This window comes from Cupressus sempervirens, chromosome 9 (genome assembly GCF_028749045.1).
Source record: "Cupressus sempervirens isolate cs-2001-9-10 chromosome 9, ASM2874904v1, whole genome shotgun sequence".
Lineage (NCBI taxonomy): Eukaryota > Viridiplantae > Streptophyta > Pinopsida > Cupressales > Cupressaceae > Cupressus > Cupressus sempervirens.
The window spans coordinates 411,347,070-411,419,158 of NC_143126.1; the positions used below are offsets into that span (position 1 = coordinate 411,347,070).

The 72,089-nt window shown below is 34.0% G+C and overlaps 1 protein-coding gene across 3 annotated transcripts; it reads left to right on the top strand.

The window, feature by feature from the left end:
• Positions 1–13,335: 13,335 nt before the first annotated feature.
• Positions 13,336–21,583, top strand: LOC149539041 (pentatricopeptide repeat-containing protein At3g26782, mitochondrial-like). 3 transcript variants are annotated; one of them, XM_089800394.1, is made up of 2 exons: positions 13,336–16,449; positions 16,671–21,583. In XM_089800394.1, exon 1 carries the CDS (start codon positions 13,453–13,455, stop codon positions 15,898–15,900), a length of 2,448 nt encoding a protein of 815 aa, XP_089656520.1. In that variant the 5' UTR covers positions 13,336–13,452; the 3' UTR covers positions 15,901–16,449; positions 16,671–21,583. The 3 variants fall into 3 exon arrangements, with proteins under 3 accessions (XP_089656520.1, XP_089656521.1, XP_089656522.1); XM_089800395.1 differs by having other exon boundaries at positions 13,336–16,424; XM_089800396.1 differs by having other exon boundaries at positions 13,336–15,896.
• Positions 21,584–72,089: the final 50,506 nt, after the last annotated feature.

Sequence of the window (72,089 nt, forward strand, 5' to 3'; positions counted from 1 at the left end):
AATCCAAATTTGCAATTGATTTCATCCTAAAATTAATTCAATAAAAACTATTCTCATTTGTTGACCTGTGTTCTTCCTTTACCAAATAACCTCATCCACTCAGTTAACATTGCACACTCAATTGGCACTATCTTGCTCGATTGAAATTATAAGTTAGAAATTCAAATTTTTGAATTTTAATGGTTACTAGGATTCTGAAGGGATAGTTATTTTAGGCCCTCAAACACATTGTTAATACCCTAAAATCAATTTGGATTGTTTGGAAAATTTGATGAACATAATTTTTCAAGAAAAATGGGAAACGTTTATTGGTGAACACCATTATGTGACTAGGAAAGAGCACTAATTCATGGATAAGGAGAAAAAGTAGAGAATCTAGCCATTTGAGGTCATATTTTTATGTTTGAAAGACTTATTATATGTTGATTAGATTGTGGAATGACTTTTCTTGGTCAGGATTGTGACTAGGAGGCTTAAATTGAACATGCCTTGGTTTTGAGGGTTTCATAGAAGTGATTTGGAGCTTTTATATGTAGAAGGCTCATAGAACCAAAATGATTGAAGAATCCTATAATTAGAGACAATTTAACACTCTGTCCAAAGTTGAAAGGTTTGGGGAGGAGAATCCATAGGGGTTACTTTGTAATTGCACCTTATTTTGGGCTTAAAAACCAATACACTAGCCTAGTTGAGGATTTTTGTCCAAACAATAAGGGGAGATCTTTTAGTATGTCATAGAGAAGCTAAATGGGTATTCAAATCTATAATTTATTTTGAGATTCCTTTGGAAGAAAGTTAAGAAAAAAAAAATTACAAATCTATAATTTATTTTGAGATTCCTTTGGAAGAAAGTTAAGAAAAAAAACAATTACACTTGTTGGAGGCATAATTAGGGCTATTAGGCCTAACAAGTAGAGTTATTTAGTTTTGCCTTGGGAAAAGGCACTTGAGACTTTTTGGATTGACTATTTGGGTTGATTTGGTGGATTCAAGACATTGAATTCATAATAGGCCATTAGAAAGATTAGAAACTTGATTTGGGTTACTTAAACCTTGAGTTTGTATTGGGAATCTGGTGGGAAAGTACACAATTTTGTCATTAAAACTTGGGAAGCCCCATATTGCTCTACATCAAGTGGTATAAGAGAATAGTAGAAAACTTTGGGAGATGGAAAGGGTGTACTTTTTAGAAGTTGGGAAGTTGATCAAATACATTAAAGAAAAGGATTACAAAGAGAAGTTTGAAGATAAGTGATATGTCAAGAGTACTGGATCCTAAGGTGGAGTTTGACCATTGATATTGCTCTTGAATGTGAAGGATTTTTGGTACAATCATAGTCTGAGAATGTGATTGGGTGTCTATCTTTGCTTTGTTTTGATAATACTTTAGTATTCTCTACTTAATGGGGCCAACTACGTGAAGGCAAAAACTGAACTGCTCCCCCCTTCCCCCCTCCCCCACAATAGAACTCTAAATTCCCCATTAACATCTAATATTAATTTCTATATATTTAGAGGTAAAAATAAGTTGGGATAGAACATGGGTATCACCTAGACCACCTAAAATACCCTGATCAAGGCAAAAAGTCTCATGATTACACAAAAAAGGTCATAAAAACAACACACCCATATTTTTGTTAACAACATAAAAGAGTATTAAAAATAAATCATTATTAGAATTTTTTAATAATTAAAGATTTCATTAATACTTACTATAGGACTAGAAAATAGGTGTAAAAGAATACTGTGAGAAACCACAAACTCAAATACCATATGCTAATCTATTCTAGTCTACCATGAAAATCATTGAAAATAAGGAGATTGAAAACAACAAAACCCCCTCTTCAAGTGTAATTCACATGTCCTTCTTTCTTCTCCATTGTTGATGTAGCTCCAATTTCCTATAGTTCACACACAATTGAAATCAAAAGACTAATGAAAAGGTGATGTGATGAATGCTATTGAGAATACTAGAAGTGTGGTTTGGGTGTAGTGGGTTCTTCCAGAGAAGATGAGTGCAAGATGGCTCAATTTATAACCAAAATAAAAGAGTTTAGACATGAATGAGGAGATGGAAATTTGTCAATTTGAGTGTGAAACTTGGCACAATATTCCTTGGAATGTTTATAAGAAATATGAAGCAATATGTCACATATAGGATTCTATTACACATACAAGTCAACATGACTAAATGTAAAAGAGAATTTATGACAAGTTTGTGACACATCAAAGCCACTTGTAGACAGAGAATCTATGATGAATGTGGCTTATTATAGTCATGCATAAGGAATAATATATGACACATATTAGGCAAGTGTAGAAGGAGGATCTATGATGCATTATGGACATGTGTCAAGACTGGATGGAATATTTGAATTAAAAATTCATAATTCCACACAAATAGAAATTAATAAATTAGAAATTAGAAATGGGAAAATAGAACTTAGGAAATTGAATTCTTATAGTTTGGAAAGATGAACCAAGTAATCAATAAATATTAATTAATTAAGAATATTGGCTAATAAGAATAATTAGTAAAGTGAAATGAAAAATGATTGAAATGACATAGGAATAGATTATGGGTTATCTAATCCTATAGAATAAATTAGTAAATGATTGGCCAATTTGATGAAATAAATGCAGGCTTAACCTTTTGATGAAATGTGATGATTATGCAAATTGACTAGGATGATGGTGGGATGATCAAAGCCATGATCAAATTGATTGGGTGATTAGGATTGATGACATGCCAAGGACATATGACATGGATTAAGGACATGTGACATTTAATAGAATTTGTAAATGCCATAGGATCAAAGTTGATTGACAATATTGATCATAATAACATCAAAAAACATTGTTAATGATATTCAATTGATTGGGTAATGCTATGATCTGACATTGAGGGACTCAAAAATGTCAATGATCAAATGATAAAAATGACAAATCAACTTAGCACCAAGGGACACGGCAGTGAAAAGGTTAGATTTGATAGGTTTGATATATTGACAAGGCACTGAGGGACACAATAATACATAGGGTTGAATAATTGATGATTAATTAGTGATGTTTGACATGTTTCAGACCATTTAGGGTTGATTTAGAATGGTTTCAAGTTGACTTGGGATAGTTTTGGGTTGATTAGAAAGGATTCTAATGATATTGAAATGGTTTAGGGTTAATCGATTGATTTTCTAGTGATATAGAAATGATTTAGAGTTAGTTTTGCAAAGTTCAGATAAAACTAGAACCGATTATGAAATGATCTGTAGTTGATTTGAAAGGGGAGTGTGAATGATGAAGGATATTGTCGAAGTATGCTCAAATGATAATCAAGTTGGCCAAAAGATTGAAATTAGGAAAATGAGAAAATGGGACATGTTAGTATGAAAATGTGATTAAACAGCAGACAAAAACCATCTTTGAGCATTTACACTAACTAGGTCGGTGAATTTTGAAAAAATAACATCATAATCCTCATCATCAAATCTCTCCTCAAGGACTAGTGTAGGTTCCTTTCCTTTCCCTCACCATCTGGCTATGAAAATAATATTAAATCAACATTATCAAACTTACTCCAATACACTATAGAACAAAATGTAATAAAATAAAATTGTACTTCTATCTAATTTGAACAATTACAATGAGTTTTGCCTACCACAAAGAAGAGTCTGGAGTATCAATATGCCCATCTATTTCATTTGATTGCTCCATGTCTATTTGATTTATTCTGTGTTGAAGCCTCTTTGTATCCTTATGTAATCTAAATTAAGGATTTAAATTTATAAATGAAGCAAAAAAAAAAAGATGTATGTAAAATAGAAGTTCATCAAAGATCATCAAGGTTCTGCAGTTCAATTATATGATAATATAATCTCAATAACATTAGGTTGGCCATTCAAATAGTTCATAACAATATTGAAATGTATGAGCTGAAGCATAAATAGAATAGATCATAATAAAGTTCAACCCAATTACTTTAGGTCTGGAAATAGTTCATAATTGGAATAGTTAAAAGTTGGCAATCATATTTTAGTTCATACATTGACATTTTCTTATGAACTATTATTTCATATTTGGAATAGTTAAAGGATGCCAATCATAATTATAATAATTCAATTATTATGAACTATTCTAATTATACAAGTTCAAACCATTGTTATGAACTAATGAAATTTTGTCCTAATGTATAATTTAGATTATTATGAACCATTCTCTAGTTCAATGTATGAACTAAAGTATGATTTCAATCTTCCACCATTTGATAGGAAACAAATCCAATATAACTTCTTAATGTCCACCCTTTATGTTCAAACTTGTAAATAAATGAAATTGGTGATGGTAGCTATCAAGAATGATCAAATTTTGATGGTTGGAGAGGAAGACTTCCATCACTAACCACTATGTTTTTCTTGATGTCCATACCCTATTCCCAAACTCCCATTTTAGCACTAGTAAGAAGCGTGCTAAAAAAGTTGTGAAATGTTTTATGATAGCCACCATCATCAATTCCATTTGTTTACAAGTTTGAACAACCTATACCACTTACTGTGTATCCCACAATCATGGGTTTCCATGAGATGACATCTATTTAAAACATCTTGTGAAAGAATAACCCATCACCAATGATCACCAAATGAGTCATTAATATCCAATATTGTGTCATGATTTTAGAGCAATCATTAAGAAGTTATGTTACATTGTTTCCTATCAAATGGTGGAAGTGTCCCTCTCCAGCACAATTTGTAGCACTAGTCTTTACAAGATGACTTCCTAACAACACTAAGTTGCAGCACAAATTCAACCCCCTATTCCATCTGTACAACACATCCATTCCATGGTAGGTAGGGTATTTCTTTGGGATATGCAATAAATGGATATATAAAATATATGTTGCTCAAACTTTTAAACAAATACAACTTTGCATAGTATATAATGGTGGAAGTCTTCCTCTCTAACTAAAAAAATCCTATCAAATCTGGAACTATGCATCTAGAAATGCATAGTTCCATTTTTTGACAAGTTTTGAAAACCTATATTTAATATACCCATTTACTATACATCCCACAATCATGGGTTTCCTTAAGATGACATATCTTTAAAGCATTATATGAAATAATAATGTACCTTTTCTATTCTTTTGTATTGTGCATATGTATCTTCTTGTGCATTTATAACTATATAAATTATTTGAAAATAATAGTCTTTTTATTATACTTCAATGGATGTTCATGACCTACTCTAAGATAAATCTTAAATCTTAAATCTCTATAAAATATTTCAAACAATACAAAGTAGATCTAGATACAATTAAATCTTAAATATCTCTAAAATATTTCAACTTCAAACCACAATATCTTCAAACTATATTTATAAAAAGAACAATTTCAAAGTTTGAAAAGAGTAGTGATTGGAAAAATGGGATTGTAGTCAGATACCCATAAAGTTGTTGCTTCATAAAATATTGATTGTAATGCTAATCTGGCATCAAGAATGGAGTGTATGACATAAAATATTTGTACCCATACTTAGACCCATTGATTTGGAAAAGGGGTCAAAAAAGACTATATATCAATGATCTAGATAGTTGGCTACATATAAACTTTATCCCTATTAAGAGAAACTTGAAGAAGAAAGTTTCATCTACTTGAATATAATAGTCTCTACACTTAAATACATACACTCAACTCAAGGATTAATTAAAACAAGTTAAGGTATCAATCTTTTGGTGCTACTCTCTTCCTTTGTTGTCTGTATTTCTCTTCATATTTAGAAGAGATTACTTTTATCATAGCTTGAAGAGAGTACAAGTAGAAGGCATGGAAAAGTTTTGTTGATTTTTGTTTAGGTATATACCAAATGGTTGGACTTAAACATTAGCCATTGATATATAAGATGACTTCTATTGTGAGTAAGGATTAATTGTTGATCATATATCTTAGGAAAAATCAAGTTATCCATAGTACTGACATTGGTGAGAGGAAAAGTGATAATGTCATTCTACTCCTTGTGTATAATATTACAGATTATAATCACATGTAACTCCAATTAAAGATCCTTCTTGCCAATAAAATTTAATAATATGTCTCACCACAATGTACAAAGTAAAATGTTTCATAAAGTAAATTGTTTCACTAGCTAAGTAGGCAAGAAGTAAAATGTTTCACAAAGTAAATATATTTATCTTTTAATGTTACTTCTAGATTAGAGAATGTCTTTTTTTCTTTACTAGCATTTTTTATCACTTTATATGATTTACCATAAGAATGTAAAAAGCTATCTTAGTTTTTAATTAACATTTCATCTATCATTTTGATAATAGCTCACAATTAGTATGATTTGAAACTTGGATTAAAATATCAAAACACAATCTAATCTAGAAATGACAATAAATTTATTTATATTTTGAATTAAGAAATAGCATATCATTAACCTTAGAATAACTATGTTATAGACACAAATCTATAATCAAACAAACATATATGTCAATGACATTATTATATTTCTAGAAACATAAGTAGCACCAAATAAGTTGTTTGATGTGTTTATGATCATCATTTTGTTTGATGCATTTTCATTTGGACCCAATAAGATCATGTGGACCAAGAGTCAATGCTAGTCAAAGGCCCTAAGGAAGGTCCCAAGGCCACTCTTCAATAAATTCCATCAATATTTGGAACTAATCCTCTACAATAATCATCATTTAGCACTTTGACTATATAGGTCTTAATGATTAAATTAGTCTTAACATTTGGAACTACTCCTCTACTATAATCACCATTTAGTAGTTATGAGATGATTAAATGAGAGGAAATAACTAAGGCCTAGATTGACACAATTTTCATATGATCATATGAAATGGGCACATGAGTACAAAGAAATTAGAAAGACATTGTGTACATATGAAGGTATGAAATGGATGATTTTGGAGCAATCAGTATAGACACCTAACATTCAATATGTACATATCATCATTTGAGATCAAATGGGTGTGTAGGATTATATAACCGACAAATAATAAAGGAGGGAATTGAACGTACCAGGGAGGTCCCAAGGCTCACACTTGTTGAGGTCCACCTCGACAATGGCCCTTCCTATGGAATTGTTGTCTAAAACATTTCCCATGAGATAATGTGTTATGATCTCTTCCTTAGTGGGATGGAACTTGGACCTAGGAGGTAGTTGTGCATCATAGTTATTATGACTACAACCAAAGTTAAGAGCCTCCATTATTGACTTATCTTCCCAACCTTCCCACAACCTTTTGCAAAATTTGATATGTGGGTTGTGGGGAGATGCATGTCATGTTGACTTCTTATATGGGTGTTAGGAGAGGTAGAAAAGTGGGATAGGATGAGATGTGTGGAGAGGAATAGATCAATGATGAACATGAATGAGACCTATTGCAAATTTGAAATGGATTCCCTTAGCTTGGCATGTGCATGTGTAAGAAAAGCATCACTATAAATAGGCTTTCTTGGTGTTAGAAGAGTATGTACATATATCATTATCATTAAAGTAGGGGGAGGGGAGATTTTGGTTTAGTGGAGGTGGGGGGTTATTAAAAGATCCTTCTATGACGTATCTCAAAAGTCCAAGAAAGATAATTCATGTGCACGTGAATATGTGTGTTGTAAAAAATGGTAGAAATTAAGTGAATACGAAATTAGGTTATATGGGAATAGAAAAGAGTTTGTGGGGTTCTAGTTAAGATTGATAAAGGATTATTTGGATTGTCTAATGCATGATCATATGATGGGCATGAACAAACCTAGGCCTAGTTAGTATTTATTGTCAGTCAAGAAACTATACTATTCAATGCCTAATCATTCATGACTATTTTTATTCTCACCCACCTTGGAATAATGCTATCTATTTCTCATCAAATTCACCTAGCTTATTAAACCAAAACCCCACAAACCAAAATTTAAAAAAAACCATAACCAGGTTCTATAGATATACTAAATGAGTATATGAATGCTATGGGAATGGGTATGTTGTACAGTTAGGGCTAGGGTTTGTTTTTGTGATGCAACTTATTACTGATAGGAAGTCATCCCAAAAATATTGGTGCCACAAATTGTTTTTCTCAAATGAGGCAAGGTTACAATGTTCTTAGGGTGTACTTAATGGTATTTTTGCACAAATTTTTAGCAATTTTAAGCAATTTCATTTTAAAATAAAATTAGGTTTCAAGCTACGCAATTTCATTTTCAAATCACATAAATCAGGTTCAAATAATTTCATTTTCAAATCACATAAATCAAGTTTCAAGAAATTTCATTTTAAATCACATAAAATTGAAGCAGTACATGTCCTCACCTACGTAGTGTTGATGATATGTGCACTTTCAATGTTGAGTGACTCACATGGAAATTTGGCAGTCAAACCTCATGCTAGCTCAATCGTGCCTTTTATGCATGGTCAATGAAAATGATTTATTTGGATTGCCTAAAGCATGATCATATGATGGGCATGAACAAACCTAGGCCTAGTTAGTATTTATTGTCATAGTCAAGAAACTATACTATTCAATGCCTAATCATTCATGACTATTTTTATTCTTACCCACCTTGGAATAATGCTATCTATTTCTCATCAAATTCACCTAGCTTATTAAACCAAAACCCCACAAACCAAAATTTAAAAAAAAACCATAACCAAGGTCTATAGATATACTAAATGAGTATATGAATGCCATGGGAATGGGCATGTTGTACAGTTAGGGCTAGGGTTTGTGTTTGTGATGCAACTTATTATTGATAGGAAGTCATCCCAAAAATATTGGTGCCACAAATTGTTTTTCTCAAATGAGGGCAAGGTTACAATGTTCTTAGGGTGTACTTAATGGTATTTTTGCACAGATTTTTAGCAATTTTAAGCAATTTCATTTTCAAATAAAATTAGGTTTCAAGCTACGCAATTTCATTTTCAAATCACATAAATCAGGTTCAAATAATTTCATTTTCAAATCACATAAATCAAGTTTCAAGAAATTTCATTTTAAATCACATAAAATTGAAGCAGTACATGTCCTCACCTAGGTAGTTGTCGATGATATGTGCACTTTCAATGTTGAGTGACTCACATGGAAATTTGGCGCTCAAACCTCATGCTAGCTCAATTGTGCCTTTTGTGCATGGTCAACTGTGAAAATGATTTAGTCTTTGTCTTTTTTTTTTTAATGTTATCACATGATCATCCCTATTATGACGACCTCAAAATAGGTAGTTAAGAATTTGATGATGTTGGGGAGAAATTGAAAACATAAATATTAATTTCACAAAATATGCCCCTTTATCAGAAATTGACATAAAAAATTAGGGCCAAATATAGTAGTGTTTAGACCTTATGATCCCATATGATACATTAATGTGTCCTATTATGGTTGATGTATTAGAAGGGGTTGTAATATGTTTTAATTAGAAGGGGTTCTAATGGGTTCTAATGTGTCTTGATGGGCCCTATGTGTGATAATGGGCCCTAATGGATCCTAATGTGACCCAATGGGACTTAATGTATCCCAATGGGTCACTAATGAGCCCTTAGGACACATTAGGACACATTAGACCCCTAAAGTGTGTGTGTCTTATAATGATTAATATGCTCTAAGGGGTCCTAATGTGTCATAATGGGTCATAATGGGTCCTAGGGTTCCTAGAACCACTTAGGACCCACTATAACCCCTTAGGACAAACTAGGTCTAATTAGGATTCATTAGAGTCCTAAAGTATAGCCCATGACAATTGATATGTTCTAAGGGGTCATAGTGTGTGTTAATGGGCATGAATGGGTTCCTAGGGCCCACAATGGGTCATAAGGGTTCTTATGACCCCTTAGGATCCATTCAAATCCCTTAGGAAACATTAAAATATTTTAGGCTACATTAGTTTCCTACAATGATTAATGTGTTGTAAATGGTCCTAAGAGGTCCCAATATGTTCTAAGGGGTCCTAATGTCTCCTAAGGAGTCATAAGTAGCCCTAAAGGGTCCTAGGACCACTGAAACTAATTATGGTCCCTTATGATACATTAAAACCACTTAGAACCCTAAAGTGTACCCTATGACTATTAATGTGTTCTCTCTCCCTCTTTCTATCCCTTCACTGTTTTCCTCACCCCCACTCCTTCTCTCTCCCACTTAACATGGTTAAACATAAAAGTCAATTACCAAACTAATTACAATAGAATATAATCAATACAACAAGTAATGATCCTTAAACGATCATGCACAAGTGAAGGGATTAATGTTACAATCAATAGTCCAACTTGGAATCATGTTGATGATAATGTATTTATTACTAAAATTTGGCTAAGCCTAAAATTTCTTAAAAACTATCAAATTCAAAATCTTTATCTTATCTCCTATGAAGTTGAAATCACCCTAAAACATCTTGAAGGTATATACATAAAATGTGACTGAAGTAAAAGAAAGAAAGAGTATGCAACTTAAATGTTACATTTTATGTATGACCCTAATATTGAAATTGGTTTGGCAAGGCCTGATGGATTTTACTTGATGATTTAGAAGGGATTTTTACATGTCAATATATTTATTTATAAAACTTACATCGCATGCACGTTTTATGCTTTCAATTTCCCAAGCTTGAGGCTCAGGCAACCCAAGCCATACTGTGTGCACCCTATTGTGCACACACACAATAGTACAATCACGTTATGGTTTAATTTGAGAAAAAAAAAGTGACATTTTTTGGGTTCCCCATCTTTGTTTACTTACCCTATGATGAGGTTTCTAGAAGCTTCCTTTTCAAGGTGTTGTCTGGATTTGGATTATGTGAGAAATAGATAAATCAAGTGACAAAATGATTTAAATGGATAACAAAGGAGAGAAGGTAAAAAACCTTTATTTTCTTTAAGATCAAATTACAATTCTCAAAAGAGAAGCACTTATACTCTAAAGGATTCTAATAACACTTTTATTTCTTTGGTGCCAAAGCATGCTAAAATAAATATCTTTGGAGACTTCCATCTGATCTCTTTATCTAGTACGATGTATAAGATCATCTCAAAAGTAATAGCTAATAGACTACAAACACTTTTCGAAACTATTATCTTGTGTGAGAAAAGTGGTTTCTTGTGAGGAAGATCTATGTTTGAAGGATTAATTATTTCTCACAAAGATATGCACTTAATAAGATTGTCTTAAGTGGCTTGGACAATGCTTAAGGTTGATATAAAAAGGGTATATGATGAGGTTGACAGATTCCTCCTCTTGAACACATTGTTATAACAAAATCTTTTCTTATTCATGAATTCCTCTATTCTTCTTCATAATATCTATTAAAGGGTTTGTAGTGACCCTTCAGTAAAGATTTTCGAGGACTCTTCAAAACCTATTTTTGTTGTGGTGAAAATTTGGATTTATCATTAAGACAATATCATTTGTCTCTATTGCGATTACTAAATCAATAAAAAATGCATATATATATATATATATATATATATATATATATATATATATATATATATATATATATTAATGAAAATGGTGTCCATTAAAATGTCTTGTTGGATACATCCAAACACAATTTTTTTGGAAAATTCCAAATGATTGACAAGCATAGGTAAGAAATGGAGATCATTCTTCTTTTCACCTACTTCAATAATGACATGAATCAACATTTACTGACATATTTGGTGGACATTGTGGATAAAGAAGAAGAAAAACTATCAGATGCATATATCATACAACTTAAAATAAGAGTTATGAATGATAACCAATGATTTATGCAAAACACAAATTTATCCCACCTCTTTATGGAAAAAAATCCACGAGATATAATATAATGCATAGTCAAATTTTATTTTGTACACAATTGATTTGAAAAGTTTAAAGCTTTAATATTTAGAGTTTCAGCGAGTTGTATGTTTTATATTAGAATATGATATATATATATATATATATAATTTAAATTAACTTGAATATTTTATTTGTATTATATTTTTCTCCAAATGATTACATTAAGAATAATACTAAATAAATGAAAGATTTTTAATTATTTAACCAATACATTAAGTTTTAGAATTTTTAAAATAATAATATAGATCTAATTTCATGATTTGCTCTTTAAATTGTTTATTGACAATGTCATGTTATGTTTTGAAATATGGAGAGAGGGAGCGCTCTAGGGGAGATATATCAGTAGAAAGAGGTAGAGGGGAAAAGAGTAAGAAAAAAAGAGGTACAAAGATAATTGAGAGGAAGACATAGTTAGAGATGGGCATGGACATGGACATGTAGAGAAGAAAACATGTAAATAAGGAGATAAGAGAAAGGGGTAAATAAAGACAATGAAGTTAATTATATATAAAGGAGATACATGGAAAGATTGAGAGAGCGAGAGATAGAAAGACGAAGATAGAAATAACAAGTATATACAGAGAGAGGATACAAAGAGATAGGGATAGAAAGAGAGAAAAGTGCATCGGAAAGAGCAAGAGAGTAAGAAAATAGAGAGAAGTACAAAGATGGAGATTGAGAAGAATATGGATATAGAGAGGAGAGATTAGAGAATACAATATATTCAGAATAAAGAATGAGAAGAGAGAGGGTGTTGGGGATGTGGGGACAAAGAGATAGGGATAGAGAGAGGAAAAAGTGCATAGGAAAGAACAAGAGAGGAAGATGATAGAAGTATAATGATGGAGACTAAGAAGAAGATGGATAAAGAGAGGAGAGATTAAATAATTAAATATATTAATATTTAAAGATGAAATATATTAATTAATGTTGATAGGCATTTTACAATGGCAGAATGGGTGGAGTGGGAAGACGTGAGTGTGTTAATGTTAACATTTACTCATTTACTTTCTAAATTAAATTTGACAACCATCTACATGTCAAAATCTTAGTATTTATTATAGATATGGTATATTTTTAAAAAATAATTTAATAAATATTACATAAAATATTTGATAATATTATAAACTTAAGATATTAATCATTTATTTAAAAATAAATAAAAAATAAAACTTAAGTGCAAAAAAGAATCAAAAGATAAAAAATTTAAGAAAGTGCAAAAAATAATGGAATAAAAATATTTTTAGATATAGTAAATTAGATTTAAATTAGATTTTTAGATATTTATCTACATTTCTTTAGATAGATTTATTTAAGATATCTATAGTATATAACTAAAAGAAAATTAACAAAGGTAAATAAAAATAAAAAGATGAAAAGAAGAGAAATACAAAGAAAAAGACAAAAATGAATAATGAATTGATAAAAAGACACAGAAATATTGAAAAAATAGAGAAAACCATAAGTACTTAAAATTGACCTTCGCTACCTATTCAAACAGCCCCATTCCCCTGTAATATGCGATTTTTAGAATCTTTACAGTTACACTGCTGCGGCTAGGACTGCGAGGAAAACACAGGAAGAAGGTGGTAGTGTGTGGCAGCAGAATGAATGACTGAACACATTTATCGATGTCATCCACTGTCAATCTCAATCGAAGTCTCAGAAATCTGTCTTCAGAGGGTCGTCTGAAAGAGGCTGTACGCATTCTTTTTAACACAAATAACGCTGCTGTAGATTCTTCCACATACATTCATCTTTTGCACGCCTGCACTGCCAGCAAATTACTCTTTGAGGGGAAGCAAATTCACGCTCACATAAATGACAGAGGATTAACATTCACTCCACATTCTCTGCTACCAAATACACTTATCAACATGTATGACAAATGTGGAAGCTTGGTAGATGCTCGCATTGTTTTTGACAACATGACTGAGCCAAACGTCTTTTCATGGAATGTAATAATTTCATCTTACAGAAAACACGGCCTTCCTCAACAGGCATTGAAACTATTTCATCAAATGCAACGAACAGATATCCAGCCAGACCATTTCACTTTTTCCACTATTATTCCTGTATGCGCCAGCATGGCTTCTCTAGAGCATGGTTTGGAGATTCACGGAAGCATTATTAGGCGTGGTTTTATTTCTAATGTAATTGTGATGAATACCCTGATAGATTTATATGCAAAACGTGGAAGCATAGGAAAGGCACACGAGTTATTTGACAAAATGCCTGTACGAGACAATGTCTCGTGGAATGCAATGATTGTAGGATATGAACAGAATGGGCTTGATAAAAATTCTCTAGACATTTTTGGGCAGTTGCAGTTTGCAGGTGTAAATCCAAACTCGGCAACCTTTGCCAGCATACTACCGGCTTGCGCTAAACTGGAAGCTTTGGAAGAGGGTATGAAAATCCATCAGAAAATAATTAAAAGCGGTTATTTTTCAGATGTTGTAGTTGTCACAACATTGATAGACATGTATGCAAAGTGTGGAAGCATACAAAAAGCGCAGAATTTGTTTGACAAAATAAATCAGCAGGATGTGGTTTCCTGGACTGCAATAGTTACTGGATATGTACAAAATGGACTGGTTGATAACGCCTTGAAGGTTTTCAAGCAAATGCAATTGTCATGTGTAAAGCCCAACACACTAAGCTTTACGAGCGTCCTATCTGCATGTGCTAAGTTGGGAGATTTGGAACAAGGTAAGGAAATTCATCAAAAAATACTCGAAAACATATTTGTGACAGATGTTAAGCTTTTGACTGCTCTAATAGACATGTATGCAAAATGTGGAAACCTACAGAAGGCGTATGTATTATTTGATAAAATACCTCGACAAGATGTGGTCTCATGGACTGCAATTATTGCTGGATATGCGCAAAATGGGCTTGCCGATAAAGCCTTTGAGGTTTTCAAGCAAATGCAATTGGCAGGTATAAAGCCAAGTTTAGAAACCTATGCCAGCATCCTTCCAGCCTGTGCGAAGATTGGAGCTTTTGAATTAGGCGTGGTGATCCATCAACAACTAATAGAAAACAATTTTCTGTTAGATGTTAAAGTTGCGACTGCCCTGATAGACATGTATGCAAAATGTGGAAGCATTACAAAGGCACGCAAAGCATTTGACAAAATGCCACCCCAAAATGTGGTATCATGGAATGTGATGATTGCAGGATATGCGATGCATGGTCACAGCATAGAAGCCTCCAAACTCTTTGAATTAATGCAGCACTCTGGAACCAACCCCAACGATATAAGCTTCATCTGTATATTATTTGCATGCAGCCATGCAGGTAGAGTGGCTGATGGTTGTAAATACTTCAGTCTAATGAGTGAGTATTATAAAGTGCTACCCAAAATGGATCATTGTGTATGTGTGGTTGATCTTCTTGGTCGTGCTGGCTTTCTTGAGGAAGCCCTAACATTTGTAATAAAAATGCCTATGAAGCCTGATACGGTTGTATGGGTATGTTTGCTTGGTTCTTGTAGGTCGCATAAGAACATAGCATTAGGAGAATTTGTGGCTAGATTCTTCTTTGGGTTGGATTGTAAGAGAACTGGACCTTATGTTCTTATGTCAAATATTTATGCTGAAGCAGGCAGATGGTCTGACGTTCAGCAGGTAAGAAAAATCATGAATGATAGAGGAATTGAAAAGATGCCTGGATGTAGTTGGATTGAAGACCATAAAATGGTACATACTTTTTGTGTTGGAGACAGATCACACCCACAGACACAGGAGATCTATGCAAAGTTGGAGAAATTGTCTTGGGAAATGAAGGCAGCAGGCTATATTCCAGACACAATGCCTTCATTGAATGATGTGGAAGATGAGGAGAAGGAATTATTCCTTGGTTACCACAGTGAGAAGCTGGCAATTGCATTTGGATTGTTAAACATGCCCCCTGGAACTACTATTAGAGTTGTCAAGAACCTTCGAGTATGTGGTGACTGCCACAGAGCAATCAAGTTTGTCTCCAAAGTTGTTGCAAGAGAAATTGTTGTGAGAGATTCAAACCGTTTCCATCATTTCAAACACGGAGAATGTTCATGTGGAGATTATTGGTAATTCTGACTGAATCTTCTATAAACACGTTCTTGCACCAAACATATGTATAATGTGAGGCTGATTCTAATGAAACACATTTCCAAACAAAAAATATATCTGATTTCTGAATTTTCAGATAGCTGGATCATTCTTTTGAGTTGGTGAAATGATTGGTGCATCACTGACATAGATATGCTGATGGGTTGTTTGTTAAAAGCCCATTAAACACCACAATTGGAGAGACGTGACATTGAGTAGTTTTTCAGGAAGGCCATTTAGCCCCGGACTGAAAAGCTGGAGATGAACAAAAATGAACTTTTGAGGGAAATATGAATATGTATGGCCATCAGCAAACATGACTAAAGGGCGTACAATCAAATCTCTAGGCTTCATTGAGACTTTGCAACCTGGGCAAAATTATTTGTGACTAGGTTGATTTCTTGTCAATTGTCAGAGAATACCCGGGATATGTTGTATTGAATTAATTTTAATTACTCAAGTCTGGTAGTGACATTCAGGGATGGAGAGGAAAGAAAATCACGAAGGTCTGGGCTTTACGAGATTCCTCGTGTAATTTACATAAACTACCTATGTGTAACTTCCTTTCATTTGGACAAAAGTTAAAACAGATTGTTAATACGTTTGAGATAACTGTCAGGGGTTTTTATAATGGTTAGAGGATAAGTTTCTCAGTCTGCTGCTTTCAGCTTCTTCACTGCTTATCTTATCTTGTATTGAACCCTTTATCCTGGTTGTTTCTTGTTGCTTATTTTTGTTGTTTTGTGATGCAGAGCATTCAGAGGAACAACTGTCCAAGTCCAGCAGCGTTCAGTTGTGGAAGACAGTGACTGATCAGTCATTTGGAGCTTAACTGGGGCTTAATGCCAGAAAACCCAGTATTTGATGAGTTTTCTTTATTAATTGCTGAGTCATGCCCTGTTGGGTTTTAGTTGTTAATTGAGTTATGTAGGAGTTGATTCAGGGGTTAATTCCAGTCCACATTGGAGATAAATAAGGCGATAACTCTCTGGTTCGTTAGGTGTTGATTTGCAGTTATATAGGAGGTAATTAGGGAAAGCACTTTTGAGAAATAGAATGCTATGTAGGGAGTTAAGGGGAAAAGGGTTCCTAAATAAGAAGTAGAGAACTGTTAAGATCAGGAGGGGATTTTTCTTGGAGGATGTAATTCTTGCTTTACAGAAATGAATAAAAGAGCCAAAGCATCAGAGGGTGCTGTTTAATTGTCTCCCAATGTTCTGATTATGTTCCTACTTGATTACTTTTTGTGTCATACATAGAGTGAATGTTTTTGTTTTAATTGCTGGAATACAAGGTAAGCTGCATCAGTTTGGTATCAGAGCAACATTCAGAATGGCTCAGAGAGGCATTCCTATGATTTGGGGACAAAGAAGCAAGAGGAATGCTAGATTGAAAGGTAATGCTTAGAAGTACTTCAAAGGTTACAGGACCTAGAGGCTAGGTTGCTTCACGAAGACTCTGACTAAGAGTAAGAGGTTCAAAGAGGGCAAGTAGCAGTCATAGATCTGATGGAGAGACTTATTGAGGCCATCAACAAACAAGGAACTAAAGGTTGAGGTACCTGGTTTTAAAGGCAATCTGAATCCTGAGATGTTCTTGGATTGGATTCAAGATTTGGAGAAATACTATGAAATGAAAGGAATTGATGAGACTGACCCGTGAAGGGTAAAGATTGCAGTTTCAAAGATGAAGTCTCATGCAGCTTTCTGGTGCGAAAATCTTCAAAATGTAAGGAGTCAGGGGAAGGAAAAAATTAAGTTGTGGCCAAAGATGTTGAAGCATTTAAAGACCAAATTCATACCTTCAGACTACCAACAAAAGCTTTTTAAGGAATTTCAGAACTTAAAACAGAAGGAGCCCTCCTTATTGGCCTTATGAAGCTGCAAATAAGAACCAACCTGCAAGAAGACAATGAGCATACTGTGGCTAGGTGTTTCAGCTCCAAAATGAGTTGGCCTTACTCCGAGTGAATTCTGTGGATGAAGCTTATCAATTAGCTCTAAAAGAAGAGAAATTGAGTATATTAAACAGAGCAGCCATCAAAAGAGGTGGTAATTTGATTAAAAGGGAAGAGTAAGTTCATCCAACTCAGCAAATGAAGAACCCATAGATATTGTGAAGCCCAACTTCCAAGGAATGGGTGGCTTTAGAGAAAGAGGACGAGGACAACAATTCTTTGGGGGTTGGAGACCCTTGAAATGTCACATTTGTAGCGAGGGACATAGAGTTGTGGATTGCCTCTAAAATCTGAAGAGGACAATGGTGACTCAAGAAGAAGAAAAAGTAGAACCCCTTATGATGACTGGAGACAAGGAAACCCCTATAGCTGATTGGAGAAGAAATAGTGTATTTCGAACACAATCCAAGTGCAAAGATAAAGTGTGCAAGGTGATTGTTGACGCAGGATCTACTGATAACTTTGTAAGTACAAAAATTAAAGTTGGCTTGTGTACCAAAACTGAATCCTTATTAAATTTCTTGGTTAAAAAGGATCACAATGTGCTTGTGAACCAATCCTGTTTGGTTCAATTTACAGTTGGTCCATATGAAGACAAGGTGATGTGTGATGTAGTGCCAATGAATGCTTGCCATTTGTTATTGGGTAGGCCTTGGCTGTTTGATAGGGATGTGGTTCATCATGGTAAGGATAACACTTATGAGCTGCAACACGAGGGTAAATTACATATTTGAAGCCCTTTAGGGGAGGACCAATAGAATTAGTAACTTTGTCCCTATCCATAGTGAGTTGGAAAGAGTTTTCAAGGGAATCTAAGGGAGAGGTTTGTTATCTGATTTTGTTGTACCCACAAGAAAAAGATAAATCAGACAAAGCAAACAATTCCAATGGAAGTGGAAGACCTGCTGCAACAATTTTCAGACTTGACACCAAGTGACCTGCCAGCTGGGTTACCTCCCTCTAGAGGCATTACCCACCAAATTGATCTAATTCCTCATGCCAAACTCCCAAACTAGGAAGCTTACAGATAGCCTCCCCTAGAAAATGAGGAAATGAGGAGGCAAATCACAGAACTAATGAAGAAAGGATTTGTGAGTGAAAGTATGAGCCCGTGTGCCACACTTGCTCTCTCTCCCCTAAAAAAGGAGGAAAGTAGAGACTTTATGGATTCAAGAGCTATCAACAAGATCATTGTGAAGTATTGCTATCCACTACCTAGGATGGACGATCTGCTGGATTGTTTGGTAGGTGCTATGATCTTCTCCAAAATTGACCTTGGAAGCAGGTATCCTCAAATCTGCATTCCAGAAGGTGACAAGTGGAAAACTGCCTTCAAAACCCAAGATGGATTATTTGAGTGGGTGGTGATGACATTCGGGTTGTCTAATGCACCAGCTACCTTCATGCGTACAATGAACCAGGTATTTAGAAAGCACATTGGAAAATTTGTAATAGTCATTTTTTGATGATATCTTGATTTTTGTAAATCCTTGAAGGAGCTTGTAGAACATTTCAGGAGCTTGTAGGACAGTACTTGATATACTCAGAACAGAAAGGTTATTCATCAACAATGAAAAGAGTGAGTTGTGTAAAGTCAAGCTGGTTTTTTGGGGCAATGTTATTTCATCACATGGCTTGAGCATGGATCCAGTTTTAGGTCAATGTCATTCTTGAGTGGCCTACACCTGGAAGTGTCACTGAGGTAAGAAGCTTCTATGGTTTGGTTAATTTCTATAAGAGATTCATTAGAAATTTTAGTGGCATAAGCGCACCATTGACTGATTGCACAAAGGGGAAGATCTTTATTTGGACAAAGGCTGCTCATATTAGTTTTGAACAGCTCAAAAAGAAGGTAACAAAAGCACCTATTCTTGGCATAATTGATTTTGAGAAACTTTATACAGTGGAATGTGCTGCTTCAGGGGTAGCCATTGGGAAGTGCTAAGCCAAGAGGAGAAATCGGCTGCCTTCTTCATTGAGAAACTAAATGAAGCTAAAAGGAAGTATAACACATATGATAAGGAATTTTATGTTGTAGTACAAGCTTTAAAATATTGGAGGCACTATCTTTTACACAAGAGGCTTGTTTTGATGACTGATAATCAAGCTTTGAAGTATATCAATTCAGAAGGTAAGCTGTCCCATAAGCATGTTAAATGGGTTTCCTTTTTGCAAGCTTATACTTTTGTTGTGCAACATAGTAGTGGTAAGAGAAATGTAGTGGCTAATGCATTGAGTCAAAGGCACATTTGTTTTTCAAAGAAGCGGTAAAACTGCATGGTGTTCCAAAACCAATAACAACTGACAGGGATACCAAGTTCATGTGTCATTTTTGGAGAATCCTATGGAAGAAGTTGGACATCAGACTGCAATACAGTTCAGCCTACCATCCTCAAAGTGATGGTCAAACAGAGGTGGTAAATAGAAGCCTAGCGAACCTATCAAGGTGTTTAATTGGAGAGAATCCTCGGCAGTGGGATTCAGTCATTCTTCAAGCTGAGTTTGCCTATAATTCCATCGTAAATCGATCCACAGGTAAGTCTCCTTTTCAAATTGTATATGGTGTGAATCCTATGGGAGTTGTGGACCTAGTTGACTTGCCCATAAGCCCACAAAATGACCATGAAGCTACAGATTTCTTGGAGAATATTAAAGAGGTGCAACAGCAAGTAAGACGCAAATTGCAATCCATGAATAATCATTATAAGGAGAAAGCTGATCTGCATTGGAGAAGAAAGGTTTTCTAGGAAGGAGAAATGGTTATGGTACATCTATGCAAAGAAAGGTATCCACGGGGTGTCTACAACAAGCTGAAACCAAAGAAAATTGGGCCTTGCAATATCAAGTAGAGGATGAATGACAATGGCTACCAAATTGAACTGCCTGAAGAATGGGACATCAGTCCCATCTTTAATGCCGCTGATCTTCATACTTATTCAGCTAGAAGTAGTAGTGATCAGTTGGGAGAAGAGCAAAATGAGGTGGAAAATGATCAATGGATCAAGCACGTGCCAAGGAAGAAAAGGGAGAGAATTGAACAAGTACGAGATACCAAATTGAGGGTTACTCGATCCAGTTCTTATAAGCTGTATTATGTTAAATGGGAAGGCCTCCCTGATTCCTATAACTCTTGGATCTCAAAAGCCGACTTGCTTAAGTATAGCCAAGCTGATCCAATAGCTGAACCAGATACACAAGAACTCAAGTGTTTAAGCTTTTCCAGACCAGGAGAGGATGATGCAGAGCATTCAGAAGAACAGCTGTCCGAGTGTAGCTGCATTCAGTTGTGGAAGACTGTGACTGATCAGTCATTTGGAGCTTAGCTAGGGCTTATTGCCAGCACACCCAATATTTGATGAGTTTTCTTTAGTAATTGCTGAGTAGTGCTCTGTTGGGTTTTAGTTGTTAATTGAGTTACGTAGGAGTTGGTTTTGGGGTTAATTCCAGTCCACATAGGAGATAAATAAGGAGATAACTCTCCAGCTAGTTAGGTGTTGATTTTCAGTTATGTAGGAGGTAATTAGGGAAAGCACTTTTTGAGAAATAGAATGCTATGTAGGGAGTTAAGGGGAAAAGGGCTGCTAAATAAAAAGTAGAGGACTGTTAATTCTTGGAGGATGTAATTCTTGGTTTACAGAAATGAATAAAAGAGCCAAAGCATCAGAGGAAGCTGTTTAATACAGTCTCTGAATGTTCTGATTATGTTCCTACTTGATTACTTTTTGTGTCATACAGAGAGTGGATGTTTTTGTTTTAATTGAAGGAATACAAGGTAAGCTGCATCATTTTGTCAGGCTTCACCCTTATATCTTTCTTGATTTGTAGATAAAGGTTTGGGCCCTTTCAAAAACCATCTTTACCATTAATTAAAAAAATAATGGTTAGAGGGCTATACCTATGTTTGACGTGCTCATTACTTTCTTGGAGCACTAATAGTCCTACGGAACTTGTTATGTCTAACAATGAACACAATTGAAGCATACATACACATAATTGCACATAACATAGAGACTCTTTTTTCTTCATATATCAATCAGTGTTATGACAATCCTTGAGATCCTGCTGCCCTTACCAACATCAGTGCTCATAACGTAGCATTGATTGAAGGTTGTGTTGGTTGGAGTACAACTGTTGCATAATGCAAACAAAACAATAGTTTAGCATGCTACTCTACCAAGGAAGAGGATTGTATCACCTCTAGGGTGCACCATATAATTTGAATCCCTTATCACATAAAACATCAATATATCTGGCAGGCAGAAAAGGGATTGCAGAAGAGATCCATGGAAGATTAGTGGCTGATCTGAGAAGGCATTGTTACTATTTGGACTGATTGTGTTGCTTAAACCAAATCCAACCATTCCTACCTTCAGTTACTTCAGCTTACCTCTAAGGCTGGGCTCCCATGGTAGGTAAGTGCATTACCTTGATCCATTATGTTTTCTAAGTATTGCTTTTGTGTTATCGGCTTCAGTTGAGTGTATTTGAGCATCTGCATAGCCTTGTCCATCTCTCCCAGGAGCTTTTCATGGTTAACGGCAAGCCAATTTCATACAAAAGCCCTCTTTCCCAGCAGAGATTGCATACCTGTCAATTTCTCCTCAAGTCCACCACCCGACTTTCCTTCTGCTCAATGAGCTGATTTTATTGCACATGTAGCTCTAGATTATTGTGCATCTTATTTCTTTCCCTTGAAATCTTATATTTTTCTTGTCCTAGGTTTAGTGATCAGTATTTGCTCAATCCATCATTTCCCTGTCCAGAAAATAAGTCTTCTCATTTGCATGCAATTCCTTGGGTGCCTTGCATGTCGGTGGGACAGACTAGAGGGTAAGACATGGCCTAAAGCTATTCCTCAGGCATTTCCTTTGTATGATGTGTTGACTGATCCTACTTCCATAAACAGTTGCAAATTTCATATGGCAATTCTTATGTGCAAATTTCTTAACCCTAAAAACGTCCATTAATTAGACAGTCATACTTTTTTGCTGGACTTTGCAATCTGAGTTTTATACTACAAAAGCAATATCCATCATTGCCAGAAAACATTGGTCTTATGCTCTCACAAAATAGTGATGTGCGATGATCTTGTCATGGCAAATGGATATGTTCATGCTCTGAATCTGGCTCTGCAAACACATTATCATGCAAAGTTTTCTAATTGTATTCCCGATTCTGCAATGAATCATCCTCTTCTGACTCACTATGGTTTTCTTGTAGAAGATCTCCAGACTGCTAAATTAAATTTTCTTGGATCCATGTCCATCTGTATAGAATCAAATCTCTCTATGGGAGTATGGTTTTGAGTAGCCATAAGTCACTAAGCCAATCATCAACAGGTTTATCACCTACTAATTGTAAAATCTTCATTACGTGCACTGAAAGAGGAATTGTCAAATGTGTTGAAGCTTTCGGAGCTACCATCCTCGGAGAACATTGGCTATTTGAACATATCTTTTTGTAATGTCTGTGTGTGGTTAATTTAGGAATCTCATTATGTTGATCCTTTATGCCCCACCCTGTCTGGTGTTTTCTGCTTATTAGTTGATAATACCATCTCATTTACTATAGAGTTCCTTTCCTTCTTTGTGGTTTTTCTCGTTAGGATTCTGAATGGGATATCCAACCACATCCACTAATATACTGCAGGCGATGAATCTTCAAAGTCTATGAAAAGTAAACTGATTACTTGTTGATTCCGAAAAGTAAAATTATCAAGGTGGTAGATAACATTCTCAGCCACAACACCAGCACACAGATTATTAATATGGAGACATCCAGCTGAGAGACGAACAATCTATGCAATGCTATAGATGTGAAAAAATGGGTCATACTGTCAATCTTTGCTGAACTCCTTGGGAGAAGATTTGTGACAAGAAAGACCAGCCACCAGACAAAGGCAACTGTCGTGAATCTGCACATTATGTTGTAGCACATTGTAATCTTGGGATTGAAGGAGTTTTTAGTACTTTATATTCCACTTGGAATGATATTTTGTTTTTAGATACTAGAGCCACATGCCATATGACATTTAGAAAACATTTTTTGAGACATTCAATGATCAAGTGGATGGATTAGTTTATTTTGCAGACAAGTCTTGGTTAAAACCTTTAGGCATTGGATCTGTTAGACTTAAATTACGAGGTCTTTCTGATTACATACTTTCTGATGTTCTTTATCTTCCACAATTGAAGAAAATTTGATATCCCTTGCGCATATTAGACTGCAAGGTCATTCAATACATATAACTGATGGCATCATTGAGATTAGATGATATTTTGATCATATGATTGCAGTGACTGGAGTGGAAGATGACAAACTTTTACAGTTGAAAGGTACCTCATCCAATTCTCAGAATACTGCAATTTTTTTTCAGTGTAGTGGTAATTTGTCTTCTAGCTTGTTATGGCATGTTAAATTTGGCCACATTGGCTATGAGAGTCTCAGACTTGAGAAACAAAAAGGAATTTAAGGGCTTCCTACTATTCCACGACAACTTTCCCGATGTGATGCTTGCATTTTAGGCAAACATAGTAAACAACTTTTTCATGATTCTATGTTTTGAGCATCTAGAAAGATCTAGAAAGCTAGGCCATATTCACTTAGATTTGTGTGGGCATATGCCTATTCTATCAGAAAATGGAAATAATTAGTTAATGACTTTTATTAATGACTATACTAGGATGTGTTGGTTTTATTTATTAAAATAAAAATCTAAAGCTTTTTTTTTTATTGATCGGTAAACGGCCAAGGCCATAATAATTGATTAATAAAATAAAATAAAATACAATAGCGTTCCACCATTCAAACGGGCATTGGTAGGAAAGAACGGGGAAAGAAAACCTCTAGCCTAGCCTGGGACCATGGTCCTTTATTATTACAACATGAAAGGGGCATACTCCAGTCAAAATATCTTTATTTCAAACATTACAATGTAAGAATATGATCTGATCGAAAATATTTCAGTACAAAGCTCTTTGTTGCTACCAGAGACCTCTTGGCGAAGATTCAATATTACTCTTTCCATTCATGTATAGAAGTGAAAAGCGATCATCCTTGTCTAGCTATCTTCCACTCAAAATGGTTAATAGAAGAATAACAAATCTAAAGATAAGGACAAACTTACATAGAATTAAATGTAAGAACCTTTATAATTAATACGTCTATAGGAGAATCTATGAGGTGAATTAACACTCTTCTCAACTTAGCGAGGATTAGAAATTAAGCCTAAAGTGAGCACCACATTAAAGAGGAATATAAAAACCTACCTGAATTGCCCCACATAGAAATCAAAAAATGATACTAATTAAATACAGATTTAAAACTCAAAATCTAAATTTCAACAGGAACAACTCTTTTGCAACTTTCCATGCTCAAACCATCACAATGCAGCTGAATACCAACCTAAAGCTATCTAGCACAAAAGAGGCTTATTGGATACATTAAATATACTACATTATAGCTATGAGATTATGCAGAATTTATAAAGAAAGATAGGATAAAATTATTCCATGGAGCCTTATAAGAGTAGCAACTATACCATGAAGACAAACTAATTTGCTGATCGCCATTCTAAACAAGGGGATAATTCTACCAATTCCCTCAAACTACAGCCAACTGCCAACAAAAGGAATGTCAGAAATAAAGAGGGAGTGATTCGTGGCTACCCACTCTGTTAACTTCCAGAACACAGGCCAACTATAAATAATATAATGCAAAACAGAGTATACCTCTGAACATAAGCAAAGGAACAACCTACAAACTGCCGTAGCATACCAATTAATAAATGATTAAATACTAAAATCTAAGGCATCGGAGCAAGAGACAGGCTAAAAGAACAAAACAACAATTGGCCGAACTCCCGATGAAGATTAATGGAAAGCAGATAACCATAAAACACAGTCTGAGATTTAAACAAAGCTCTGTTAATAAAAGAAAAACTGGATGCCCAAAGCATATGATAGCATTCCTCAAATAGATGATAAACATGAATTAAATCCAAAACCAGTCTTCCATTATGCCAATCTTAAGAATATCTTTGCAAAATAAATCAAACATACATAATAGCCACAAGCCATGAAGACCTTCAGAGCCAAAATCACCAAACAAAAATGTAATACCATATATTATTATCATCATATTCGTCTATTACCATAGACAAATTAAAGGAGTTATCAAAATTCTCCATACGACAATCTAAAAGTATTACAAACAAACTAAAGCACAGTCTAACTGCGATTGACAACAAAAACTATACAGTCTTAAGTCCAGTACAAAAACCCATTATAGGGTTAGTTACTAATCCGTAAAACAAAGCCAAATACATACTGGCCTAACCGATTACTAGAAATAGGGTGGCTTATCCAGCTAAGCACCTGAGAAAACCCTTTTTCCAATATACCATAATGACTTGAGAGATGTTGTTTGGGTTTTCCACATGAAAATTTGGAGGAAACTCAAAATCAAACTTAGCCCTATTGGTCTTCTCCGAATTTGGAGTGCAAAAATTTAGGGCATCCAAATTGTCAAAGGTTACCTCAGGTTGAATATATGCATTAAAAGCATTGAGATAATTTGTTAGCTATACTCTATTCTCCTCCTCCACGATACCCCTCCATCTGAGAGGGAATTGGATGTTGGTCACCATCTTGGGCCATTCCTTGTAGAAGGCAAAGTTTTCACGAATGAACAGAGAGGGGTGGTGATAGGCAACCTCCAAATCTGGGGACCCCGGCGGAAGATCCATATATTTCTTTGGCAGAGGAATGCGTAGCTTATTGTTGATGCTCTTGACCACTTGCTCGAGACCCTTTCTCCAAGTTGGGTCAAATATGTTGCAGCAAAGTTGGATGATGGCCCAAGGCTCCACCCTAGCTCTTGCCATACATCCAATAAAGGAGCCTATTATGTCACTATTCATCCTCCATGTATATTTGTAATCGAAGACTCCTCCAATCACTCTGCTCACGACAATCCTAGTCATATCGTTCACCGGTCTTAGAATTTTGTTCCAACGTTCCGGCTTGACATTGCCGCAGAATGCCATGATACGGGATTCTGTTGTATGGAAGAGATAGATGTTGGAATCCATTGTCAAGAATGACAAACCAGGCAGTGGGCAAAGAAACGATATTACAGAATAAAACAAAACCCAATCGAAGAGTCTAGAAGCCCAGTCTGGCATGACCTCATGTAATGATGACATTAGTAGACTGAAACATGGGTATGTCATAAAAGGGTATAATGAGAAAGCACAAAACAAAATCATAGACAAAAATGGAAATGGCGCCACCTATCACAATGATAAGTGGAAGTGCAGGTCCATCAATAAAACCATATGCGAAAACCTATGTTAATAATACCAATATAGTTGGCAGATAATAACATAAATAAAGACAACTCTCCAAGAGATGAACGATCCAAGTAGCACTAAACTAAATGGATATAAAGACAACCCTCATAGGCAAAAAAGCTAAATAGAATATAAAGGAGGAATATTGATGAAGAGAACCTAAGGATATGATAATGTCTGAGAAACATGTATAACTATAAATTGTTGAAGACCTGTAAAATCCGCTCCTTTGTTTGCTAAAAAATCCACCTTTTGATTACCTTCTCGGAATATATGACATATCCGACTATCAACGATCCGATCGGGAAGATTGAGGACTTCACCTAGCTTAGAATTGAGAACCCAATTAGGGGTAACATGTTTCCTAACTACGTTTAAGATGATTTGAGAGTCCCCTTCTATGATAACTCTTGACAACCCTAACTCATGACATAGAAGCAAACCTTTTTCCAAAAGCTTCTAATTCGACCAAATTGTTGGAGGTGGGGCGAATTGACGTGGCATTTTTAGCTATCCATTTACCTGTATCGTCATTAATGATATAGCCAATTCCTGCCATATCTAGATTGCCTCTAGTTGCACTATCAAAATTGAGTTTATACCATCCATTTGGGGGGGGGGGGGGGGGGGCGCGAGACCAATTACAACTTTCCCTAGCTTCCTTGCTTTTCTTAAAGTATACTAGGGGAGGATTGATCAAGTTAATCCAATTCTTCTTCATGAGACCATCCGAAATGGAGAAAGATCCTTCTTCTTTCCTAGAATTTCTGAGGTCGGAATTAGTTACTTCCACTATGCTAGCCTCAATTTTTAATAATGTCTCTTTGAATTTCAATTCAGAGTCTTGAAAAATGCATTTGTTTCTCTTGTTCTAAATTTCCCATGACACAATTGACGGACATATGTTCCATAGTTTATTGTAAATACCTTTATCCAAGTTTGTGGGCCATCCTTTTAGGAGATCAAGAAAAGATTTCGACAGAGGAGTTGACCACCCTAACTCGTGTCTAAGCCATTCCCAACAAGCATGGGAAAATGGATAGTTATATAAAAGGTGATCTAAATCCTCGCTGTTATGTTTACATAACATGCACCTAGATGGACCTTGAAAGCCCAGTTCGTATAACCTGTTCGTCGTCAAAATTCTATTCTGGAAAGTCATCCATAAAAAGAATCCTGCCTTGGGTAGATAAGTATCGTCCCAACAGAGATTGATTGGAATCTCTACTTTTTCCCATCTATGTGAGTGTAACAGAGTGTTGTATACATTTCTTATGTTGTACTTTCTATCATTCGAAGCTGCCCAAATAAGTTCATCTTTCCTCTCAATTTTCTTAATTTCTTTATCTAACAAATTTTTTTCATAAGCATTTCTAGCCAAAGGGTTTAAATCCACCCCATCCAAAGATTTCCAGACCCATCTAGTAGTTCCTTCCGAAGAAATTTTAATCTTGTAGTTACTAACTTTGACTCCCTAGAGAGAGACTAATTTATCTTTGAGATCCTTAGGGAAGGACCCAGAGTCAATTGGAGGGTGTATAAGGCCTCACCCCCCACACCGACATTGTAACATCTAGGTTTTCCAAGTCTAAATTAACATCTAACATATGCATAGAATACGGTTATAACTTCGAATTCATAGGAAGGCAGTTACATCATTCATGTTCATGTGAAGAAGATTTACCATTAAAATCAGTTAAACAAAAATTTCTTATCTAAATACTTGAAATACTTTTTAATGAAATTACTTCTGAAATTGAAATCACATACCTTTAAAAAAAATTGAGATTGAAAATGATCTAAGTATGCTTCTGCAGCCACCCGGGTTAGTCCACAAATATATTATAACAATTCCTCAAATCGACTTCTATCTCAAAAAAACATTTGATGAATACCACTATACACCAATATAACTTAAACTAGGGCATCACATATCATCTTACCAATTAGGGCATCAATTTCCATCGATTTATTTAGAGCTTCTGATACTGCTTTACCACTTAGGGCTTTTGCAACCATGGATTCAATTTAGGGCTTCTGCAACAACGGATTTTATCTAAGGATTTTCGCAACGAAGAATTCTATTTAGGGCTTCCGCAACCACGAATTCAACTAGGGTTTTCGATACCATGGATTCAGTTAGGGCTTCCATTACCACTGTATTAATTAGGGTTCCAGCTATCACACAATCAATTAGGGCTTTAGATTTCTTTTCCTTCCGATTGCTTATTTGTGACAATTTCTCAAGATTAGATAAATACTTATATTCAATATTCATATAAATGAAAACAATTCACAAATCAATCCAGGTGTAAAATAATGATAACAATGAATTTAACTCAATTCGATCTTATCTTTTCATATTAAAAATGATAATACCTGTTTCTAATAAACAATTGAATGCATAGCTTACTTTGTCTGACTCATATCCAACATCTTGAGAGAGGTGAAACATTGTCAGGGGCTTAACCACCCAACCTCGGACCACAATATATCCCCAAATGATCTCTAACGAGAAAGGCCTTCCCTACCCGGAATTGACAGAGAACATCATTCCATCCTCTAGGCATCATGGTATACAACGCGCCATACAACTTGGCAGTAGGAGATCACAGTAACAAGAATGTACATGAGTTATTAATTAATTCTTATTAAGAATATTAAATGTTGTTCTATCATAATTTGGTAATGGTTCATGTTATTGATGATTACTTAATCTTGCCTCATCACCCAGCTTTTTGGCTTCACAAGCAGGTGAGTCCCAAGTATTTAGGATTCTAAAAATAGATGACTCCTTCATTTATTCAAGAAGATTACATACAACCACCCTCTCACATTTATATTTACATAAATTATGTTCTTTTAAAATTTCAAAATACAAACACTTAATTACTTAATTTAATTATCACTGAATTCTCTTTCGCGTTCTTGCAGACCCTCTACACCGCCTCACCATTTCAAGCTTCCTTGCCGATAATTCCTAGGAGCTTGCGAATCATATTCACCTCTCCACCTATTATGGCATTATCGTCGATGAATTCTTTGGTGTGGATTCAATATCATCCATTATGAAAGAAAAGAATGTATTGAATTATATATTCAAGGTTGTTGTGGCTTATTCAAAGTTGATATTCTAAGTAAAAAAAAATAGCAAAACATTATCAAAGAGATATTGAATAGAATATTTGATCAAGAATCTCCTCTTATCAAACCGATTCCAATCTGAAAGGAAAAAGGTGAATTCAAAACTTAGCGTAGCACATTCACAATTTGGGATTTAAATATAATTTGATTCCAACTTCAGCCGGATTCCATCAGATAGAGAAGCATAACAAATGGTGCAGCTAGCATGGCAATAACAAGGAAAATGCTTACAGGGGGTTATAAAAAAAAATGTTAAAAGATTGCTTACATGCGTTATAACAAATGATAAGAGAATGCCTACTGTTGATATAGCAATTATAGTATTGATGATGCATACAGTTGGCATATGAAAGCATATTAAAAACGCACAATAGTAAGATTACCCTTTCATGATTGTTCTATATCCTGTTATGACAAGTTGTGACCTGAGCCTGGCTAGATTCGCAGTTTATAGAACCAGGAGATCATCACAGCTTGAATTTATGGGCCAATTTGAATCGTTGATGAAATATGGAGACTAGGAATCCATGGCACCTATATTCGTTTAGCCAATATATCATTGAAAACCCAAAAATGTGCCTCCTTCAGCACTAACGCCACTCTTGGTCCTCACACGGCTTTCTCAAACCCTGTAGCTTCCTTTTCTTGATTCCACACACTAATGCACAATTTTCCAATAATCCATGATTTGTACCACCATCATTGATGCTTACAAAACAAAAACTCCTCACCATATTCAAACGCAGTTGCCTTTTATCTATTCTGCCAGGGCTCTTGTTTCTAACTGCGACCCTTCTACATCTCCCACGCGGAGTGAAGACTGTTACATGCCAAGAATGCACCATCTATCTGATATCACAACTTGTGTTTGATTATATTTGTATTCCTCCCACTTACGCCTAATTTTGGTTCGCTAAAAGACATTTCTCAAGAAACAAGAGTTTAATTTGGCTTCCACCAATTACAAGCAACCATACGTATTCCAATTACTTAAGGAAAAAGAAATGAAAGAGGGTTGAAAGATTATAACTCAAAATAATAATAATTCAAATGTTGTTAAAATTCGAACATTATAATCCCAATCATTATTATAGTTTTTTGAATATTATTGAAATCGATTATTAAATTATAGTGTTATTATATCATTTTTATGTTTAAATGCATGAGTATAAATTTTATCAAAATAATAATGATGAAAGATAATTTACAATCCTTTGAGGGATGTTTTATATTTTAACTTAATTAATTTTATTTAAAATTATTTAAATAACTCATGCGGTTCACAGATGTGTCATGTTACAATTCGCTAGGTCCTTTACCCATCTACTAGTGATGGTGATGCCCTGCCTAATTCTTTTCTAACAATGCTTCCACCCCTTCAACATGCTCCCTGCAAGGAATCTCTCTGTAATTAAATTATAAGTTATAAATAATTGTATCAATTAACCTTTCATCTTAATTCCATGAATTCTAAATTAACGATCAACTAACATGTCATCTTCACTTGAAATCATAATGACCATCTTACCATTTCACCAGATTATATCAAATTAAACTGCCGAGTGACTTCATAACGTCTATATTTCAAGCTAGGTCAAAAATTGGGATGTAACATACCATTCCCCTTGAGGTTCATCGTCCTCGATGAACTAAAAATTACAACGATCATTATAAAGGAGCATTTTAAAATTGGAATGTAACGTACCATTCCCCTTGTGATTCATCGTCCTCGATGACCTCTAAGTTCACTTTACCGTAACGGTGGTCATCTCAACATCGGCTGAGTTGATTCTGATTCATATTCTTGTCATACTTATGTAGACACTCACCATATCATTAGTTTGATTCTATTTTGATATCTTTATTTACAAGGTTCAATGATTGAAAGTAAGATAAGTATTCAAACTTGAAAATTCTTCAACCAGCAAATTCTAGATCATAATTTAATTTGCTCATACATACCATCTGGCATATGGCCCTCATTAATGGATAGATCATCCTTGCAAGCTTACAAATTAACTGTAATAGGTTAGTGAATCCATGTTTTTCCATTGTAACCTTGGCCTTCAAGCCCAATATTTCATTAGAATAATCATTTCATGATAAGACATCTCCAAAACAATATTCAACAGCTCAATAAGTAAAGTCAACATCGCATGCATATTATACATGTATAACAATGTGTCAAAAAACATGATATACTATGCAAGATTATCAAATCAAGATCATAAGTATCTGAAACAATTCATAAGATTCTCATCATTCAATTGTAAATACTTGGAAATTCATCTTTTCCATTTTTATGATTCAAGCTTCTGTGCCCATCTCATCAAAAGTTTACATTTGTAAACAAACATTGATAGTTCCAGCTCCTTACTGGAGCACATAATGATCTTTTCGTTTAACCAACATCAGAAAGAATCATGGTTCACAGTTTTGTTTTCATTCAATTCAAGTTCAAATTTGTAACAATTTATTTCTTTCATTAATTTGGGTCGACAAACCCGTTCATGGTGGATTTAGATATCTTTTATCAAGATTTTAAACTGTGTTTGGATTGCGCAAGTCTAGGCATCAGGAGCCTTTTTAATCTTCCCATTCTCGACAAAGAATGGCCGTCCCACCAGGGATAATACATATGTAACATTCTGGTCCTGCCACTGAGTAATCAGGTGGGTTGAAGTCCCAATAGTTATTCGACAAAATAACTGAAGCATCAGGACAATCAACAAGATCAATTGTTCCGACAAATCTACCTAATTCCACCCTGGCCAAGGATTTCAAAATTTGGGTCGTCAAAGCCGATCTCCACCACTCAGCTTGCCAATCCTTTTCATCTTTTTTTAATTCTTTATACATTTGTTCACTTTATATCATTTCAGCCTTCCTGGCTATTCTGAATGATTTTCCATTGTGTTTTTCCAATTTTGATTGCAATATCCAAATATGCAAAAATAAATCTTTTTCAACATTTATGTTTTCAGTTTCTTAGAAACAGTGCTGGACCCAAGGTTTCAGGGTTGAACCCAATGCTCTGATACCATATGTAACATCCAAGTTTTTCAGGTCTAAATTAACATCTACCATATGCATAGAATACGGTTATAACATCGAATTCATAGGAAGGCAGTTACATCATTCATGTTCATGTGAAGAAGATTTACCGTTAAAATCAGTTAAACAAAAATTTCTCATCTAAATACTTGAAATAATTTTTAATGAAATTACTTCTGAAATTGAAATCACATAACTTTAAAAAAAATTGAGATTGAAAATCATCTAAGTATGCTTCTGCAACCACCCGGGTTAGTCCACAAATATACTATAACAATTCCTCAAATCGAATACTATCTCAAAAAAATATTTGATGAATACCACTATACACCAATATAACTTAAACTAGGGCATCACATATCATCTTACCAATTAGGGCATCAATTTCCATCGATCTATTTAGGGCTTCTGATACTGCTTTACCACTTAGGGCTTTCGCAACCACGGATTCAATTTAGGGCTTCTGCGACAACGGATTTTATCTAAGGATTATCCAACGACGAATTCTATTTAGGGCTTTCGCAACCATGAATTCAACTAGGGTTTTCGATACCATGGATTCAGTTAGGGCTTCCATTACCACTGTATCAATTAGGGTTCCAGCTGTCACACAATCAATTAGGGCTTTAGATTTCTTTTCCTTCCGATTGCTTATTTGTGACAATTTCTCAAGATTAGATAAATACTTATATTCAATATTCATATAAATGAAAACAATTCACAAATCAATCCAGGTGTAAAATAATGATAACAATGAATTTAACTCAATTCGATCTTATCTTTTCATATTAAAAATGATAATACCTGTTTCTGATAAACAATTGAATGCATAGCTTACTTTGTCTGACTCATATCCGACATCTTGAGAGAGGTGAAACATTGTCAGGGGCTTAACCACCCAACCTCGGACCACAATATATCCCCACATGATCTCTAACGAGAAAGACCCTCCCTACCCGGAATTGACAGAGAACATCATTCCATCCTCTAGGCATCATGGTATACAATGCGCCATACGACTTGGCAGCAGGAGATCACAGTAACAGGAATGTACATGAGTTATTAATTAATTCTTATTAAGAATATTAAATTTTGTTCTATCATAATTTGGTAATGGTTCATGTTATTGATGATTACTTAATCTTGCCTCATCACCCATCTTTTTGGCTTCACAAGCAGGTGAGTTCCAAGTATTTAGGATTCTAAAAATAGACGACTCCTTCATTTATTCAAGAAGATTACATACAACCACCCTCTCACATTTATATTTACATAAATTATGCTCTTTTAAAATTTCAAAATACAAATGCTTAATTACTTAATTTAATTATCACTGAATTCTCTTCCGCATTCTTGCAGACCCTCTACACCGCCTCACCATTTCAAGCTTCCTTGCCGATAATTCCTAGGAGCTTGCGAATCATATTCACCTCTCCACCTATTATGGCATTATCGTCGATGAATTCTTTAGTGTGGATTCAATATCATCCATTATGAAAGAAAAGAATGTATTGAATTATATATTCAAGGTTGTTGTGGCTTATTCAAAGTTGATATTCTAAGTAAAAAAAAATAGAAAAACATTATCAAAGAGATATTGAACAAAATATTTGATCAAGAATTTCCTCTTATCAAACCAATTCCAATCTGAAAGGAAAAAGGTGAAATCAAAACTTAACGTAGCACATTCACAATTTGGGATTTAAATATAATTTGATTCCAACTTCAGCTGGATTCCATCAGATAGAGAAGCATAACAAATGGTGTAGTTGGCATGGCAATAACAAGGAAAATGCTTACAGGCGGTTATAAAAAAAAATGTTAAAAGATTGCTTACATGTGTTATATCAAATGATAAGAGAATGCTTACTGTTGATATAGCAATGATAGTATTGATGATGCATACAGTTGGCATATGAAAGCATATTAAAAATGCACAATAGTAAGATTACCCTTTCATGATTGTTCTATATCCTGTTACGGCAAGTTGTGACCTGAGCTTGGTTAGATTCGCAGTTTATAGAACCTGGAGATCATCATAGCTTGAATTTATGGGCCAGTTTGAATCGTTGATGAAATATGGAGACTAGGAATCCATGGCACCTATATTCGTTTAGCCAATATATCATTGAAAACCCAAAAATGTGCCTCCTTCAGCTCCTAACGCCACTCCTGGTCCTCACATGGCTTTCTCAGACCCTGTAGCTTCCTTTTCTTGATTCCACACACTCATGCACAATTCTCTAATAATCCATGATTCGTACCACCATCATTGATGCTTACAAAACAAAAACTCCTCACTATATTCAAACGCAGTTGCCTTTTATCTATTCTGCCAGGGCTCTTGTTTCTAACCGCGACCCTTCTACATCTCCCACGCGGAGTGAAGACTGTTACATGCCAAGAATGCACCATCTGTCCGATATCACAACTTGTGTTTGATTATATTTGTATTCCCCCTACTTACGCCTAATTTTGGTTCGCTAAAAGACATTTCTCAAGAAACAAGAGTTTAATTTGGCTTCCACCAGTTACAAGCAACCATACGTATTTCAATTACTTAAGGAAAAAGAAATGAAAGAGGGTTGAAAGATTATAACTCAAAATAATAATAATTCAAATGTTGTTAAAATTCGAACATTATAATCCCAATCATTATTATAGTTTTTTGAATATTATTGAAATCGATTATTAAATTATAGTGTTATTATATCATTTTTATGTTTAAATGCATGAGTATAAATTTTATCAAAATAATAATGATGAAAGATAATTTATAATCCTTTGAGGGATGTTTTATATTTTAACTTAATTAATTTTTAAAAAAAATTATTTAAATAACTCATGCGGTTCACAGATGTGTCATGTTACAATTCGCTAGGTCCTTTACCCATCTGCCAGTGATGGTGATGCCCTGCCTAATTCTTTTCTGACAATGCTTCCACCCCTTCAACATGCTCCTTGCAAGGAATCTCTTTGTAATTAAATTATAAGTTATAAATAATTGTATCAATTAACTTTTCATCTTAATTTCATGAATTCTAAATTAACGATCAACTAACATGTCATCTTCACTTGAAATCATAACGACCAACTATCTTACCATTTCACCAGATTATATCAAATTAAACTGGCGAGTGACTTCATAACGTCTGTATTTCAAGCTAGGTCAAAAATTGGGATGTAACAGACATCCTAGGTTAGAAACCTACAGATTAAATGATGACACTTTATCATGAAATTCCAACTTTTTGACCCTTTAGGAAGGTTCTTCATTCTGAAAATCGATAGAGGATCATCCGCATTGAGATATTTATTGTATAATATCTTAGCCCACTTGTGGTCCCTTTCTTTAAAGAGACACCAAATTAGTTTTGTACCTAAGGCTTCATTTTTCCATTGTAGATTCTTAATCCCAAGTCCACCCATGTCCTTAGGTCTACAAATATTGTCCCATTTGATATGTAGTGCCTCTCCCATTTGACTTCTGTAAGTCATCCTGATGGATGCGACCTTGTTTTTCTTTTGTTGTGTTGAATCATGATGGTGACCATGAGTGGTCTACATCGTGGAGGTGTTTGGATTTATGTTTTTGTATCGGTTTCTTTGTTTATGCTTTGACTGATCTTTGAGATTATGATGTGATTTATGGTTCACTGAGGTTTGTGCTAGTGGTTACCAGGATCGATGTGGTAACATGAGGTTGTTCCATGATTACCTTGAGATGTATGTAGAGATTGCACTGTGTAATTTTTACCATGCTACACTGGACTAGGTTCCTGTAGCAGTGATTAGTCATGTTTATGACTGTGTTTGCTTATGTGTTTTAAGTGCCTTTTTGTTGATTCTTTTATCAATCATTATTAAATTTTTAAATAATTAGAAATAGATTGTTCATGTTGTATTATTTGGTTATGTGTTGCAGTCATTTACCTTGTTATATTTTGATCTGAGAGATATCTGTTACTTATGTGATGTTTTACATTTGAGAAGACCCGAGGGTCAAATGTTATACCTTGATTTCAATATCATAGATATTAGACTACTATGCTGTTCAGTTAATCATATTGCATGATGATGCCATTTTGAGATGACAGTGTGTTTTATGATGATATCTGGTTATCTGGTATTTGGACATACCTTTGATTATGTTAGGTGATGGATTTAATGCTATGGTTATTTACTTCATTCTTACGTTGTTATGATTTATGCGAACGTGAGTGATGTAAATAGATTATTTTAATATAATTAAATAAATGGTTAAATTAGGTGATTTAATGCATTTATTGCTTTGGTTGTGTTATTATATGCAAATTGCACTTGATTGTGTTGTTTAGTGTGCAAGATTTATATCCCTAGCAGTGGCACATAGAGTTAGTGATTCAACATTTCATATTTTACCAATGTCGTCCATGTATGGTTGACGTATCCTTATTTTAATGTTTAAATTAAATCTTTCGGTGATTATTAAATCCGAACTCATTTGCATTATGTGATTAGACCAGTAAGTGTGTCTGTGCATTTAGAGGTTCGCATTGTCGCGAAAGTTGTTAAGGAGATTTATGTGTTTTTGGGTTTTCGGGCTTTTTTATTGATTTATTTTAATTTTTGGCAGCTTTGCCATAGATGAATTCCTATTTATAGGAATAGCCTATTTTCATTTGGGTCGATTCAAGGTTTAACTAGGTTGGCTGGTTAAATGTCGTAATCGATTATTCACCCAAAAAGTGAATAAATATCCAAAAAAGAATTTAATTCCTCACTTCTCACTTTTGAATTAGAAAGTGGGAGAGTAAAACTCAAAATCCTCTTCATGAGGATTTACTGTTTTGTTTTTTGTGGGAGCTACGGGCGTGGGATCATCGCGAGGTTGAGCTCATTGGATCCAGCTCGGGGAAACCTTGGATTGCCACGATTTTCAACTACTTCTGCGGGTGTTTTATTTTCTGGTTCAGATTCTCGTTTTGCCCTTTTGGCTATGAGGTAGGGCTTTCTCCTTTTATTGTTTCTGCTCTGTTTCTGGTAGCCATTTATTTGGAGGCTGAGAACTAATGTTCCCCTCCATTTTTGTATGCTAGTTCTACTCAGTTGGGCGGGTACGAACATTTCCTTGTTTTTCGAGATGAGGGTTTGGAGTTTACGTCATTATGCTGGCCATTTTTGCATACAATGTCTGAACTTGATTATTTTTGGATTTTTGGAGTTTTTGTGCCCAAAGGCCAAATGGGTTTTAATTTTGAAGTTTTCCAAATTTTGAGATTTTTACCTCGTTTTGTGTGCTGCCTTGTTTTCTCGAGTTTTCTTGGTACAATGTGGGCCATGGACCTTGATGATCCATTTGGATATCAGTCAGATCACTATTGCACTTTTATGTTGCATTGGGATGCGTGTTGCATCCGTACTCTCGACGTTGTGTTTGGTTGAGTGATTTTATACTTGGTGTTATTATTTCTTTTAGACCTTTGCTTTTGTTTCATGAGCGCTAGGATTCATGTAGATCCATACTCTTGGATTGAGCCCGGTTGAGTGAGTTAATGATGGTTGGTCCTGTTGCATCATTGTGATTCGTGTGGAATCCATACTCTCGGATTGAGGCCAGTTGAGTGATTTTATGATGTATGGTTTTATTGGCTTTGGGATTCGTGTAGAATCCATCCTTCCTGTGTTGCTTTCAGTTGGGTGTTATCTTTTGCATTGTGTTCTCATCCTATCCTTGTGTTTTGATCTTTGTGATGGTGGTGCGCCACACACGAGTACGTGCGCTTACATTTGTTAGGTGATTTGCGAGGCTCGATCTTTTGTGGTACTTTTGAAAGTTATGATCATTTGGGTTGGGATGGGAGTATGCATGCCCACAGGCACTTGTCGTAGGATGAGCATGGGTAGGGTAGGGTGGCATATGGAGGGGGATTCTATCTCGCAGCCCGACGATCATGACGCCACGGGTATGGCTGAGAGGAGCTTTGATTAAGTGATAACTAAAGAAAATGTGTGAATGGTAATAAAACTTAAGATAATAAAATGCTGTGCCGAGCCATTCCATTGAGGGATGCTGAATCCGCACAATCCGAGCTTGGGCTTGTCGATGCCAAGCGACTCTCCATGATGTTAGCCCCTACTTAGTAGCCTTTTGAGTGTCTGACCAGGACCTGTATTCCTTGCATTATCTTAGCTTCTTGGTTGTAGCCATCATACTATTTGGCGTGAGTGTTAGCCATGGATGTTGTTTTTGTGTGTTTTTGGTTGGATCTTTATCTCCATTAGCACGACAGGTGTGGACCTACGGGTTCCACGTGGTTGGGAGGTGTAGCTACCTTTACCACTGCTAGAGATCGGTGTACATAAACGGTCTCTTATTCTAGTGCAACCATTGCTGGATGTTTTCACTTGATGCTTCGAGTTTCGGAGTATGCTTTCTTGTGATTTATGCTTTCATTGGAATGCTTGGATATCATGTTTAGATGATGTTAGTTTATTTGACGCATTCCCATATTATGATGTTTAGCATATGATTAGATGATGTGAATTGCTGTAGTAGCATATCTATTGCTTATTGATGTTTAACATGTGATAGGCGATCTTATCTACTGTAGGATTATCTTATGCTTTTCTACTAGCATGTTAGATTTCCTTATGCTTATATTGTTGCATGTCTAGTAGTGACATCCCTATTACGATAGTATTGACGATCCGATCTGTGGCTTGGGATGTTACGCCTAGGGGATGACTAGGATCCATGATGGTCTTATGATGCTATTGACGGTTGGGAGGAACCGCGTACTTAATTTGGTTGTTTGTTATTGGGATATTATCTTTGTACATTGTGATGTTGCTTATGTTCATTGTGATGTTGCTTTCAATATGCTCTTTTTTGCTATAGTTTTAGATGGATAGATGTATCTCCTTCTTGATCTTGGCATCTTGTTGATTATGCTCTCGAGTGTTCATTCCTCAATTTACATGGATCTGATACTCCCCGATGTGGAGCTTTTTATCTATGTTTTAGCTTGTTGTTTGTCCTTAGAGTTTTCTTGCTTTTTCCCTGGGCGACCATGTGTCAGCATGGTGTGATACAATATAGTGTCGCACGCCCATTTGAGGAATGTCGTACGATACTTTAAAGTATCACACACCCTTAGAAGAAATGTCATATGATACACTTCTAATATCGCATGCCCTTTGGAGAAGTATCGCCCGACCCCTAATTGTGTCGCCCTCCTTCTGGAGAAATGTCGCGTGACACTGGTAAAGTATTGCACAATGCTGATAAAGTGTCGCACAGTTTTTATGAAACCTGCACGGGTGGGCAGTGGGCACTTTTCGGTCCTTTCCAAACTTCTTAGGGATGGTTCGGGGTACCCTCTTAGGTGTTCTTCAATCCCTTGGTGGCGTGATTTGTATTTCAGCTTTCTCTTTTTCGTAGTTCATCCTTTGGGGTTTAAAATATATCATTTAAGTATAAGTTGACGTCAACTTATACTTAAGATATATTTTAATATATGCGACAAATCTTTTGAGATAGGTTTCAGACCTCTCAGAGATAAGATAAAGATTCTAGGAAATTTCAGGGCTTCAAAAATCCAAACTTAGCCAATTTTTAGGGGCTTCAGGATTTCAGGCTTAGCCACATTTCAAGTTTTTGCATTTTACCCCAGCTTGGTGTTTTGTTGATGAATGGTTGTTTCTTGAGCCCTCATCATGTGCTTTGTCGTTGTTGGTTTGTTTGTGTGTGTCAGTTTGGTAGTGACGTTTGGAGATTCGTTGGTTGTTGAGATTGTGGTGAAGTCTTCTGTTGCGATCATTGTGATCCCTGTATGATGTTGTCATGTGTATTCATACTTGTAAAAAAAAAAATTCTTGGCTTGTTTTTCATTCTTGTTTCCAAGGATCTCTGGGCGGGGCATTACATGATAAGTGCCAATTTTTTATCTTCTTCACAATCCTTCCAGAGAAAATTTCTAAGTTTGGCTTCAAATTTAAGGAGAGAACTCTTGGAGAGAGGAAGACAAGAAAGCGGAAAAGTAGGAATGACTGATAAAATAGATCTTATTTTTGTACTCTTTCTAGCCTTTGAAAGCCATTTATCTTTCCAACTCCCAATCTTTGCATCCAATTTTTTGAAGGTGTTATACCAAACCTTGCTGGACTTCAAGCCCTTCTCTAAGGTAATGCCCAAATATTTACAAGGAAATTGACCTTTTTTATAACCCATGATCTTACAAATCTAATTTTCCACTTTTTTTTGGTATTTAAAAACTAAATCTCAGATTTGAACTCATTTACTTTTTGATCGAAAGCAATCATATAAGATTTAATGATGGCTTTAAGACCCAACTCCTTTGTAACAGTACTTTTGCCAGGCATAATAGTATCATCATCGAATTATTGATGCGTGATATTGGGCATGTTTCTAGTAACTGTTATACCAGAGATTTTTTGATTATTGTAAGCATACAACATGACTCTCTAAAGGCCTTCACCATAATAATAGAGAGGGAAGGAGATAACGGATCTCCTTGTCTGATACCTCTTGATATTTCAAAAAAGGCTTCTGGCATCCCATTGATAAGTACTGAAATTTTGGGAGTAGAAATGAATTTTAAAATGGGGTTAATCCACTGATGAGAGAATCCAAAAGCTTCAAGAACATTACACAGGAACCACCAATCAACCATGTCATAAGCTTTTTGAATGTCTAGTTTCATAAACATGCATGGCTCTTTGCTCTTACAAGCAGAGTGAATAGTTTCTTAAATAGTAAGAATACCATCGAGTATGGATTTTCCTGGGACAAAGCCTGTTTGTTCCCCAGAGATTAACTTCAAGAGGAAACCCTTAAGTCTATTTGCTAAAATCTTGGAAAAAATCTTGTAGACCATGTTGTAGAGAGCAATAGGATGGAAGTCCCCAGTGCTCTCTGGTTTAGTCTTTTTGGGGATTAGAGTAAGAAAGATGTGATTGATTTCTGATAACAAAGCTCCACCATTCCTCGAGGCTTCTATGGATTTCCAAAGGTCTTCTCCAATAATATCCCAACATTTTTGAAAAAAGGAGGCCTAAAAACCATCAGGACTTGGGGATTTATTAGGATTCATATTAAAAACTACCATTCTAACCTCTTCCAAAGTAATAGGTTTATTTAAAACCTTATTATCCTCGAGAGTTATTAATTTAGGAATAAATTTGAGTAATTTAGTTTGCGCCTCTCTATTAGACCCTTCGTAATTATTTAGTATTTCTTGAAAGTGTGCAACGAAGGTGTTCGCAATATTGCTTGGATTCTCAATCAGGATACCCAAGTTGTTTTTGATACTAGTTATTTTGCTCTTTGATCTATTGTATAGGGTGGAATTGTGGAAGAATTTTGTATTCCAATCCCCTTCATCTAACCACTTCTCTCTCGATTTCTGTCTCCAAAAAATTTCTTCTTTGGATAATATATCTTCTTGTTTAGCGAGTAGTTCTTTTTCTAACAGATAACGGTCATTGTTCATACCTTCCTTAATTACTTCTAGATTTAGGTTCCTTAGTTTCTCTTCTATATCTATTTTCTCTTTAAAAATATTGTTAAAGTGTTTTTTATTCCATTTGAGAATCTGTTCCTTTAGCATCTTCATTTTTGAAACAAAAATAAACATCTTGGAACCTTCAAAATTATCTTGCACCCACCATTCTTTTATATTTTTGATGAAGTTAGGATCTAGGAAACACATTTTTTCACATTTAAATCAATTCCTAGTAGGTTTTGTTGGCTCAACAAATTCTAATTGAACTGGGTAATGATCTGACCCAACGATTGGCAGAATGGAAGAATTAATATTAAAATTGTTTGTATCCAAATCACCTTTAATAAAAAACCTATCTAATTTTTCCACAATATATGCAAAATCTTTCTTCCTATTATTCTATGTGAAGTTCCCATTATTGGTTGGAATGTCAATCAGGTTATGGTTAACACACCATACTTTAAACTCCAAAGATGATTGCGAGAGATGTCGAATGCCACCTACTTTTTCAGATAGATTTAAAACAATATTAAAATCACCACCTACTAAGAAAGGCCTATCCTTAAAATTATTTAGAAAAGTGCTAATTTCTTCCCAAACAACTTTTTTCCCTAAATAACTAATTGGACCATATACATTGATTAACATGAACTGAAGATTTGATTTCAAACTTTGGACACTAACACTAATCCAATTATTCCTACATTTAAGACAATCTATGGAAACTTTCCTAGGGTTCTAAAAAATTCCTAGACCCCTTGAAGCACCTATTGACTCCTAAAAGATGGAACCCCATAGTCCTAACATCTTATCTAATTTCGTTCCTTCTACCTTATTCAACTTTGTTTCTTTTACTAAAATGATTTCCAACTCAAATGATTTAAAGTTATGTTTTAATAACTTTTTTATGTTTTAAGCCCCTAGCATTCCAAGTGGTAATCTTCATGCCTCCTTGGGAAGGCTTTTCTCCTTCCCAATGTTGAGTAAATGATCTATCTTTTTCTATTCTCTACTAAGTCCATCTGCTTCCCCGAGTTCCTTCAAAGATATTTTGCCTCTCTTGTTTTTCACTTTTCTGTATTTGGGTGAGCTCAAACCTTCCTGATTCATCTGAATCCCTAGATGCTCTATGTCTTTTCCAGTATCTTGAGTACCAATAATCTTATTGCAAACCTTTCCTTTTGTATCATCAGTTTCGAGTTCTCTTATGATCTGATTTATTATGCTTGGCTGATCTCCATAATTTGAATCTAAACCTTCTGTGTTATCCTTACCAACCCCTATATCTTTTTGCTCTGTGCCCATTGCATATTCACTTGTTTGAATCTGACCTTCGTTATTATCCTCAGCCTCAATGTTCTGTAGATCTCATCTTAAGTCTTCACATGTGTAGTTGTTACCACCTAATTTGAGAATTCGCTGAATCAAAACTTCCTTCTGAGTTTTTGTGCTATTGTCAATATTTTCAGAGCATAATACATGAATTAATTCATCAGTTAATTGATCAAGACACTCATCTTTTGATTTTTGACTTACCAATTCCGAATCTATAACAATATCCTTATTTAAAAAATTTTGAAACTCTTTTACTAGGGAACTTTCTACTCTCTCTGCATTGCAGTCCACATCTTTTTGATTACCAACTGGAGTAAATGGTGAATTGCTAGAAGCTGTTGGAGTCTACTAAAACTTGGATAATTTATTAGGGGCCTCTTTGATAGGTGTTATATTTCTATCCTTTGAAGCCTACAACAGACATTGCTCCATTTTGATCACTTCCTTCGAGATTTGGTGTTTTTCTCCTCTGTCTGGATTTTAAAATAATAAGGAATTCTCAATATCTTCTAAATTCTCTTTTTCAATATCCCAAGATGCCTTGGTTTGTTGAGATGTTGATATCATTCTATCTGGGCCTTCTTCATCTGAAAGATTTACATTTTCACCTATAGAAACTCTGCTACTAGGAGTATTTGGTTCTTGTTGTTTATTATCAATGGAACTTGATAAATACACTTCCCTTTCACAGGATGCTAACTGATTTTGAACACATTGTGGATTAAACACACTAGCTTCTATGTATTTACCTTCTTCTAATGGCTTACTCTACCTTGAAATGCTCTTTGAAACTTTTTGCTTTCCTTTAGATCTCTATTTTACTATTGAACTATTTCTTTGTGTCATTTCTGGGTTCTTCTTATGATTAGCCACTATGATTGATTTGAGCCTTACTTTAGCATCTAAAATATTCTTACTCTTTAGATTACAAATGAAACTCAACTCAATATTGGAACCCTTAGAACCAACAATGGTGGTGAGTACTCATCTAAAGATTTTGAAAAATACCTGAAGGACAATGGTAATAAACATTAGACAATTGTTCCTTATAATCCACAACAAATGGTGTGGCAGAATAAATGAACAGGACACAACTGAATATGGTAAGATCTATGATGGTTTTTAAGGATGTTAAGTTAATATTTTGGGAAAAAATAGTTCGTTGTGGTGTCTACATAAAGAATAGGAGTCCTTGTCTTGCACTTCAAAACAAAACTCCTTATGAAATGTGGCATGACCATTTTCCAATGGTCAAACATTTTAGAATTTTTGGTTCCATCTGTTATTCTTTGACTCGTGAACAACTATGAAATGAATTTGGTGCTAGAAGAAGAAAATGCATTTTCGGATTATTTTAATACTTAACAAAGTTTAATGTCTATACGATGAACATAACAAAAAAAATTATTGTTTCTAGAGATGTTATATTTGATAAAGATGCATTCACTATTGGCAAACAACTCACTCATCTTGATAAATTTCACTCAAAAAAATTCTATCAAGAATGGAATAATGTACTTCCAATTCTTGAAGCTGGGGTTCCTTTCTAGGTCAACCTTTGGAAGTACAGGGATAGTTTGAAAGATAACAATTCTAAAAAGACTCTGAACTAGCTTGTGAAGAACTTGACTAGCCGATAGGCTATTTTAAGTGGGGATTTCACTTCACACTTGTCTGACACTTTAAAACAGCTAGTTGTTTTTGGAGGTGGCTTGCAATTTTCAATCATGTTCTCATTTTTACTTCTCATGTTCTTTTTTTTTTTTTTTTTTCTGTCATGGGGGTTTATTCCTTGTGGTTCCTTGTCTAGCCATCTTCTCTATTATTTTATTTTTAACCTAGGTGTGCGTGCAATCTCTCTTCCCTTGGTCCCTTTATCTTTTGGCCAGTCAGCATCTGCAACTCACTTTGTTTTGCATCTCTTGCTCTCTCTTTATCCTGATGATGAATCACATAGTATGATTTGAAACACTGATTGTAAAAATCTTTACACAATCGAGTCCAGAAACAAATCAATGTAATACAATAGATTGTACAAATTTGATCTCTTTAATTTTCAATCATGCACAATCTCAGAATCAAATCAGATTTACAAATTGGATCTCAGAATCAAATTAGATTTACAAATCCATATAATGTCTCAGCGATCTGCTCTTATTCTTGAAAGACCTCAGCTTAGAACAAAGCAGAAGAGAGGAAGCAAACTGTTTAATCATCTTCCAGAGAGTAAGCGTATTGACAGACCTATTGCGCTCGATACATTAGTTTCTTATGCTACATCACTCGTATATATCATTCTGCGTACAAATTCATGAGAAGAATTTGGCAAGCGAATACATTGAAGAGGAGTTTGTAGGAAGCAAAGGTATTGAAGAAGAGGAGTGTAGATAGAGGAGAGGCAGAGGAAGGATGACGGTAAAAAAGCAGTAGTCATGGTGCGAGTGCATGGACTTGTAAGTGGGTAGCTGTTCACCATTTTAAATTTATTTAGAATGCCCACAAATTTAATTCAATCAATTCTGCGTCGTTTTCATTTTCTCTTACCTGAGATTCGATCTGGTGCATAGGAAAACTGAATGACAATATTTAAAGAAACTAAAACTACTGTTATTCCTCATTGTCATAAGGGTAGAAAAATGCGAAAAGATGTCTTCTATCAATCCAAGTAAGCAGCAATTGTTAATTCTACTTTTCGTTGTTATTTTCAAAGCACTTTTGATGTGTCACCATTTAGGGTTTTCTCTTATGGTTTTCTTCAGCGCTCGCTCTGAAATGCTGCACAAGTTTGTAATTGTTATTTCTGGTCCATATCATTCAAATATGGACACTAAAATGCATCTATTCTTCAGCCTGTCAAGCCCCTTGTTACACGCAAGGCGTTTCATAAATCAAGCGGACACCTACTTCTTCGAATCAATGGTTGATAGTTTCTTATAAGCGATGCACACGTTCGTTTTTCATCATTACTATTCACCAAATTTCTTTTTGTTGGACGCATATATTGAAATCACTACCAATTGAGTCCTGCGTGTGTTGTATCTTTATTTCTGACAACTGCTTATCTTGGTGCCTAGTCAGGAAAACCTTGATATGTATAGAAAAGAAAGGAAAGGGGCTTTTATAGTCTACTACATTGGTCATTGTTTTTGGGTTGACATATGGTGATACGGAAATGGGTATAACCTGAGTTGGCCTAGTGGTGGAAAGCTTGTACTCTTGAAAGAGTGGTCACAAGTTCAAATCTCACTGGGGTGTAGGGTATGTATGCCTCGTTTACTTTAAAATTTAACCTCTACAAATTAATCTTGATTTTGAAAATTAATTGCAGTCATAACCTCCACAATTTTATTCTACTTTAACATTTAACCTCTACAAATTAATCTTGATTTTGAAAATTAATTGCAGTCATAACCTCCACAATTTTATTCTGTTTCTTAAAACTAATTGCATGTATCTCCCAGCTAAAGTGTGGGCACTTGTTTTTCCAAAAATGAAATCAGCTTTGCCAGCTTAAGGTGCAAATTTGGAAGGATTCAATTTTTAAAGTGTGTAGAAAGAGTCTTTGTTTTGATTTTAAGTGTTAAGTTATTTTTTTAAAATTATAATAATATACAAACTTTAAAAAATAAAATTAGAAAACTAAAATATATTATTGCTCAAATATGAAGTTTAAATTTGATTATTCTAAAAATATATCGACCTCTAATGAGTTATTTATCAAATTAATTGTGTTATGCTATAGTTTAATTTTTAATTGTGTAGAAGTTAAATAAAATAATTACAAAAAGGTTAATTGGATATGATTATTATTATTATATATATAAATATTAAGTTTATTAAAATAGTTTAAATTGAAAAGATAACACATATAAATAGCTTTTAAAGAAATAAATACTATTAATAGATTAATTCTTATGGCAAGGAAATTAAATAAATTATTTTTTAAACTTAAAAATATTCTTAATATTTATTGTAAATATAAAAAAAGTGTGAAGTTAATATTATTTAACTAAAATTTTAATTTAAAGATAGATACAATTAATATTACTTTAATTATTATCAAAGAAGCTCTAATCATCTAGAATAAAGATACCAAATATAATAATATATAATACTCTAATAAATAAGGATACTTAGCTCTCTAACAAAACTAGTTTAATTAGACTATATATCGTGCTTTTAAATTCTACTGAAATAGCTCAGTTTTGCCAAAAGCAAGATGCTTTGCATGACTTGCATTAAAGAACTGAATTTTAACTAGTGATTGGCTTCATAGATTGAACATTTCTGATCCCTTTAACTATGTGCTCTATCCGCAAGTTATAGAAACAACAAATCATCTTTTCTTAAATTGCCCTTTCGCCCAATATTGTTGGCATTTTGCTCTTAATAAGCCTAATTTCAATATGTCATTACCTAATTCTGTGAAATTTATTTCAGGCATGGCCAATCTTATAATCTGAATCAATGCTTTTATGTCTTTGGAAGTGCATCCCTGCATCTATAGTATGTGCAATTTGGTGGGAAAGAAACAAGAGAATTTTTAGATAGACATCATCTTCAATCCCTCAATTTCTGGAAGGATTAGAGAGAATAATTATTAAGCTTGTTAATGCTTCTGTAAGTAAATATAAGGGTAAACATATTTTTTCTCCTCGGGATGGCTATGTTATTTATCAGTGGAAGGGTTTACTTTTTCCTTATCTTCCTACTCCCCTATGTCCATCCAAGATTCTTCTTCTTTGAGCACAAGCCAAGTGGATTCTTCGAAGTAAGGGTTTTTTCAACAGCTTAAGGTGCAAATTTGGAAGGATTCAATTTTTAAAGTGTGTAGAAAGAGTCTTTGTTTTGATTTTAAGTGTTAAGTTATTTTTTTAAAATTATAATAATATACAAACTTTAAAAAATAAAATTAGAAAACTAAAATATATTATTGCTCAAATATGAAGTTTAAATTTGATTATTCTAAAAATATATCGACCTCTAATGAGTTATTTATCAAATTAATTGTGTTATGCTATAGTTTAATTTTTAATTGTGTAGAAGTTAAATAAAATAATTACAAAAAGGTTAATTGGATATGATTATTATTATTATATATATAAATATTAAGTTTATTAAAATAGTTTAAATTGAAAAGATAACACATATAAATAGCTTTTAAAGAAATAAATACTATTAATAGATTAATTCTTATGGCAAGGAAATTAAATAAATTATTTTTTAAACTTAAAAATATTCTTAATATTTATTGTAAATATAAAAAAAGTGTGAAGTTAATATTATTTAACTAAAATTTTAATTTAAAGATAGATACAATTAATATTACTTTAATTATTATCAAAGAAGCTCTAATCATCTAGAATAAAGATACCAAATATAATAATATATAATACTCTAATAAATAAGGATACTTAGCTCTCTAACAAAACTAGTTTAATTAGACTATATATCGTGCTTTTAAATTCTACTGAAATAGCTCAGTTTTGCCAAAAGCAAGATGCTTTGCATGACTTGCATTAAAGAACTGAATTTTAACTAGTGATTGGCTTCATAGATTGAACATTTCTGATCCCTTTAACTATGTGCTCTATCCGCAAGTTATAGAAACAACAAATCATCTTTTCTTAAATTGCCCTTTCGCCCAATATTGTTGGCATTTTGCTCTTAATAAGCCTAATTTCAATATGTCATTACCTAATTCTGTGAAATTTATTTCAGGCATGGCCAATCTTATAATCTGAATCAATGCTTTTATGTCTTTGGAAGTGCATCCCTGCATCTATAGTATGTGCAATTTGGTGGGAAAGAAACAAGAGAATTTTTAGATAGACATCATCTTCAATCCCTCAATTTCTGGAAGGATTAGAGAGAATAATTATTAAGCTTGTTAATGCTTCTGTAAGTAAATATAAGGGTAAACATATTTTTTCTCCTCGGGATGGCTATGTTATTTATCAGTGGAAGGGTTTACTTTTTCCTTATCTTCCTACTCCCCTATGTCCATCCAAGATTCTTCTTCTTTGAGCACAAGCCAAGTGGATTCTTCGAAGTAAGGGTTTTTTCAACAGCTTAAGGTGCAAATTTGGAAGGATTCAATTTTTAAAGTGTGTAGAAAGAGTCTTTGTTTTGATTTTAAGTGTTAAGTTATTTTTTTAAAATTATAATAATATACAAACTTTAAAAAATAAAATTAGAAAACTAAAATATATTATTGCTCAAATATGAAGTTTAAATTTGATTATTCTAAAAATATATCGACCTCTAATGAGTTATTTATCAAATTAATTGTGTTATGCTATAGTTTAATTTTTAATTGTGTAGAAGTTAAATAAAATAATTACAAAAAGGTTAATTGGATATGATTATTATTATTATATATATAAATATTAAGTTTATTAAAATAGTTTAAATTGAAAAGATAACACATATAAATAGCTTTTAAAGAAATAAATACTATTAATAGATTAATTCTTATGGCAAGGAAATTAAATAAATTATTTTTTAAACTTAAAAATATTCTTAATATTTATTGTAAATATAAAAAAAGTGTGAAGTTAATATTATTTAACTAAAATTTTAATTTAAAGATAGATACAATTAATATTACTTTAATTATTATCAAAGAAGCTCTAATCATCTAGAATAAAGATACCAAATATAATAATATATAATACTCTAATAAATAAGGATACTTAGCTCTCTAACAAAACTAGTTTAATTAGACTATATATCGTGCTTTTAAATTCTACTGAAATAGCTCAGTTTTGCCAAAAGCAAGATGCTTTGCATGACTTGCATTAAAGAACTGAATTTTAACTAGTGATTGGCTTCATAGATTGAACATTTCTGATCCCTTTAACTATGTGCTCTATCCGCAAGTTATAGAAACAACAAATCATCTTTTCTTAAATTGCCCTTTCGCCCAATATTGTTGGCATTTTGCTCTTAATAAGCCTAATTTCAATATGTCATTACCTAATTCTGTGAAATTTATTTCAGGCATGGCCAATCTTATAATCTGAATCAATGCTTTTATGTCTTTGGAAGTGCATCCCTGCATCTATAGTATGTGCAATTTGGTGGGAAAGAAACAAGAGAATTTTTAGATAGACATCATCTTCAATCCCTCAATTTCTGGAAGGATTAGAGAGAATAATTATTAAGCTTGTTAATGCTTCTGTAAGTAAATATAAGGGTAAACATATTTTTTCTCCTCGGGATGGCTATGTTATTTATCAGTGGAAGGGTTTACTTTTTCCTTATCTTCCTACTCCCCTATGTCCATCCAAGATTCTTCTTCTTTGAGCACAAGCCAAGTGGATTCTTCGAAGTAAGGGTTTTTTCAACAGCTTAAGGTGCAAATTTGGAAGGATTCAATTTTTAAAGTGTGTAGAAAGAGTCTTTGTTTTGATTTTAAGTGTTAAGTTATTTTTTTAAAATTATAATAATATACAAACTTTAAAAAATAAAATTAGAAAACTAAAATATATTATTGCTCAAATATGAAGTTTAAATTTGATTATTCTAAAAATATATCGACCTCTAATGAGTTATTTATCAAATTAATTGTGTTATGCTATAGTTTAATTTTTAATTGTGTAGAAGTTAAATAAAATAATTACAAAAAGGTTAATTGGATATGATTATTATTATTATATATATAAATATTAAGTTTATTAAAATAGTTTAAATTGAAAAGATAACACATATAAATAGCTTTTAAAGAAATAAATACTATTAATAGATTAATTCTTATGGCAAGGAAATTAAATAAATTATTTTTTAAACTTAAAAATATTCTTAATATTTATTGTAAATATAAAAAAAGTGTGAAGTTAATATTATTTAACTAAAATTTTAATTTAAAGATAGATACAATTAATATTACTTTAATTATTATCAAAGAAGCTCTAATCATCTAGAATAAAGATACCAAATATAATAATATATAATACTCTAATAAATAAGGATACTTAGCTCTCTAACAAAACTAGTTTAATTAGACTATATATCGTGCTTTTAAATTCTACTGAAATAGCTCAGTTTTGCCAAAAGCAAGATGCTTTGCATGACTTGCATTAAAGAACTGAATTTTAACTAGTGATTGGCTTCATAGATTGAACATTTCTGATCCCTTTAACTATGTGCTCTATCCGCAAGTTATAGAAACAACAAATCATCTTTTCTTAAATTGCCCTTTCGCCCAATATTGTTGGCATTTTGCTCTTAATAAGCCTAATTTCAATATGTCATTACCTAATTCTGTGAAATTTATTTCAGGCATGGCCAATCTTATAATCTGAATCAATGCTTTTATGTCTTTGGAAGTGCATCCCTGCATCTATAGTATGTGCAATTTGGTGGGAAAGAAACAAGAGAATTTTTAGATAGACATCATCTTCAATCCCTCAATTTCTGGAAGGATTAGAGAGAATAATTATTAAGCTTGTTAATGCTTCTGTAAGTAAATATAAGGGTAAACATATTTTTTCTCCTCGGGATGGCTATGTTATTTATCAGTGGAAGGGTTTACTTTTTCCTTATCTTCCTACTCCCCTATGTCCATCCAAGATTCTTCTTCTTTGAGCACAAGCCAAGTGGATTCTTCGAAGTAAGGGTTTTTTCAACAGCTTAAGGTGCAAATTTGGAAGGATTCAATTTTTAAAGTGTGTAGAAAGAGTCTTTGTTTTGATTTTAAGTGTTAAGTTATTTTTTTAAAATTATAATAATATACAAACTTTAAAAAATAAAATTAGAAAACTAAAATATATTATTGCTCAAATATGAAGTTTAAATTTGATTATTCTAAAAATATATCGACCTCTAATGAGTTATTTATCAAATTAATTGTGTTATGCTATAGTTTAATTTTTAATTGTGTAGAAGTTAAATAAAATAATTACAAAAAGGTTAATTGGATATGGTTATTATTATTATATATATAAATATTAAGTTTATTAAAATAGTTTAAATTGAAAAGATAACACATATAAATAGCTTTTAAAGAAATAAATACTATTAATAGATTAATTCTTATGGCAAGGAAATTAAATAAATTATTTTTTAAACTTAAAAATATTCTTAATATTTATTGTAAATATAAAAAAAGTGTGAAGTTAATATTATTTAACTAAAATTTTAATTTAAAGATAGATACAATTAATATTACTTTAATTATTATCAAAGAAGCTCTAATCATCTAGAATAAAGATACCAAATATAATAATATATAATACTCTAATAAATAAGGATACTTAGCTCTCTAACAAAACTAGTTTAATTAGACTATATATCGTGCTTTTAAATTCTACTGAAATAGCTCAGTTTTGCCAAAAGCAAGATGCTTTGCATGACTTGCATTAAAGAACTGAATTTTAACTAGTGATTGGCTTCATAGATTGAACATTTCTGATCCCTTTAACTATGTGCTCTATCCGCAAGTTATAGAAACAACAAATCATCTTTTCTTAAATTGCCCTTTCGCCCAATATTGTTGGCATTTTGCTCTTAATAAGCCTAATTTCAATATGTCATTACCTAATTCTGTGAAATTTATTTCAGGCATGGCCAATCTTATAATCTGAATCAATGCTTTTATGTCTTTGGAAGTGCATCCCTGCATCTATAGTATGTGCAATTTGGTGGGAAAGAAACAAGAGAATTTTTAGATAGACATCATCTTCAATCCCTCAATTTCTGGAAGGATTAGAGAGAATAATTATTAAGCTTGTTAATGCTTCTGTAAGTAAATATAAGGGTAAACATATTTTTTCTCCTCGGGATGGCTATGTTATTTATCAGTGGAAGGGTTTACTTTTTCCTTATCTTCCTACTCCCCTATGTCCATCCAAGATTCTTCTTCTTTGAGCACAAGCCAAGTGGATTCTTCGAAGTAAGGGTTTTTTCAAACTCAATTTTAATGGGGCCTCTATAGGAAATCCAAGCAACTCTGGCTATGACATAGTCATTAGAGACTTTAAAGGTCATGTGATTATAGAAAAATCATCTCCTCTCCCTCAGTGTACTAATAACAAAGTTGAGGCCTTGACCTTGCTTTTTGGTTTGGAACTTGAAAAATCACTATCTATATCTATGTTACATGTTGAAGGGGATTCAACCATTATTATTAATGCATGTATTAAACATCATGTATATAATTGGTCCATACAATATATATTGCATCAAGTATGGTCTATTCTTGATTCATTCTCTAAATGTTACATCATGGATACTTATAAAGAAGGCAATCTTTTAGCTAATTGCTTGAGTAATTTGGGTATTGATGGAGTTTATATTAACTCTTTACTTTCCCCACTTAACCTCCTTGATTTCCCCAACTTGGTTAATATTATGACAAAAGAATATGTTTAGAATAATGTTCTATCCTCATATTTTGTTTGATAGTAAATCACCGTTTCTCTGCCATTTCACATGTTTTCACTTTTATGAATCTCACTTGTTCTTTTGAGACATTGTATGCAGTTCAGGCTCTTGGATTGCACTTGCATTAGATGCCTTTCTAATATCATGGTCTCAATTGGAGTTTTGGACGTAGATCAATGATGGAAACTTTTATGATAGTTTTTGGCTTGGCTCTTGGTTTTGTCTCTGACACCACACAATATATTGTATTCATATGAGTTTTGGGCTATTTGTAATCACAATATTCTTGATTTGGGAATCACAAGAATAAGATTCCTTAGTGTTGTTAGATACTCTCTCTTGATGTTGTCTTTCTTCTTCTGCATCCTATTTGTATCAGGCAATGACCAGAGTTTTTTTTTTTCTGGTTCTTTTCTTTCAAAGCTTTTTTGAACCAGTTATTATTAATATAAATATAATGTTTCATCAATAATAATAATATATAATCTTTCTTTATAACAATTTGAATGATGAATATGTCTTATGTAATAAAAAATTAATTTTTTATTCAAACTATTTAGCCTAAACCTTACTGATAATATTGTTTTCCCTGATTGGTGATTGGACATGCACTTGTAAGTGGGGTAACCATAGGCCGTGGTAGTTTTTTTTCCTTATTTGGGAAAATTATTTGTTTCGAATGTGATGTGCAATATCTCTGACAAATATACTTAAGATGCCTTATCAAACATTCAATACACTCTTTTTTTTGCATTTTTTTTCATTCCAAAAATATGATTTAAGCCCAAGAAATTGGCCTTAGGCCGATGAGAATTAAGAAATTAATTTTTTTGCAAATGGGAACATTAGTTTCCTACCTTATATAAGGTAGGGACTAACAAGATTTAATAGCCACAAGAAATAAATAGATGCATCAGGGAACACATCATTAGAGGAATCATTAAAACAAAGCTACAATAATATAAAATAAATTACTCTATATCATTTTCAACAATGTTTTAAATTGAAGATTTAGCTCAAATTTTAAAAGTGTAATAGATATCTAAAATCTCAATAAAATATTTATTATTTGTCTAACTCTACCCACAATTCCAAGCGCATATTGATGATGCCTCGCATACATGTAGCTACATAGATGGAAAGACACCCAATTTACAATCCTTTTATTTAACACACAATATTAACAAATTAAATATATTTTGAAAATGTCAAGTTTAAATTGTATAATACAAGTATTCTTAGTCATAGTTAGATTTTTTATGTGCTAACATTTCTTTAACCCACTGCTTGGTGTGGCACACACTCACTATCGGGCCAATGTGATACAATACAAGATTGGTGAATCCCCAAAGGAGATGACCAATACCCCAATGAAGATAACACAACAATGTTTCAACAAGATACAATTGAAAACCAATCACTTTACTATCAATAGATCTTTAATTATATCACATGAACATCATACATGTCAAGTTGTAAGGCCTTCCTAGTTACAACCAATTTATTCTAGATTATAGATTGACTCTCTTCTTCTTCAAAATGGTTGATCCCCTACAAGACACAACTAAATTACATATATAGCCATTAAGACACATAGGTTGACTTTGAGTTCACATTTTCAAAAGTAGGAAATGTGTTATACAATACAGAACTAACCCAGAAAGATTAAATGACTACATACATAATATATTATAAGAACATCTACAACATTAGATATAGGTCCACACATGATCCAAGAAACCACACGAAAAGCCACAAAATTAACCTCACAGAAAGAGATGAACCTTATAGAAAAAAAATACCATGGGTATCAATGTGTCCATCTCTACCATCACCCTATCCATTGCCCCTATAAGTCTATTCTGCTCAACTCTCTACTGGTCAATCTTTGTTGTGAGTGTTACCCACTCTTTATCACATGTTGTCTAGCACTCCTCTAACTCACTTCTAAGACCACCAGTGATCTCCATCACTCAAGTATTTGGATCAATGTTCCTTGTCCCTATCTCTAGTACTTGTGTCTCCTCTGTGACAACTATATGCTCCTCCATCTACAACAATGTCGCATCAGTACCCTTGTCTTCATTGTTGTCAAGCTTGGTCCCATCCTCACTATCCTCCCCCTCCCCCTCCTCCCCCTCCTCTCCCCCCTCCCCACCTTTTTTTTCTCCCCCTTCCTCCTATCCATCTCCCTCCTCATCCTCCTTTTCGTCCTCTCCCTCATTTCCCTCCTCATCAACCTCCTCCCCCCCCCCTCGTCCTCTTCTATACCCTAGTCTATGAGAACTCTCATCCTTGTTACTAGCACCATTGGATCTGTCAAGAGGATAGGCCTATGTCATGAAAACCATCTTTCATATGTTGGCATCTTCCCTGCATCTATCACATTTGGCATTGCTCCCCATTATCTCAATTGCAACTCCTCTAGCTGTGCATAAGCTATCTACAACCTCAATAGTGCACAACATACTCTGATCTCAACCCTCAACCATGCAAATAATGTGAATCTAGGTGGTATATCTTTCCTCTCTCTAAATTGTTCTCATACTCTCTCAGGAAGGTGCACCTCAATGACTACATGACCAATAATTTTATACTCGATCATACACCTCTCATGTTTGTAGTAGGGTAGATGTTGATCATCATCATCACATCTAGGGAAATCTCTATAGGGTCTCCATGTAAAATTCTATCAATATATCCAATAGATGTTTGAAGTGCATGACATATCCCATTAGTCCTTGTGTCAGTGCTCATGCATAGCAATGTATATATGACATATCCTTGATGACTACTCTCATTATTATGGGCCTAAAAACTAGTATATAATCATAAGCCCATATCTTCAATAGTGTGACTCTGGTGCTAATATATTGTCTACCTCTATAGGCTATCTAATGCAAATGATAGTACAACATTGGAAGCATACATGGCCCCCATGCAAAAACTGTACCATCCATAACCATCCTCTCTAACACTCTACCCCATTTGATTGGGAATCTGTGTCCTCTCCTATCTGGTATCAATAATCCTCCAATGAGCCAATATATTACTACAATTAACCACTCATGTCACACTACTAATAAATCTCATTTGATCTTGTAGTTCCAGATCTCTAGCTTTGCATCAACACACCCAAATATCCTATGCAGTGTAGTGCATCTTATCATTGGGTCAATACTCTGTCAACTCCCCATGGATCAAAATCTGGAGGATGCACACGACATCCTCATCATTGTCACTTCTCCTATAGGTGGATGGAAGGAAATCATCTCTGAGTGTCATTGCTTAGTTAGCACTATAATCAACCCCCTATTTTCCCTAATCTCAAGAATGAAAATCATGTAGTGAAGTCCTAGATTTGTGAGTATCTCACACTCCTAAGATGTCATCATGTGGCAACATTAGGCAAGGTGGTCTCTATCCCTCTTTATTGAAGACAACTCCTCCTACATGTTACATATACCTTGCATCAACTTTCTATGGTTTTCTATTTTTGTTGATCAAGTTTGACCTAAATTTGACCAAGCTTGACCCAAGTTTTGATTGAGTTGACCAACATTTTGAAACATTCTAGGCTTTTGACCATATTTTCAACTTTTTAAGGACATTTTGACCTAGTTTGGTTTATTTCTGCACATATAGGGCCCTAGATGCATAGTCGAGCCTCCCAATTGCACACCCTACATAGTTGGGCATGCCAACTTCATAGGGTGTGCAGTTCGTCATGCTAGCTGCATAGTTGGGGCATTTTGACCCCTAAAATTGCCCTTGAAACCTTGTTTGAACCCCTAGACACCTAGAAATGTGTGAAATATGAAATACATAGAGAGGCCTTGTAGTACTCACTCGTGGTCCTTTGTTTACTCACTATTGGTAGTTGCACACTCATTCCATGTGCTTCTCCATAGGTAGTTTATCCATCTTCCTTGTTCCAGAGCTTTTTTCTTCCAAATATGGGGGTGAATAATAATCTCCAAACCCCTCTCTAAGAACTTTTATAGCCCATTTTCTTCATAGATGGACGTGCAAGAGGGATTTTGGTATTGGCCACTATGCTTTTTGCACTCTAAGTGTCATAATTGCATTTAAACTCCAAATTTTGATTCGTTAGTCTCTATGGATTCATATCTTCACTATTGAAAAATTGACTTATCACTTGCATTTTTTGATCATTTTCTTAAGGGGGTACCCGTATATCCTATCCTTACCAAGGCATGTTTTTGTGCCTTTTTTACTAGTATTCTTTGACTCAGCAATCATAATTGCATTGTATCAAAGAGGGGAAACAATGTAGATACTCAAAAATGGCTTGTGCCTACTCTTTTAGTGCTTTTATGTACTAACATGTCCCATTTCTCAATTTACTAACCTTGGTATTTTGGCCAACTTAATCATCATTCATACTTATTTTTGATATGTTTGTTATCATTTGTAACCCTTTCAAATCAAATGAAGATCATTCAAAACAAATTCATATCCAATCTAAACATTTCAAAATCGATTCAAAACCATTTTCACATCACCAAAATTATTGGAAATCAACCCTAAACCAATCCAAAACAAATTAAATCAATTTAAAACATATTAAAACTGAATCTTAAGCAATTTTAATCAATTCTAGGCATTGTCAAGTCCCTTAGTGCCTAGTCAAATCCCAATCAAACCAACTTAATCAATCATCATTAATCAAACCTTTAGGAAATATAAAGTCCTTTGGTGCCTTATCAACCATCATCAATTCAACCTATCATCAACCGATCCTTGGCATTCTCAAGTCCCTTAGTGCCTTGTCAAACTATCCCATCATCATTTGTCATCAATTCAATCATTAACATTGTCAAGTCCCTCAATCTCTAATCATGTCCTCATCCAATTGATTTAATAAAATTGACAGAGTTTGTTAATGTTATTATGACCAATCATATTAATCAATTTCAATCAATCCTATGGCATTATAGAGTTTGTTAGTGTCATATGTCATCAGTCCATGTCATGTGTCCTTGATATGTCATCAATTCATGTTGATCAACCCGACATCATTTATTCAATTAATTTGATCATGTCTTAGACCTCTTCAACATCATCATATTTTATCTTCATTATCATCTTGATCATCCCATATGGTTATTCCTTGCATTTATTTCATCATTGGCCAATCATTTTACTAATTTTTTCTATAGGGATAAATAACCCATGCTTTATTCCTATGTCTTTAATTACTTAATTTATTTCATCTTATTAATTCTCTCTCTTTACTAACTTCTCTCAATTAATTAATATTTGTTTTATATTGATGAATTTTGGAATTTCATAATTCTTAAATTCTAAATTTTTAATTTTTGAGATAATTATGAGTTTTTAATTTTAAAAATTCCCCTCTTACATTTTCCACTAATTGTGCTTCCACCTTCTATTTTCTAGCTTCCACTTTTACACCTTCCTCTTCCAAAATCTTACACTTTACATTCCCTTTCTTACACCTTCCCTTTCATTTTCCATTTCTTCCACTAAATGTGCTTACATCTTTCTATTCACATTTCTTACAATTTTTTGCAATGTGCAATTTTATGACACAATTTCTAATATTAACCTCTTAATCATAGAAATTTTTCAATTTGTGCAATTTAACTATGACAATTTTTTAGTCACGTACTTTCCTTCCAATTTTTCATTTTGGCTCTCAAGTCCAATAAATTGAGCCTCTTTATACTTGATTTTCTATGTAATAGCCCACCCCTAGTCCACTTTTGATTATGTTATGATACTTGTTTAAACTCAAATTTTGCATGTGTGTATTAGCTTGCTTAGTGTTTTGAGGACATATCGTATGACATTATACTATGGACATATTTATATCATAAGACTTTGATTATGTATTATATGATTTCAATGGTTGATTATGATTTTTTTCAAGCTATAGTCACTTTACATCCTTTAGTTAAAGAATTTAGTTATTATCATGTATGTAAATGCCTTATTGGTTACTAACCCCACACTAGAATGTATATGGTTGTATGTATGTTTTACTTTTCTGATTGATGTGTTGTATGGTTGAGGGAGGGAGTCATCGTAACTTGCGAGTCAAGATCTACATGATACCATCCCCACTATTGTCTATTTAGTTTAGATATATGTATGTGTACATACTTGTATCTTATGCAAGATTTCACATACTCGGCATCGACTTCCTTGAATTTCCAGGATGAACATGCCCTGTCACATTTAACTCTATGATAAGGAAGGGGAGATATTCATTAGATCTACATCCTAACCTAAAACCTCAAATGTTTCAACATAGTGGACAAGTCCCTTTTGATGACCTAACCGAACTGTCAAGTGACATTGATTGATAAGCCTTTATCTTTTGTATGTGGTTTTGTGTTGCTTGGTTTAGTCAATTTCATGGTTTGTTACTTGTTGTTGGATTTTTAGTCTATTCCTTTTGAGTTTCTGGTTTGATGGCCTTTTATTGCAATTTTGTCCAATTGCTTGTCTAGGCAGCTCCTAGGTGGCTCTCTTCTTAGAAAGCTTGTTTTGCCCCACTTCCCCTTATACCTCCATGCAAGATTCTTGTCATTCCATTGCATTAATGCCTTAGGTGATCTAGGTATGGATGGGATGTTTTCTTAGCATCTTCCCAATGAGAAGGGAGTCCCACTTGTTTCCACAATTCTATTCCTAACTTAGAAGGCTTGTTTCCTTTAGATTCTAAATCATTTGATTAGCTATTTTCTTTGGCGAACTTAATTGAGTAGAAACCAAAAGAATTGAATCATGAGAGATTTTATAGATGTATACCTATTCATTTTACGATGAAAAGACCAAGAGAAGTGAAAGCCAGAGTTAAGAAAGCCTCAAATCAAGGTTTTGAGGTCAAAATTCATTTCTATGCAGAGAAATAGGATGCATGTTTTCAACTACTTGTCCACTGGAAACAAACATTTTATATTCTATTCTTGAATGCTAGGAAAGCTTGAGCTCCATTCAAATATTTTATGCATTAAGTAGGACCTAGGCATGATGGTCAAAAGAAAAAAATCTGAGCCTTTGATATGCATCACTAAGATGGTGAATCCACAACCGTGATCTCATTTCAAGGATACATTTGGTAACTAGCCAAATCAAAGGAAAATGTTTCAAAGTGGTTCTCCCTCTGGGAAGCAATGGTCTCAATGGTGTTTTTTTTTCCTTTGAAAATGTTCAAGGTTACTTCTTTGGAAGACTAGAAAAATAAAGAACTATGCAAGTATAACATGAGGATATTTTATAGAGATGCCAAAAAGATGCTTTCAGCCAGTCATAAAAGTGCACCCTTGACATAAAGGAAACCAAGTGTGCAAGTGCTCAATGTGGAGAAAAATGAAATAAAGTGCCCAAGGTCTTGAAGGAGTATTGCTCACATTACGATCCCAAATTGAAGAGAAGGCAAGCTTGCGAAAAGATGGGTCTACACTTTCTCCTTCACATATAAAGAATTATCATGTGAGCCCTTATTCTGAATTCTGAAGTAAATAGGGGAGTTCTCATTCAATTGAAATCAATTGTTTTGGTAAGTGGCTATTCTTGCTACTATATGATTTTAAGTGAGTAATATGGTTTTCAGATTTGTGAATCCTTATATGGGTAGAAGTGGAAAGTTTTAAATAGCTGTCAACTATCAAATTTATTACAAATCCTACCATAATGACAATTGGTTTCATTTAATTTCATTTGTGTGGTGCCAATTTTTAAACTTTTGCATCTATTTGATCAAATTTGTCTCAAACTTGCTTCCTCATTGTTTTGATGGCTGTTTATTGAGCAGTTTTCCCCTCTATGAAATTATAAGAAAATGACAATTAGAGCAACAAAATATGATCAACTAATTGGATTGCAAAGTAAACTAAAAAACTTCATGGATATTTCATTCAAATTTTACAACCTAGGTGATCTCCATAGAGGGCTCAATTCTTAGCCTATTCACCCAATAACCTAGAAGATGAAGGAAAGTGGATTGGTTGAAGCTTCTAGATTGACCATGGTTGTGCAAGCACTAGAGCTAGTGAGAGAATGTACCGAGAGATATAATCTAAAGACAAAAAAAATCTTGCTACCTGATTAGTCCATCCTTCTCTCGATAAATAAGGCCTTGATGCAATCTACATTTGTCATGCTAATGAAGGAAGAATACTATTACATCTATTTCTCGTTCTTTACATCAGTGTTCAATGAAAAGAAGACTTTGAGAAGACATGATATGCAAAGAACCTAGTTCCAGACACATCATTCCAAAAAGAGTAAAATGTTGAGGACTCTTTTTGGAACTAATTTGAAAAGAGAGATCATTGACATCTTGGCATTATTGCTAAGATTGAAAGTATAAGAGGAAATCCTATACTTCATTGAGCATTACTTCTTCTTGGTACAAGCCATATGTGTTGAGGGACTGCAAATCAATTCGGCTCAAACCATATGTGATGAGCTTGCCTCATGGTTAAATTTAGCTAAGGCATTTCGGAAGTTTTATATGTCTTTGTACTTGATATATACCTTGGCCACACCTCACTTCTTGCTAGGTCTTCCCAATATCAAAGACTATGATGAGAATACAAGGGTGTATGATTTCTACCCCCACCTTCAACTATAAAGGAGCATCAAAGAGTATGTGAAAGTTAATGATGCCTTATGAGACTGTGTTGTTAATTGTAGGGCTTCCTTGAGAAAAAAATTTTGACTACCAATTTGGATGCTCTTTCATCTAGTTCTCAACCTTCTCCTACATGAGGATTGGTGCATTTAATGGGTTTCCCAAAAGTATCCCTAGGTATCCCTAGAACAAGGTTGTTCTTGTCAAATTATCTTGACCAATATTAGAAGTAAACACCTTGTGTTCTAATGTAAAGAAAATTGTTGGAATTTACTTCCCAATACTGGTTGGACTTTACTCTTGTGCTTCTAGATCTTATGCCCAAAATCTAGTTAAAAGTTTTGAAAGCAAAATCAAATTGGGTCAAGCCTTAGTATGACCTAGTGAACTTTGTGAGAGATCATCTGAAGTTGGGATACACTCAGAGACATGTTCTAGACATTGAAGACTATTGGGCCAGATGTTATGATGAATACCAGACCAAGGAGAGGTATTGGTCTAGGCTAACAATTGATGAAATTAAAATGTATAATGACTCTATTAATATTTTCAATCTTGCAGATGATGGATCCTACATGCATCCCTCATCCTACAAGAAAATTAAGAAAATTCCCATTATGTCAACTACGCATGAAGGTCCTATTGTTGACACAATGAGTTCCTAATGCATGGTATCATCAAAAGGATGGGTAAATGGGCCGAATGGACCAGAGCAAGAGATAAAAAAATGGGAAGTACAATCTCTACTGGTGGAGTAGCTTTCAGAACTACTCAATCAACTACAACCACCTCCACCACTATTGCTATCTCAACATCAACAGGTCTAACCTAGTCCATTAGTGGAGGCAGAGATCAACCTACATAAAAGAATTCCTAGATTCCCCAACTTATGGAAGAGGTTCTCTACTAGACAAAGGTTGGGGATAAGGAAAAGAGAAAAGACAAGGAGTAGGAGAAGTAAGTGGCCAAGCCTTCCTCCCAATGTAAGTCATCAAACTTGATGGTGACAACAATCCCATGGATGGTCAAGAACAAGATGCATCTCAATAGGTTGATAACTTGGCCCTCTTAGTTACTAAGGTGACTTCTTTCCCCATTGCCACTCAAAGCAAGGAAACATCCCTAGTGGTAAGGAAGCTTTTTGATCCTACTTCCCTTGAATCAGAAATCAATGTCCTTTCAACTAAGTCATGGTTGGAAGAGACTATTAATAGGAAGAAGCGAAGATGTGAGAAAGTTGCCCCATCTAAAGACCTCATCACATAAGCAACTTCGTCTCAACCATAATCAAAGAAGACTAAGAAGCAGAAGATAGTAGAAGCATTAGCCACTAATTCTTCTACTAGTCATATGTTGATGGAGATAGTAGAGCCTCAGAAGGAGGAAAACTTCCATAAGCTCATTGCCAATGATTTTTAGATCAGAATGGTTGACATTGGTATTCCTGTAAATGATTCCATGGTTAATATTTGGAAATCAACCAATGAGAAGATCAAAGATAGACTAGAAGATTTAAGGGCACATAAAGAGGTACTCAAGGCCTCAAATAAGGAACTGATGGATTAAATTAAAGTTTCACTTGGAAGTACCTCTACAAGTACATTTGACCCAAATGCAGAGGAGAACACAAACTTGCTTTTGAAGCTACAATAGGAGAGGCAATTCAATTGAATTGTTCACAAATGGATTTGATCAAATGAAGGCCCAAGGTCCCTCCCTCATTGAGAACCTTGGAAACTTTCTATTAGATACTAACAAGTTAAGGGAAGTCATGTTTAGTGATCAGACTGCAACACACAATGCATTAGAGAAATTGGCCTTGTTGCAAGAGGTAATTGATATGAAGGCCAACATCACAATAACCCATGGGATTCTAAAAAAAATTTAAGAACCATTGCTTCATTGGAAGCAATCATTAGAGTTCATAGTGGAAATCTCAGTAAGCTTTGCAAATGAGCTTAAGGATGTGCATGATCTAGTGCAAAAAGTCATGGAAAAGATATTTGAATATCTAAAGGTGTTGCACACAAAATCATATGTCACCAATAATAGTCAATTAGTGGACATTGAGCGAATGAAATCTAAATTCCTAGCATTTTTAGAAGAAGCCAACAATCCCTCCAACTTCTAGGTGTCAAAGATCTGAGAGCTTTCAATGCCAAATTCCATATTGAGGCATGCATCAGAGAAGATTCAATCAAAGATTGCCAGAGTGGAAGAGTTGACAGAGATGCATGATTACTGGATGATTTGAGCTAATAATATCATGATTCTAGGTGTCAACAAACTGAACAATGTAACTGATGCAATGAAATCATATAGATCTAAGGCTCTAACTCCAAAGAAAGTTTGATGCTCTATCACTCTTTGTGAAAAGTGTCACCTTCTCTTCTTTCTCAAATTCTTCTATTATAGCAATTTTTGGCATTTTCTCCATAGGCTTATACTCTATAATGGATTATGCCCTAGTCAAGTCTTATTTTTAGCATCCTCTATTCAGAGATTCTCTGTAATTTAATCATTGAATGTAATTAGCCATCACTAAGAGGCCTATATATGTAACTTTTTAAGAAATTAATAAGATTGACAAATTACTTTGTGGGAAAACCCCTATAGCTAGAATTACTGTGTGAGAATCTAAGTCTATATTTTAATTTTGTTGTTCATTTAGTTTTGGCATGGTACTTGGAATGAATGTGCTATGAATAAAATGTTAGAAATAGTAGTCCACCAAGATAACTGAGGGGGAGGGGGTGAATCAACTATCTAATTAAAACATTTATGAACCTTAATTATCTTAACCATCCAATCAAAGTAAAAAAAAACCATAATGAGATGCACATACAAAATTACACCAAATTTGTTAACTATGGAAACCCTTAATCAAAGGGAAAACCCCAGTGGGAATGATGCCCACAAAGATATACTGATATATATTCCTTTTTAGAGGATGGACCCTTTTAGGAGTCTTTAAACACATTCAGTACATAAGAGTCCCTATTAGGTGACTTTGAATCCTTGTTAGGAGATTCCAACTCTGTTAGGAGTTGTAGAAGGTAGAAGGACCCACCCTCCAAACAACTTCTGGGGCAAGACCACTAAACTTCATTTTCCAATTAATCTCTCAACTATTCCTTGTAGAATAATTGTTCATACTATGATTTATCCTCTTTCCTCTATCCTATCAACCAGACCAATCACTATTAGACCTTATAGACTAGGTCACAAACCTTGGATCCAAATATCAAATCTCAGATCTCAAAATAAAATCTTGACAAAAAATATTTTTCCAACTTCACTTTTCTCTACTTATCCTCGCATATCAACTTGTTTATCTTCTATTCCACTCTTTGTGCTTCATGTAATCCTTTATACATATCAAGGGAAAATGCCCTTCCTCTATACCAAGCCCACAAAACAATTTCTATGTCAATTATTACACCTTCTTAATTAATTATTATAGGACCTCATTAAGAACATGTTATACTTAGTGATAACATCAATTTGTCACCTTGTAACTTGAATAATATTTCGTATGTGTAATATTACGATGAAAAAGCTTAGCCATTTCATCTACAACATGTCTTCTACATGTCTTTAAACTTGCTTCTTAGAATAACAACTCTTCTAAGAGATATAACAAGTTTACTAGAACATGCTTCAGTAAACTCTATCTGAAAATAGTCTTCACCAAAACTTGCATAACTTCTTTTAGACTTAATATCTTATGCTATCGAGGTTAGCTACATATGCTACATCAATGTCAAAGGTTTGAGCAACCATCTATCACTGCAACAACTATCTTTGATCTGCTCAAGTGTCCAAAGACACTATATAAAAAAACATCTATCAAGAGTCCTTGATGACTTTGTCCATTACAAATAATTGCACATATAGGAAGCATCAACATTCAGTCCAAACAAACAATAGTGCCTTGTATCACTGGACTGGTGCACTCTTGCATCATCTACTCTAATGTAGGTAGGGGCATAAACCCTAGCATACCTTGGAAACACTCAAAAGTCTCTTTGGGAAGAGGCTTGATGAAAAAATTTGCAATCTACTCTTTGGTACTTACATACTCCAATCTGATTTCCTTTCTTGCAACTTTCTTTTTCAACATGTGATATTTGATAGAAAGGTGCTTAGTCCTAGAATGCAACACTGGATTCTTAGACATATTCATTGTGCTTGTGTTATCACAATGTATGACAACAAGTTCATTGAATTCTATCCTTACATCCTTTAGCATATGCTTCATCCAAATAACTTGATTACAATTGTTTGTTGCTGCAACATATTCTACCTCTATTGTACTCTATGAGATGTAGTCTTGCTTCTTGCTTAACCAAGAAACTAGTCTTCCTCCAAGAAAAAATGCTAGTGCTCTTTTTGTCATCCATACTACCTACCCAATCAACATTAGTATAAGCATATAAAGTAAAATCATTGAATCTGTCATACCACAATCTAAACTCTGGTGTTCCCTTTAGATATCTAAATATCCTTTTAACTAGGGAAAAATGTACTTCTTTGGGATCAACTTGAAATTTTGCAACAATTCCAACTACATTCCCTATATCTGACCTTGTGTGAGTCAGATATTGCAATCCTCCAATCATAGATATCTACTTCTTTTGCTCAATACTAGGTGTCTCATCCTTTGTAGATAACTTGTGTCCAATTATCATAGGTGTTCCAATTGGTTTACATGTTTCCAAATCAAACCTTTTCAATAGATCTTTCAAATAATTAGTCTAAGAAATAAAGATTCTTTCTTTATCCTGCACAATCTGTAATCCTAGGAAGTATTTCATTTCTCCTATCATGCTCATTTCAAATTCCTTCTTCATTTCTTCTGCAAACTTGTCAATTTCATCATCATCTCCTCCAAGTATGATATCATCAACAAATATTACCAAAATCATCAATCCATCATCTATTTCTTTCTAGTATAGATTATTGCTATTATACCTTTGATAAGTCCAAGTTTTGTCAAATGCTTGTCCAACCTTGCATACCAAGTTCTAGGTGCTTATTTTAAGCCATACAATTCTTTGTTTAATCTACATACCATGTCCTTGTCATTTGTTAAAGGAAAAGCTTCTTGCTATTCTATGTATACCTCTTCTTTAAGTTATCCATTCATAAATGCTAACTTGACATCCATCTGATGTAATTTGAATTTCTTATGTGCTATATGGGATAAGAATAACCTTATTGCTTCAATTCTTTCCATAGGAGCATAGGTTTCATCATAGTCTATTCCTTATTTCTAAGAGTAACCTTTACATACCAATCTTTCTTTATTCCTTACAACTTCACCTTGTTCATTCATCTTGTTCTTGAATACCCATTTTTTTCCCATCACATTCTTGTTTGATGGTCTAGTGACTAATTCCCATGTCTCATTCTTCACCATCTGATCCAATTCTTCTTTCATAGCTTGCTTCCAATAGTCATCTTTGCATGCCTCATCTACATCCTTTGGTTCTACTTGAGATATTAGACATAGTTCTTCATTGATTCTGCTTCTTCTCATCACACCTATATCTTTGTTGCCAATGATCTTCTTTGGTGGATGATTCTCTGTCATATTCTTACCAGAAGTAGGGATTGTTATCTCAACTCTTAGCTTAGTTCTAGGTTCTAAACTTTGTTCCTGCCTTTTCTCACCTTTTTTCTCTGAATCATTATTAGTCTCAAAGAATGCTTCATCATTCCTTGGTTTAGTAACAATAACATTCTCATTATCAGAATTGTAGTAAACTATTCTTTCTTTTATCCTGAATTTCTCATCAACTATTACACTTCCACTTTCAACAATAGTCTTAGTTCTCAGATTATAACATTTATAAGCTCTTCTTTTCAATGAATAACCAAGAAACATACCTTCATCACTTCTACAATCAAATTTTCCAACATCATGCTACCAAAAATTTTGAAATACTTAAGTGTAGGTGAGTGACCAAATTGTAGTTCATAAGGGGTCTTGTTTGTGTCTTTCCTGACCTATAATCTATTCACAGTGTACAATGCTATATTCACAGCTTCTCTCCAAAATGTCTCTGATACATCATTCTTAGCTAACATAGCTCTTGCTGCATTTTTTATTGACTTGTTTCTTCTTTATGCAATGCCATTTTGTTCAAGGGTTCTAGGAGTGGAAAACTATCTTTTGATTCCATTAGATTCACAAAAGATGTTAAGCTCATTTGAAGTAAACTCTCCTCCTCTATCTGATCTTAAACATTATCTGATTCATTCTCAACTCTATTCTTGAATATCTTGAACTTGTCAAATGCCTTAGATTTCTCTTTAAAAAATGCAACCCACATCATTCTAGAAAAGTCATCAACAATAATCATGAAGTATCTTTCACCATGAATCCTTTAGTCTTTGTAGGACCACTAAGATATGTGTGTACAATCTCAAACTTTGTTGTAGTAGTAAACTTATTGCTGGGAAAAGAAGTTCTGCTATGCTTTGCAATACACACTCCTTGCAAATTGTGTTAGTAGGCTTTACAATCTTAGGAAAATCTCTGACTCCAAACATACTACTAGTTTTCACAATGCTATTAAAGTTTATATGAAAAAATATCTTATGCCATTACACCTGTCATCTACCTTTTCAACCAAACATGTCATTTCAGTGGGATTCAACTAAAATACATTACCTCTAGATCTAGTTCCTATTCCAATTACCTTTCCATCTTTGCCTTTGATCATGCATTTCTTCTCTAGGAACTATAACTAGTAACCTTTATCCACTAGTTGTCCAACACTCATATGATTGTGTTTCAAACCATCAACAAAATATACATCCTCAGTGTTAGTCTTGCCATCAAGAGTTATAGATCCAATACCTTTAACATGGTAAATTGCATTGTTTCCAACTCTGACAATGCCTCCATCATAACTTTTGAAGTTAACAAACTTGTTCATATCACCAGTCATATCATGTGAACAACCATTGTCAATTATCGAATCAAATTTATTTTCAACCCATGATACCAAAGCCATTTTCTCTAGATTTTCATCTTTAATAGTCGCAAATCCTATTTTATCATCACTAACACTTACTCATTAAAATCATCTTCTTCATTGGCATACAAACAATCTCTATCTCTTCTAGATTTAAAATTTCCTTGATAATTTTTCTCTCTTTTAGGGCACTTAGATGCATAATGAACAAACTCATTACAAGTCCAACATTTAAAGATTTTATTATCATCTTTTTCTCTTCTTACAAGAAGGGCTACTCCTTCTTCTATCTTTCTATCCTCATTAGATCTACTACTGCTAGCAAAATCTCCTCTAGCACTTGTGCTCCTTGATAGATTAGGTTGAATGTTTAGGGCACTGAAGGCTATCTCTATTCTAGAAAATTCTCTAGACTATCTAAGCTCATTCTCAACTGCTTCAAGTATCCCAAGTAATGTTTCCTTGGTGAAATATTTGGTACAAGAGATCAACAACTGTATCATTTAAATTGCCTACTTAATTGGTGGCATTTAAATCTTTAGTATCTTACAAATCACCTCATCATCTTTCTTGGTTCCTCCTTGAGATCCGATTCCTACATTAATTTCTAATATTCTGCCTACATATGTTCTTATAGATTCATCTTCCATCATTTTAGAGTCTTGAAATGCAGAAATCCAACTTTATAGCCTCAATTTCTTAGAATGGTCATCACCTTCAAAACTATTTTCCAAAGCTTTCCAAATCTTATGAGAAGTATCAAGTGTTTTCACTTGGTTGTATTCTATTTTAGGAAGTGCAGACAATAGTGCTTCTCTAGCTCTCATGTTGCACATGAAAAGTTCTCTCTCATCCTTGGTACAAATTTTCAGTGTACTTTTAGCAATATTTGTCTTTTCTGATTTTGTCAAGATCCAATATCCTGGACCCATACACAACAGATGCATCTTCATCTTTTCCTTCCAGTTGACATAATTTGTTCCATCAAACTTTAGACTATCCTTTCTAAATTTGTTAGCCATGGATCTCCCAAAGTTGTTAAACTTTATCTTCAAGGACCTACTACTCTGATACCAATTGTTAGAAATAATAGTCCACCAAGATAATTGAGAGGGGGGGTGAATCAATTATCCAATTAAAACATTTATCAACCTTAATTAATCTTAACCATCCAATCAAAGTAAACAACAACCATAACAAGATGCACATACACAATTACACCATATTTGTTAACTAGGGAAACCCTTGATCAGAGGGAAAACCTTGGTGGAATGATTCCCACAAAGATTATATATATATATATATATATATATTCCTTGTTAAAGGATGGACCCTGTATGGAGTTGATAAACACGTTTAGTACATAAGAGTCTCTATTAGGAGACTTTAAATCCTTGTTAGGATATTCCAACCTTGTTAGGAGTTGTAGAAGGAAAAAGGATCCACTGTCCAAATAGCTTATGGGGCAAGACCACTGAACTTCACTGTCCAATTGATCTCTCAACTATTTCTTGTAGAATAATTGTTTATATTATGCTTTATCCTCTTTCCTCTATCCTGTCAACTAGACCAATCACTATTAGACCTTGTAGACTAGGTCAGAAACATTGGATCCAAATATCAAACCTTGGATCTCAAAATAAACCATGGCAACAAGTTTTCTCCAACTTTGCTCTGCTCTGCCTATCCTCGCATATCAACTTGTTTCTCTTTTGTTCTAATCTTCACGCTTCATAAAATCATTTATACATACCAAAGGAAAATGTCCTTCCTTTATATCAAGTCCATAAAACAATTTCTGATTTGATTATTACACCTTCTC

What these genes read in the sequence shown, in the direction of transcription:
- LOC149539041 (XM_089800394.1), top strand. Translation starts at nt 13,453, where the DNA reads ATGTCATCCACTGTCAATCTCAATCGAAGTCTCAGAAATCTGTCTTCA.